The sequence below is a fragment of the Beta vulgaris genome, chromosome 3 (genome assembly GCF_026745355.1).
Source record: "Beta vulgaris subsp. vulgaris cultivar EL10 chromosome 3, EL10.2, whole genome shotgun sequence".
Lineage (NCBI taxonomy): Eukaryota > Viridiplantae > Streptophyta > Magnoliopsida > Caryophyllales > Amaranthaceae > Beta > Beta vulgaris.
Window position 1 is genome coordinate 48,715,109 of NC_079204.1, and position 72,089 is coordinate 48,787,197.

The 72,089-nt window shown below is 36.3% G+C and overlaps 2 protein-coding genes across 2 annotated transcripts; both read right to left on the bottom strand.

Moving 5' to 3' along the window:
• Positions 1-28,262: 28,262 nt before the first annotated feature.
• LOC104889246 (ras-related protein RABA4d) lies at positions 28,263-32,775 on the bottom strand. The gene is made up of 2 exons (XM_010674423.4): positions 32,106-32,775; positions 28,263-29,057 (listed from the first exon to the last, which is right to left on the bottom strand). Exons 1-2 carry the CDS (start codon positions 32,330-32,332, stop codon positions 28,616-28,618), a joined length of 669 nt encoding a protein of 222 aa, XP_010672725.1. The 5' UTR covers positions 32,333-32,775; the 3' UTR covers positions 28,263-28,615.
• Positions 32,776-53,425: 20,650 nt separating this feature from the next.
• On the bottom strand, positions 53,426-57,842 carry LOC104889247 (transcription factor bHLH130). Its single transcript, XM_010674425.4, has 6 exons — positions 56,758-57,842; positions 54,812-55,074; positions 54,551-54,721; positions 54,413-54,478; positions 54,264-54,332; positions 53,426-54,021 (listed from the first exon to the last, which is right to left on the bottom strand). The coding sequence occupies exons 1-6, from the start codon at positions 57,209-57,211 to the stop codon at positions 53,980-53,982; spliced, it is 1,065 nt and encodes a 354-aa protein (XP_010672727.3). The 5' UTR covers positions 57,212-57,842; the 3' UTR covers positions 53,426-53,979.
• Positions 57,843-72,089: the final 14,247 nt, after the last annotated feature.

The following is a 72,089-nucleotide window of genomic DNA, read 5'->3' on the forward strand; positions in this document are numbered from 1 at the left end:
GCTCTCTATATTCCTACTGAAAAGTGCATATTAAAATTTGATTCCCATGTATTTTTATAGGGATAATTTATCATATAAGAGTTTTTCTTAACGGGAAAATAACCTTTTTCATATGATTCGTTTGCCTAATTCATGCCCCTCCCCCTCTCTTTTGGTGCAATCTCTTCATCTAAAAACTTCTATATTTATCGGAGCTTATATGAACAAAATTTATTTGAACTTATTAGAGTTGATTAAATCTGGTTGGAGCTTATTGAACCTCATTGAAACTTATTGGACCTAATTGAAATTTAATGGACCTAATTAAAACTTATTGGAACGTATTGGACTTGATTGAAAATTATTGGAACTTATTGAACTTGATTCAAACTTGTCAAATGGTTCTACAACAATTTACCTTTTAAAAATCATATAGTTATATATTGTTTATAAATTATCATGTACTTAACTAAATGTATATATATTTTTTATCCATATAAGCCACGAAGGCAGTACAAATTACAAAGAAGGGAGAGGGGATTCGAACCTGTGACCTATTGTTCACAGCACCTCAATCTTAACCATTAGATCAAGACATCCTTGGTACTTAACTAAAATATATAGTTGTTGTGGAATAATGATTTAATAATAGTAACTTATAAATGTTTGACTAATAATGTACATATTACATATATAATGAGGAAATTTTCAGATTGTTGAAATAAATAATCTAAATATGAATAAAAAAAGTCAATACAACATAAGATTGATATTTGAAATATATGAGTCACCACTCACCATCATTATGGAATTTGCATTAATTACTCGCTTTGTTAAGTTCGGGCCGGGTCGCGGTTAAAAAAAAATTCCATTGGTCGGGTCGGGCCTAAATCCGGGCCAAAAATTTGTGCCTAAAGCCCACAATTTTGGACTCAAATTAGCGGGCTTTTGTGGATCAAAACGGGCCGGTCCAAAAAATAGACTAAAAAGTTGTTTTTGGCTTGCCCAAAGCCCGCCCAAAATCAAAAAAAAATCGGACCGGACCCGACTATGGACCGCAAAATTCTGCCCAAAACCCCAGCCCAAAACGGGTCGGGCCGGGCCAAAATGATCAACTCTAGCCTACACAAACAAAGGAATTATTGGTAGCGGAGTTGGATGATTACTTTTTGAGGAGGAGGAATTTTTTCCGAAACTCAGCTTGAGTGATGGAAACTGTCTTCATCTTAAAAAGCTAGTTTTATTGCACTTTCTAGCTGCGGATGATTAATTAGTATAAACTTATATAATTGTATGTGCTTTATTTAATGAAATGTTATTCGTTCTAAACTTAATATTTGGTGTTCTATGCATATGTTTTGTATTGGTCCAAATGAAACAAACTTCTTTTCAATATATCATCAAAGAAAGAAAATTAAGTCCTCACCACAACGTGGTGTTGATTAAATTTATGAAATTATATTGCAATTATGATCCACCGACATAAAACTGTGAATCAAAATAATCAACCACAGTCCACATACACATATTTATAGTTGTTCATTTTTGTATGGTTTTGAAAATTAAAAATATTAGTAACAAATCGATATTCGATTTCATATTAATATTTCCTCCGTTCCATAATATAATGCTTGTTTCTTTTTTACACGGTCTCCAGGATGTAACTTTAAAATTTAATATTTTCAATTCCATATTAGTAAAAAATATAAAAAAAGTTGATATTATGAAACTTCACATTGAGACGAATCTAACAAGATCCTACATGAATATGTTTTTTTATATATACATATTAGATGAGAATATTTAGTCAATGATTTTAAAGTTTGACCCACCAAAAATGAAGTAGACACTATATTACGGGACGGAGGGAGTATAATTTGTGCTTTGTTGTAAAAAAATTAATAAATTAATTCTTATATTCATCTACAAAAAACCAATACTTCAATTATATATATATATATATATATATATATATATATATATATAATATATAATATATATATATATATATATATATATATATTTTCACTACAAGAAAATGCCGATTCAATGACGGCTCCCCAGCGACGGCCAGCCAAACAGTCGTTAATTAGCGACTGTTTTAAACTGTCGTTTGCATCGACGACTTTTAACGGAAACAACGACGGTTGAAACGGACGCTGAGACTCAACGACCGTCTGGAACCGTCATTGATTTTACCATTTTATATTTTAGATTTTTTTCTTGGGCGATGGCTTCCAGCCGTCGTTGATTCAAACAAAGCCGTCGTTGAATATTGCAACTTCAAAATACATCCTCCCACTCAAACGTTATTCTCAAAACACAAAACAAAACACAGCCGTCGTCTTCTGTAATTTCGCTCTCCTTCCAACTGCCAACTGAAGGAACGTCCTTCCAACTGCGATGGGCAACCGGCGACACGCCATTACGCTCTCCTTGCTAGCAATTTCTTGACCTCACATTCGCTTAACTCCAACGACGTGAGAGAGAGAGAGTCAACTTCGAATCACTCTGAAAATGGCGACCAAAGTCTTCATTGTGTAAGCTTTTCTTCTATTCTCTTTCTGTTTTCATATTGTTTTCTTTATGTTGTCTTTAATTTTATTGTAATGTTTATTTATTTACTTTAAAATTTTTGTTACACATCAAAATCGAAAAATTCGATTTTTGGGATATAGATGGCCACGCCATTAACCGTCGGCGCCGCGTAATTCCTCCTTCCGCCGCCGCCGCGTGCTCAACTTCTTTTATTCCAATCCGTACCCTCTCTCTTTGTGTTCAAATTTCACGTTTGTTGTTGTTGTTGTTGTTGTTGTTGTTGTTGTTGTTGTTTGTTGTTGTTGTTGTTGTTGTTTGTTGTTGTTGTTGTTGTTGTTGTTTACTTGGTAATTATACTTGGCTCCTTGTCTGCAATTCTTGAGGCCAGTCACCCGGATTTGTTATATTGGGAGACAATTGGTGGGACGAATAGAGGTAAAGTGCAGGGGTTGGGTCAGGGAGATCATTTGTACTACAACTCTGCATCAGGACGAGGAGATGGCTCTTCACAACCATATGAGCCGTCCATTTTTTCTAAGCTTAACGCGCAGGTGGAGGCAAAGGTCATTGCACGGATGGAAGAAGTGGAGGCAAGGGTCGCAACACGGCTGGAAGAGTCAAATCGGGCCCTCTTGCAAGAAATGATGCGGAACATGTCTAATTTTGGGCACTTGTTCTCAGGTCGCAACACAGGTGCCTCTCCACAACGCAGACCAGAAGATGACCTAGGGTCCGGTGATGCCACTGGTGCTACAGAGACACCCGCGACCGTGTAGTTTGTTTGGTTTTGGCAACCAGATTACTAACTTATAATTTCTACATACTTAGTCTAATTATATATATGCATTTAGTGTCTATATTTATTGATATATATCTAGCTTTGATTTTGGATGTGTAGGAATATTTTTTTGGAACTCGACTTTGACTTGATTTCTCGACACCGGGATCTATTCAGCGTACATATAATTAATCTAGGTAGTTTGTCTAATTATAGACATTTACAACTTATTCTCTGACATTGGGATGTATTTTGTGTACATGAATCTAATCTATTTCATGTTTTAATTGCATATTTTTTTAGTTTAACATATAACATGTGAAGGAGGCGATGCGGGAACATGTTTAATGTAGTATATTTCGGTGCTGATGTGCAGTAGGTACAGGTTTAATTATAATATGTAATATTATAATATTATTTAATTTAATAAAAAATAATAACGACGGGTAAACATCAAACAACGACGGCTAAATGCTCGTTGTACAAAGAGAGTACTGCTGCCAGGGAATTTAAGAACAACGACGGCTTTAACTTTTAGCGCAGGTCAAAGCCTTCCCTCAAATAACGTCTGCTATTAACAGTCGTTGATTTAACGATGGTTAAGGACCGTCGTTAAGTTAGCGACGGCTGTAAATCGTCGGTGTTTCACAATCAACGACGGTTGTTGGAAGCAGTCGGTGATTGGGTGAAGAACGGTCGGTGACTATTCACCGATGGCGCAACTGTCGTTGATTCCTTAATCACCGACCATATCTGCAACGTCCGACTATCAACGACGGCTGGCCGTCGTTGATTATTTTACCGACGGTGAGTTTCTCATTAGCGACGACTTTAAACCGTCGTTGATGACGTATTTTCTTGTAGTGTATATAATATATATATATATATATATATATTATATATATATATATATATATATATATATATATTAATTAACACTATTAATATTAATATTTTATATTTAAGATATCAGTTATATATAGAACGATATTTACAAATATAAATATAGCAATATATTTTAACATAAAATCAGAAATTTCTCTAATATCATCTCATATAAAAGCGGTATGGTACTAACAACTAATGCATTTTTGATATACAAATTAGAGATAATAATTCTTATAATATAGTAATTTTCGCATATTTTCCTTGGAACATAGATTGAAGTACAACATGGAGTGTATAACCTAAATACTAAGTTAGGCACTAGCAATATTATACCTTACAAATAATACTTATTTGTTGAAATTATTATGTTATAGAGGAAGTAAAAAAATCATATTGCTTCCTTTATCATATACTCCCTCCGTTTCCTAAAGATCTTCCTTGTTACTGTTCCTACAGATATCAAGGAGGATCCATTTGTGTAGGATGTGGGGTGGGTAAAGTAGGAGAGAGAAAGGGGTTAAGATAAATAAACAAATAAAAAGGGGTTAAAGTAGGAGAGAGAAAGGAGTAAAATTGAATTAATAATGTAATGGTGGATCATATGATATGGACATAAGAGGGTAAAAAGGGAAAAAAAATTCAAATAAGAAATAAAATAAAATAGGGAAGATCTTTTGAAAACGCACTTAAACGGAAAGAGGAAAGATTTTTAGAAAACGGAGGGAGTACTCCCTAAGTTGTTCTAAATAAAGTGCAACATACTGCCTCTGTTTCATAATACATGCACCATGCCAATATGCATGCCACCATTTATCATGTAGGCACTATTCATGATCAACCAACAAACTTTGACAATCTTTCTCTCACCATTATTATGTAAGAAAAAACACAATCAAGTGGAAACTTATTAAATTCGTCTCAATACGAGGATTCCAAATATAATTTTTTTTTAATAATTATTACTGATGCATAATCAGAGATATTATTGTCCAAAGAAGCGTGTTGGGGTACGTGAAAAAGAAAATGGTGCATGTATTGTGAAATGAAGCTAGTTAAAAATGGCCTAATTTTTTAGGCGGTCATATGAAGAGAAGAGAAATATTGATAAATTTTAAAAAAATTGATCCATGTGATAGGAAGGAGATAATAAAAACCTATTGTTGGAAAAGAAATGTTGTAATTAATGTAAAACTTTCAAATACAAGAGAATTGAAGTGTTGCAATTCATGCGGAACAAATGAAGTACGTACTTATTTTCATTTATATATTGGAACTATTTGACTTTCATGTTTGCCAATAATGCTTCGCCTTATCCTTAACTATTGACATTCTAAATTGCTTAAAGAGGAAAATTATGAAAATTTCATTTCTTGAAAATATATGTTAAAATGAATCTAACAAGATTGCACGCACATGGACATATTTTCTTAACATACAAGTCACTAAAGATGGCTAAAATAAAATTTGTAAATAGCGTAAACGTCAAACTGTTGTAAGTAAAAAAGATTCAACACTTAAATTTTCATTTATATACCTTGTTTATCATACTTCTAAAATTGCATACCAATAAATTTATTTGCATGTATTATAAAACACACATGACCCATATTAAACTATAGACATATAGAGGGATGGTTGCAACTTGCAACATCCCTTTCTTCATTTTAGTTTATTACACCAAGGTCTTGCACCAATTGACGACTTATACTTATATTACGTACCGAATCATTATGGATTCTTTCCATTTTTATATATACATAAATTGATTTTAAAGATTTCTCACAAGCTATAAGTTTGAAGGTGGGATGTGGGAAAATCATTCAAGTCCGGAGCCACGAGTTGCATGCTTGCCAAAAACATTTAAACATATAAAAGGAAAATCATTAAAAAAGTAAAATTAATTTGGAGTTTTCCTCTCTTCAGTCACTTCCCCAATAATTTTGGACAACCTACATTTCCTACTGTATGCCTGACTGGCTGACTATATATGTAAGAAATGATGCACCCTAAACGCTGCTACAAAGAGCCAAAAGTATATACACATATTGGGATTTCAGAATGGAAAATCCCATCAACCCTGGTTACTATTTTCTCTTGTTCTTCATCTGGTTCATCTCCATTGTTTTTATCTTTCTCAAAAGCCAAACAAATAATAATGTTAACATGCCTCAGTTGCTTCAGCATGGCCATACAACCACTAGAACAACTTTTAGTTCTTTTGCAGTTCACTCAATTATGCCATCTCTTGATATCTGTTGCGATATTCAGGCTCGAATGAGATCTACAAATTTAGTTAGTTAGTAGCTAGTTAGTTACTCGAATTTGTTTGCATGCTTCAACAAGCTTAATTCGCAATAATTAAGGTCAGATTGATCTTAATATACCTACAATACTTAGTTCCCTATCTATAACTACTAGGTTACCTCCCATGATTTATGGGATGATATATATATATATATAACATATATGATATGTATAAAGAAAGTAATTATAAGAGGGCTTTCTTTCGGTTTCATGGATTGGCCCTTGGATTTGCTATGGTAATTGCTTCACTCAAATACAATGCTATATTTATGTTTCTGGAAGGTGGTCAAGTTTTTTGTTCACCCATTTTTTCTTGTTTGAATTTTGTTTCAAGTGTGCCTCGTTTGGTGATTTATTGTTTTGTTTTGACATGGTGTAATAGCTAGCCAAAATAATATTGTAATGTGGGATGATGTAACGATGCACTAGCATTAGCATTAGATCTTTAAAGTTTGCACATTGTACGTGTATCTTAAATTAATTACCAGCCTGTGCGTGCTGGGATGTAAAATTGTACTTCATATACTTCTATTTATACGTTGTGAGTTGTGACTTGTCCGATTGTTCTGTTGGTGTTGGTAGGGGTGCTTATCGGCGCCGAGCCCGAATAGCATTTGGCTCGAGCTCTTTTAACTTTTCATGGGCTCGGCTCGGCTCGTGAGCTCACCGAGCTTGGGGAGTCGAGCTCCGCTCGAGCTCGTGATTAGAATTTGCGGCTCGAGCTCGGCTCGTGAGCTCGATTAGGTTTAGGCTGTTTTCATTTTCTTTTTAATTGTTTTTACCTTTTCTTTTTTTATCTTTCTTCTATTATATACCTTAGTTAATATCTTAAAAGAAATACTCCCTCCGTTTCCTAAAGATCTTCCCTCTTTCCGTTTAAGGGTGTTTCCAAAAGATCTTCCCTCTTTTGCTTTATTCCTTATTTGGCAAAACAAATTTCCCTATTTACCCTCTCATGTCACTATCATATGGTCCACCATTACATTATTAATTCAATTTTACTCCCTCTCTTTCTCCTACTTTAACCCCTTTTTATTTGTTTATTTATCTTAACCCCTTTCTCTCTCCTACTTTACTCACACCATGCCCCACACAACTTGATTTTCCTTGGTATCTGTAGGTACAGTAAGTGGGAAGATCTTTAGGAAACGGAGGGAGTACTTAATATAATTTTTAATATATAAATAATTTTTATTATAAAATAATAATCAGCTTTACGAGCCGAGCATTAGCTTGCTCGGCTCGGCTAGTTTAAGTCTCGAGTCGAACCCGAGCTCAAATCGAGCTTCAACAAGCCGAGCTTTGATCGAGCGGAGCCTGAACTACTCCCGAACTTGTAAGGCTGATTTTGTTGGAAGCAAAGCAAGATATCTCGTTGTGTACACTGAACATTAATTACTCCTTGATACTATGGAGTATGGTATTACTTATTATACTATTATGCATCAAACGGGGACAGCATATGCAATAATGAATACCAAACCAAAGTCCACAACATTTGCTTTCATATCGAAATGAAAAACTCAATGCTCCCTTCTTTTCATAAAGGTTTTCTATTTACAGAAATGACAAACACCAAGGTAAGAGCACCAATATCATGAGTGTATAATTCTCATGGCACTCTCTCTCCTCTATGATAAGTTCCTCCTGAATGGGAGAAAGCTTTGAAGATCTTCAAGTAATTATGAGAATGGAGGAGAGAAGCAAGAGAATCCTCCAAATATGGAGGAATCATTGTTTCCGCCAACGTGCTCAAAGGTGGGGACAAAGTGATTTATATTTTTTTAGTTCCAACTCATCATATTTGGTGGGCCCAAAGCGAAAATATTTTATTTTTTTAGTGCTTTTTTTCCTTTTTGCACACTGTTCAAGATATATCTTTGATGTTCAATATCTTCAATTTTGTATTAATAAAAAAATATAAAAAATTGATTTAGGAAAAGTACACATTGAGGAGACCAACCTAACAGGATCCAACATGATCAGTATGTTTTTTTGTATATATTAATGAGAACATTTAGTCAAAAATTTTAAAATGTGAACCTTAAGAGAGAGAAACAATTACTATATTATAGGACAGAAGGAATACCTAATTACTAATTTTTGAGCATCCTCATGGGTTGGGGAAAAAGTTAAGGAAATCTTTAACGGAAAAAATACATAAGAAGGAGAGAGAAAAAGAAAGTGAGGTATAAAAAGGAGAGAAAAACAATGAGGATGGGATTTTCCTCATGAGTATTGATGCTCAAGGAGTGGGAGAAAATAATTTTTTTTTTACATGAGAGCAAATTTAGTTATGAGAGAGCGTTATATTCAATGGTCCCAAGCGGCACAATATAGGTTAGAGATGGAAAAACATTTACTAGATAAGGAATAAAGCAAATTTATACAGAATTATATCGAACTAAATTAAACCGAAAGTAAGAGGATCTTTATAGAACACAAATAATATTTTTAGCTATGTAAATAAAGAGAGGAAATTCCTTGGCTTCACAACAATTGAAATTGCTAAGATATCTCTAAAGACTCATTATCTTTGACATCAAGAAAATTTTAATTAATTAAAAACCGTAATTACAACCTAATGGTAACACAACCAAACATAACATAAAGCAATCAAACACTAAAGTGAGCTTCATTTGCTCTTACAGACTCGATGAAGGAAAAACAACTGATTACATGTCCAATCCCAAATGAAACTTGACTTAAACAATGATTGGTGGGGTTAGGTTATATGTCTTGATATAATGGGATGGAATCTGTTGAGATACTAATACCAGACGATCTTCAACATAGATTGCCACATTTCATCTAATACACTCCAATGTTCACAAGATGATAAATTTCAAGGTCCTTGAACAAATCATTCTCCTAGGATTCTACTGGTTGAACTAACAAAGAAGTCACATCCTTTGGTGACTTCTAATAACCCTTCTGCGAGGGTATCCAAAGTTTAGTCTCGCGAGACTGAAACTCAAAATACGTGGAAGCCAAAACTTGCTCTAAATTAAATTGGAGGGCCTCCCATAAGATACATTTTTATAGTGTGATGACTCCTCATCTCATCACCTACACATTGGGCGAATTATCTTGATTGAATTCACCCAAGCTACAGATTCGTAGATCCAACCTTGCACTCCTTAATGAGAACATCGAATAACAACAAATCTAAATTGAGGACCTCTTATCATCTAACCCAACCTTCGAATCCTTGAAGCTGCATAAACCAAACCATGGTAAACTCCAGGACCAATGGCCTTTCTGACTGGATTTTCTAGATCTTCCATTGTAATAAAAAACCACAAACAGTTCATTACCCACCTACTATGAATGAATAACACCCAAGCACAACCATACACTAAATGTCAAGGATAATTGGATATGGATAAATTTATACTCAGGCTAAAACATAGAACATAAACTAAACAAGCTAAAGAACCAATTACCAGATTCATAGCGACACAACGCCTTCAACAACATTTCACTTAACAATCGAAAGGCAAACAAAACATGTCAATAGAGTTTACTCCGCCACTTGAGACGACACTTGCTTGCACTTCCGACGAGGCGGTGGCACCAGGTCGACTTATCTTGGCTGATGGACACGAACAGGTAGGGACTTCTTGTGGTCGACGAACACAAACAGGGGAAGGGGACCTAAGACTACTGTTGTTGGTCGACACACACAAACAGGGGAAGGGAAAAGGGGACCACGAAACCGCGAACAGGGGAAGAGGGGAAATAGGGAAAGGGGGGAAACCGGGGAAGGGAAAACCAGGGGAAACGAAATGCTTAGGAAAACCGAAATATCTAAAAAACCACGAACTACCTTGGGTGATAGGGAAGAGGATACGCAGGGAAGAGGAATAACGGGGAACAACGCTTTAAGGATACATGGAAGGGAAACTACGGGGGAATAATTGGGAAGAGGAAATGACAGAGGAGGGGAAGCGCTCGACAGCGCCGAGGGGTCTCAGGCGATCATCGAGCCACTTAGGTTTTGTGATTTTCACTGAAGGTGGCTGACCATGGTTTTTCTCTCCTTATGATTCCTTATACAATTTCTTTCAACATGCTCTTTGTGTTATTTGTTTAGTTTAAGACTCATTATCAAGATACTCCTTCGAGTTTGTGCCATAAACTTATGAATTGTACATAAACGAATGAGTTAGTGACATAAACAAATAAGCTTATGCCATAAACTAATAAGTTTACTGTCCATAAGTTTATGCCCATGATTTTATAAATTTATGATATGCTTCTGTGTTATTTGGATTATTTATTGAACATAAAAAATATACTAATTTTATTTCAGTGCGCGTTGTCTTCAGGGCTGCATATTAACTTTCATAAAAGCAACATCACTGGAATAATTAATCTAGAAGACTCCTGGATCTAAAATGCAACCTCCATCCTTCTATGTAAAGCGGGAAAATTTCCTTTATCATACCTTGGGATTCCCATTGGCGGTGCTACAAATCTACACTCATCATGGAAAGTCATCTTGGATCGTATGGAGCTGAAATTGGCGTCTTGGAAGGGGAAACAACTCTAAATTGATGGGAGATTGACCTTAATAAAAGCTTCCTTGTTGAACCTTCCTATGTACTACATGTCTTTATTTGCTGTGCCAAAAGGAATCATTGCAAAGATGCAGACAATCCAACGGAATTTTTTATGGAGCGGTGGTAATGAGTGGTGTGCGCCTTCTCTGGTACATTGGGATGTGATTGAACTTCCCACCACCTTGGGAGGTCTTGGAGTTGGATGCCTCCTAAACAGAAATATTTCCCTCCTTTTTAAATGGTTATGGAGATTCTTGAATGAGCCACAATCTCTCTGGGGGGTCGATCATCACGGATAAATATAATTACCCTCCCTTCTTCTCACTTCTTGACCTAAAAATCCCGAAATCGGGGCCTTGGCGTGGAATATGCACAGCAGTATTGAAGCACCCATAAGCTTGGCCTATTGCAAAGGAAAACGTGAGAAAGCAGTTAGGCGATAGCTCGAACACCCTCTTCTGGCATGATCACTGGTTGGGCTCCTCCCCCTGAAAATCTTATTTCCAAGGTTGTTTAAAATTGCGGTCAATAAACTAGCATCGACTGAATCCTTGGAATATTGGGACGGGTTTTGCTAGCAATGGAGTTTTGAATGGGCTCGAGAGCTAAGGCCTTAAGAAAATGTGGAAGAGGAGGAACTTCAAAAGCTTTTGCGCAGGGTATGTCCTGCGATTGATAAAGATGATGATTTCACCTGGACTCTTCATAAGTCGGGGCAATTCACAGTCCAGTCTTTCACTCAAGAACTAGCAAAGAATACTAACTTCAATTCTCATGTAGCGGTGAAAGGGATATGGAGGGGTTTGGTGCCACATAGGATCGAAATATTCCTATGGACTGCTCTATTAGGGAAAATCAATACAAAATCCAAATTAGCATCCCTTGGTAAATCTCGATTGATGATGCAAGCTGCGCCCTTTGCGGTGATGCACTAGAGGACCACTCTCATCTACTTCTTCAATGTGAAGTTTCATGGCAACTTTGGCAATGGTGGCTAAATATTTGGGGTGTTTGTTGGACTTTTCCATTATCTCTCGCCGATGCATTGATCTCATGACACTCTCCCCACCGTGAACCTTTCCTCAAAAAAATTTGGCTAGAATTCTTTTTCATTATAGTATGGACTTTGTGGAAAGAGCGGAATGCACGTGTTTTCTCCCAAAAAACGTGTAGCCAATAGCAACTTCAACATCTTGTCTTATTGCGCTTAAGTTGGTGGATTAAAGGTGGTCGGACCCTTTCCCTTACTCCCCGAATGAGGTGATCTGTCACCCTCCTTGCTTAAGGTGCGTGGAGCAATGGGGCCTACAAAGTCATTACTCCCTAACCCCAGCAGTGTTGTATGGCAGCCCCCACCTAGCTGCTCCCTCAAATGGAACGTTGACGCTTCTACCTCTTTCATCTTGTCTCATTCTGCAGTGGGTGGTGTCCTTCGAAATCATTTAGGGGTTTTCATGTGTTTATTCTCATGCTCGATTCCTCACATGGAGATTAATAGTGCCGAAGTATGGGTATACATCGCGCAATCAGTATTATTCTATGTAAAGAAGAGTTTCGTCGTCACACCGTTATTATTGAATCAGGTTCTCTCAACGCGGTTTCATGGTGTAATGAGAACAAAGGTGGGCCATGGAACCTGAGCTTCAATCTCAATTTCATTCGGAATTCTCTAAAAAAATGGATGAACATATCCATAATTCACAAAGGCCGCCGTGAATCCAACTTTGTGGCTGATTCATTGGCCAAGCTAGGAATTCCCAGATCGGATGACTTTGTCGCCTGGCTATAGGAGGAAGGCAGGTGTCCTTCTCACTTGGGTGCGGTGGCCTTGTTCTTTCTACTTTCATTACGCTGTAATCTTTGGGTGTCAACTCTTTCGTTTTGCCTGGCAATTGCCCATTTGCTTGTAATATAAGACTGATATGTATGCCTTGATGTATGCTCTGATGAAGGATTGAGTCCCTCCTTTTTCCATGATGTGCTTGCCACTATGAAAGTTTTCTTCGTAATGAAGGAATACCATGGGCTTAGTTGAGGTTTTCTCTCCTTCTTCTTTTTAATAAATAAAATTCGAGCAAAATTATCAAAAAAAAACTAAGTTTATGCTCATAAAATGCTTAATAATACTTCTATTCATAAACTCATAAGAAATATACATAAATTAATAAATATACTTCATTTGTGTCATAATACTCGCTATACTTTACATTGTGGGAAGTTTCATATTGCTTGCTACACTTCCTTTTTAGACAATAAACTCTCTCTATCTCTCTCCTCTCACATGAGTCCCTTTCCTTTTTACTCTCTACCTCTTTCTCTCCAAAAATTGCCCAGGAGTTCGTGAATTGAGAAGTATAGCGAGTAATATGAAATAGAGGAAGTATGACTTTATCTGATACAAAAGTACCTAGATGACTGAGACGTATCTCAGCCAATGTGCTATATTAAAAAAAGTCGTCTCAAATCTTCGATAACTTTTTTTTTTGATCCATATGAGCCATGAAGGCGGTACAAAGTACAAAGAAGGGGAGGGGGGATTCGAACCTGTGACCTATCGTTCACAGTACCTCCATTTTAATCACTAGGCCAAGACATCCTTGGTAAATCTTCGATAACTTTAACATCACGCTCAATTTTTGAAGAAATATTATTTAATCACTAATTGTCTAATTGACGTTTGTTAGGTATGTGCTTCTAATACTTCTATTCTTAAACTCATAAGAAAGATACAAAAATGAATAAATATATGACTTATCTTATAGATATACTAGAATTTTTTGCACGCGATGCGTGCTTGAATTTTTTTCGAAACAGAAAACTCGATTTTTTTCGACATAAGAGTCAAAATTTGAACATTAGACATACGAAGTATAATTGTTTTTAGTTGCAAAATTTGATTGGTTTAGTTTCTATCACTTAAGTCTCTCACCATTTTTTTTTGTTTTTTTTTTTTTACTTTTCAAAGTTAAATTCTATGAGCAAAAATAGAAATTTTATTGAATTTATTTATGATTTCTAATATTATAATTTTTAGTTGATTTTTGAATTAAGTACAATACTTTATAAATTGTAAAGAAAGTGGACACTTTGATTTCAAGTCAATTTTTTCAGATAGTAGTAGTTGTGAGTGATTGTTATAATTATATTTTTGGTATTTTGTTTGAAGCCCCATTTGATTTGTAAGTGAATTTGTAATTTAGAATGGGAAGGGGTAACATAGTCTCTTCATTTGGAACACCATACTCCTCCCTTCTCTTATTAATAGAGAGATGTGTTACTTTAACTCTTGAATGATATTTTACATAAACCTTTTTACCTTGATAATTAATCGCTATTATATAATAACAAAAAAAAAGGTCCAAATAGATGTAAATTTTTTTATTATATATAGGAAACACTATAAAAAAGTAAATATTTTTTTTTGTCTAAGTTCTAAATTATGATTTCACTATCATGGCCCACATTAATTGTGAATGGTTCTTGAAAATAGGGATTTGTAAGTAAATTTTTGTAAATATTTTTGTATGTATTGACGTTCTAGGTTATTAGTTTTAGTTTGTATATTAATTTTAAGTTTTAATAAAGTTTCCTGATTATTTGAGTGATTTGCGTGATTTTTTATAATGTGATTTTCTCAATTATATGAGTGATTTGTAAAGTTTCTTCTTTAAGTGATTTGTGAGTGAGTGTTGTAAATTAATTTTCGATAGTTTTCTTTGAGTGTCGATTTTAATTTTTACAATCCTTTTGTAATTTAGAAAGGGAAGGGGGTAAAATAGGCATTTCAAAAGAGGACACCATTGCTCCTCCTTCCCTTATATAATAGAGATAACTTAACTGATACAAAAAAAGTACTCTGGATTGAAACGTGTCTCATCCAATATGCTTTGTTAAAAGAAGTCCTCTCAAATCTTCGATAAGTTTAAACACCACACTGAATTTAGACTTAATCACTAATTACTATGTGTTGGACTTTTTGTTACGTATGTGCTTCTACCAAGTCTTTCACTTTGGTCAGCATTTAATTCTTCCCGTTTAAAACATTTTTCACATTTTGCAACTTGGATTTAACCTACAATGGCTAGCCATTATCGCAATCATAGTTCATTACACATTCAGATGGTCTTTAACCCAGACTTGTTACTTGTTGGAACATGCTTTATAGCCACACAATGACTAGCGCAAGAACCATGGACAGATGATATAAATCTTTTCTGTGGAGAGCATTAGAGGCTAGGAATTACCGATCGAGGACGTTCACAGAGGAGAAATTGGTGCAAATCAATCTTTTCTAGATAAATGGTGATGTAGATTGCATCTCAAATTAACCTTGCTTTCAGCCTTACAACATGATACGAATCGGATCTTAAGAATCTGCCATAATCTATTTGAATACTAAATGATCGAGCTGATACCCCCTGTTCCCTCGTTAGTTTAATTATTTCACGTTAGTTTTTCTTTTATGTTTGTCAATACATAATATTTATTATTAATGACAAATTCATCATTGGGCAGCACACACATGCCCACAACGGAGGAGAATGTGAGTAGACACAAACCCATATGTGGTTTCATCTTAAAACCAATTTGTAATTGGAGGAGTAATCAATTAAGCTTATTGTAATATCCCAAACCTTAATCTTATTTAATTAACTATAGTTATGTTTCTTAGCTTAATCACGTCCTAAATTTTTCCGAAATGATTATGGCTAAGAGTACTTTCTAAAACAAATATATTTACTTTAATTATTACGAAAGTGATATTTATTAGTTCATCCGTTCCATAATAAGTGAAACACTTCTCTAAAAAAGCTCTCACATAAAGGAGAGAAGTGTTTCACTTATTATGGAACGGAGGAAGTATAATAAACGATTTTATAATATAGTTTAGGAAAAATTGTTTTAATTAAGTCAACTGCACGGTCTTTGCATTTTAAGTCTACCTTTTGATTATCCCTGATTGAGTTAAGCTTGTATGTTTGTTTTCTTCTATTGAGTTTTAACTTGTTTGTGACTTGTTTAGTAGGTTACTTATGATACGTGTTACAATGTCCCACACCCTCACCTATTTTAGAAGAAGGGACATTGTAACACGCATCATAAGTAACCTACTAAACAAGTCACAAACAGGTTAAAACTCAATTGAAAAAAACAGACATACAAACCTAACTTAATTAGGGATAATCAAAAGGTTGACTTAAAATGAGAAGACTGCGCAAAAGTTGTCTTATTTAAAACAATTTTACCTATGATATTTACCATGTATAAAAGTCAATTGTACAAGGTTATCATATAAAATTTACTATTCCTCTCAAAAAATAAATATAAAACTTCCTAAAAAAATAAGACAATCATAATTCAATGCACAAATACAACACTTATATTAAAAGAATCAAATGGTAGTTAATTCTTCATATTTGGAGCAAAAACTAACCAATTCCCTCATACAATACCAAATTCGTTTTTCTAAAGAATATGGAGAAAATAATCCAACTTCCTTTTTCACATCATCCAATTCTGTTATATTCTATTGTTATACCGTGGAAATAAATTTGTTTAATCGGTGAGTAAATTATTCATTGGCCACTAGAAATAAATATTAATGTTCAATAAGATACAACTAAAAAAATAACTTTGTAATTATCTATATCTAATTATAATCCATACCTTGGCTAAATTTATCAATCTCCTGCTACGAAGATGTCTTAGATTTTGAAGTACCACTGTGGCATTGTCGTCTCTGTCAAGGGCACACGTATCATAATTCGTACCTCCGTTTTTTTCTATTGCAAATTTGCAACTATGAGATTTTTACACTATTTCTCCTCCACTCTCTAATTATTTCTTGTGATTTTTATATAAAGAAAAACATAGTTATGTGAAATCTTATTAGATTCGTCTCGGTTTCTATTTTCAAAATATCAAATTTATATAATTTTTTCTTAAAAGTAATTAAATATTGTTACATTGATAACGTAAAAATTAACTCTATTGTTACATTAGGAAAAAAACTGGAGGTAGTAGCTTGTTATTGATCTCTATTTTGAATAATTGTAACAGTGCGCTAGCAAATCTCATGAAATTAATAAAATACTACTATGCGGAACAACCTCATGAATCATGATGGTTGGCATTCTTGTGCATGAGATGGCCACGAGCTGCACGGGTAACCAACAAAGTACCACAAACTGCTACCATCTCCTGCGCGTCCCAATCCCCATGCACGAGTGTCATATAGGGAATCTATACAAATATATTAAAAGGCGTGCGAAAACAAGAAACCGTACAAGATTTGATCCTGAGACCTCATGTACATATACTAAAGTTTTAACCACTAAGCTACAATGTATTTAGTGTTATTATCATATAGTATTATATTAATAAATGAATTTTTTTCTTACCCAGGGCATAGCCCGGGCCTAATAACTAGTTCATTTGCTAAATGCCGTTCTGAAATTTCCTACTAACGTTTTGTATAAATATATATATACATGTATTTATACTTTAACACTCATTACCCATTCACTTTCACTCTCCATCACTCTCTTCACTCTCCATCACTCTCTCACTACATCTCTTTCATCAACAAGGATCTCCCATCAAGAACTCCGACAATTTTTCCGGTGAAAATAACTCCGACAATTTTTCCGACTTATTTTCCGGCCACATTATTGCATTATTAATATTAATGAAATTTTATAATTCTCTTAATACACAAAGTCAGACTATATTGACTTTAAAAAAAAAGTGCTCAGGCACCTAAATTAGGCGCCCAACCACAGGTACAGACGCCTAAATAAGGTGCATGTACCTTTGGTTGGGCGCCTAATTTAAGCGCCCGGCCACAGGTTCGGGCACCTAATTTAGGTGTCTGTGCACTTTTTTTTAAGTCAATATAGTCCGATTTTGTGTATTAAAATAATTATAATATTTCATTAATATTAATAATGCAATAATGTGGCCGGAAAATTGACCGGAGTTATTGTCGCAGGAGTTATTGTTGTTGGAAAATTAGTCGGAAAAATTACCGGAGTTCTTGATGGGAAAGTTAGCCGGAATAATTGTCGGAGTTATTGTGGATCAAAGAGATGTAGGGAGGAAAATACAACTCATGTATACAAATACAAAAATACAGGGCGTTAATTGAAAATTCTAGGGCAGCATTTAGCTAAGACCCTATAGGAAATAGGGATCATTTTCTTTGCGGACTGTTATTAGATGCCACAAACCTTGTATTTTTTTTTCAAATGTATTTAACAGATTGTATTTGTTCTATATTAAAAATGTCTATTGAGATTTGAGAGTGTAGATTATAATTTACCTTAGCACTATTTAACGTCCGTATTTAATTGAACTAGATTGTAAACTGAAAGCGGAGAGGTCCAAGTTTTCTCCCAAAACGAAACCGTATTTAATTGAAATCGCCCGTATTTTTTATTGAAATCCCTCATACCCCTCCCCCTTTCACCCTACTCCTACTCTATCAATTCTCATATAACTTCACCCATATTAAACCTCTCTCTACCATTGAGCAACACCACCACCACCAGAGCACCACCACCAGTGGACCACCTCCACTCATGGACCACCACCACCGGAGCACCACCTCACTCTTACGAACAACCGAAATAGGAGCACCAAACCACTTCCATAGGCTAACCGTAGCCCACCGGAGCACAACCTCCACCGACGAACCACCACGACCGGTCGGGGATACACCGCCATCATCATGCACTGTCGACACCACAATGGCCGACGAAAAATCCGCAACGCTGCGAGAATCACCGGAACATAATGTGCTTAGTTTTAGTATATATTTTTTCGCCAATAGTGAACAAAAACATGTCGAATTTTTGTTTCCTCCAGGAAGGAAACGAAATTTCTGCTTGTTACCACTGTAATTAACAGAAATGACATTTCCTCTGCGGAGGAAACGAAAATTTGACACGTTTTATTGATGGAGAAGTTTTTTTCCGAATATGTTTGCATATTATTGAAATTATTTTGATAATTAGTAGTTATTTTCTGATTAGCGAATAATAGTCGTCACAAAAATATGTTAATTTTGCTTATGAATATTTTTTATTAAGTTGTGTAATTGAATATTTACTTAATATTATTAATAGTTTATCTTTTTCGAATATATTTGCATATTATTGAAATTATTTTGGTAATTAGTAGTTATTTTCTTATTAGCGAATAATAGTTGTGTGAAAATTTATAAAATTTTGTTAATAAATATTGGTTATTAAGTTGTGAAATTGAATATTTAGTTTAAATTAAAAGTTGTGATTAATAAATAATAGTGATTAGTAGTTACGATAAGTAAGTTTTTAATTTAATTATTAGACAATATTAGTGATTATTGCATGTCAATAGTGATCATATGATCTAAATGGTAAATTTTTTAGGTTTATTTCACTGATTTCGGGGGTGATTATATAGACTATAATTACATGTTTTCTAATGAAACGCTTTGGGCTGAGAAAAAGGAAGTACAAGATTGGGTTGAAGCAAGGGCACATGAAATTGGGTTTGCGATGGTAATTTCGTCAAATCATAGACATGAGCCTAGTAGTCGACCATATGTTTATATGAAATGTAACTGGGGTCAGCCATATTAAGGTGATGGATCTTAGCGTAACAGAACGTGTAGCCACAAAAATAAAAGCTTGTGGATGTAGAGTACGAGTTAGGATAATTTTTTTTATTACCCTACTCGAATAGGATGGATGATTGCTGCAAAGCTAGGGATAAGGGGAATCACACAACCATGAGTTCATTCATCAGCTGCCTTAGTCCGTCAGCTAAGGTTTCATTCGCGATATGATCAAGTCGCACTTAGGGCTGCTAGTATCATGAAAGCTATTAATGACAAACTTCCCAATGATCATCCATATATGAGACACTTGCCAAGCTGAAGGAAAAAGATAGAAAGGAAGCAATGGATGGTAGAAACGTGATGCATCACTTCCATCACCTTGCTCGAGAAAACGGCCTGGCTACCTTCATTGGATAACACAAGACAAGAAGACAAATGTAATGACACTAGCGATCATGATGCACCCTTCAGTCGACAGATCTCCTCCACACTTATCTGCATGTTGTTGGTATGGATGCAACATACAAAACCAACAAATATAACATGCATTTCCTAGAGCTCATATGGGATGACACCTTGTAACAAGAACTTTATGATTGGTTATACTCTGATGGCCAACGAAAGACCTGATAGTTACAATTGGGTGTTGGAGAAGTTTAGGTTGTTTATCAGGTTGAATGTTGTCGCTCTCACACTCGTAACTGATCGTGATTTAGGTCTTATGAAAGCAAAGTGAATAACATCATGGTAAACCCCGATGCGGGTCCAAGATTCTTGAGTCGAAATTGGTATCGAATTATTAACTCGACCTCTGAGAGGGATAATGAAGCCGGGGTTTATAATATGAGAGATGTTTACAAAAGGTGGCCTAAAATCATCAAAGATGTGTGTAAGCGTGTTTTTGTTTGGCCTACACAGTATGAGCGCGTATTTGATTTGACTACCCTATTGTAAAGGTTTTGATTGAAAATTGTTTCGAAGTCGCCAACAAGTCTTTAAAGGAAGACTCATTAGCCTAAATGGATATTTTGGAAACCGTAGGGACAAATTAGTGATTTATACAATGTAGATTTTTCCATCCTGACTCCATAGATGGTCAATGAACCATAGATTGAGTACGGGGTGAGGGTATGAACACGGTCAGAAATCATGTGCGCTTGGGTCTGAAATCAAGATTATATTGTAGCTTGGGTCTGCAAGATTGACAACCTTCGGGATTAGCAATATAGAATCCTGAAATTATGAATGTATGTATATCTGAAAATATGTGTGTTGTAGATTTGAAAGGTATGAGTTTTTGTGGAGAGGTTCGTAAGATATGAAAAGTGTAAAGTTGAAGTATTATGAAAAAGATTGTCCTTGAAAACCATACAGAAATCAAGAGGTATTGATAGAAAAAAAGGAATGTGCGCTTAACGCGACATCTACGCCAGGCGCAGGATGACGTGTGACGCGCAAATACACGTGTCAGGCACACATTAGTGAGCCTGACGCGGCATGAGCAATCATCAGTGCCCACGTGGCACACGCTTTGTAAAAGGTAAAATTGACAGCATGTGCATCAGACACAGAAGTGCGCTCGGTGCACGACTCTGTCTGACACACAGGTATACGCGGCAGTTTAGTGCGTTCGACGCACTACTGTGCGCTCAGCGTACGCTTATGTGGCAGGCTGGTGCACTTGGTACAAGCTTTGCGCTAGGCTAACCACCTTTCTTTTGAAACATTTTGACAAGTTCTGCAGAAAACACGTTTTGAAGATTTTCTTTTATCTTTTAAGTCTGGAATTCTGATTTTACGGGATAAAATCCAATTTTAACTATTAAAAATATCTTTAAAAATATTTATTTTATTTAAATAAAAAAATAATTATTATTAAACAATTACTTGGGCGTTTCAAAAAATTGGGCTCAAAATACAACTAATTATCATGAATAATTAATTGGGATTCAAAATAGTACTTTAACACTTTTCGAAATAATTTTGGGATCGCTTTTCAGACTGATGTGCCCTTTGGTCAGACCAACTAAGACGGTGATATGTTTCATAATCGGATCCTTAAATGGGAGATACAATTATGTGTCTACAGCGTGGAAACAACTTGGCTTGTGAAGAGAAGTTTGTTCGAGAATGGACGAACAATGTTCTTCATCTTGGGAACACATAATTTGTTTGGCCAACTGCCTACTCGCCACCCCTAGTTGATAGATACGTCAAAGTCGCTGAGCCCCATGAGTACCTAGATATTAAATCAAGGTCTCCAACTTAATAATTTTCTGGGCAAGACAAAGGTACCACTTTTATTAGGAAACAATGAACATCCAAGTGTGATGAGAAAAAAAAGCGTGAATCTTCACATCAGCGGGCTGACATGGCAGCTTGCATCTGTCAAAAATCTCCTGAATACCAACACTAGTGTTCTTCCATATAGGTGCGTTCTGCTGAAATAGCTCCTCACGAGTACACTGGAGGAGCTCCTCTAACCGAACATAAAAATAGGAATATGGAAAAGCACCACTCACTGTGCTACTCTCAACAAAAACTCGAATAATCCACCAAACATCATACAACATGATCGCCATTTCTCCGAAAAGCAAATGAGACGTGCTCATGTCGGGCTTCCAACTTTCTACAAACACTAAAATCAATAGGAAGTCAAGGTGCGAAAACATAATATGCGGCAGATGGCCAAGACCACCCGCATGTACACGCTGTTGCGATTGCTACTGATCGAACTGCCAACTCGTCAAAGCATCAACAACCCAAATATTATGACATATAATAACCTCATGAGCCTATGGATTATCGCAGATAAAGGTACCGATGTAACACCGCCAACTAGGATCCACGCTACCGTAAAAAATGCCCCCTGGCATAGAGTCGGTATCATTGCCATCCTGTGGTGTGTTCTGACATTCCAATCCGAATTCATCGATGTGTTGAATAAGAATACGTATGTGTCCGTGCTTCCGAAATTGCTAAGAAATGGTGGCTTGCAAGCTAGTCAAATATAATGTTCTTGATCTAGCATACATATATTTCTATTAATAACCTATCGTCACAACCGCAAATATAATGAGGTTACTTCTAGGGATTAACATTCTACATTTTTCACCTTTAAGAACTAAAGTCTATTATTCCATTGAACTAACCTCATTATTAATCTAAGTTGACAATTCAAACCAACAAAACCAAAAACCTTCTTTTCCATTTTCTTCTTGGAATTAAAAAATAAGTAACAATACAAATTCACAATTAAATAGCTGGAAACATTGGTTATAAATTAAAATGTTGAGTTCCTTCATTTTCAAAGCAACAATTTCTTCAATATTTTTGAAAAGTTACAATAAAAATTCTTCATTTTCTTCAGTATTCACTAAAAAATAAAATAAAATACACTTGAATAACTTGATTGACTTTTGTTACGGTAGTTGGCGAGTAATACAATTAACACTTAGACCTTGTTACTGGTGGGGTAGGGTCATGGTCATGTAGGTCAAAAGCAAGTTGAGTCGTGAAAGGATAAGCTGATAATAGGTCATAGTGGGTCGAGTCAATACGGGTCGATAACCAAGCAAGAAAACTAGAGAATTAAGGGAGACAAGAGTGAGTATAATTGATTACCAATATGCAGATGTACTTTTTTTTTTACAATATCTATTTTGATTTTCAAAATTATTGAGATATTCTATTGGCTATATAATCACCCTGTCAATTAAAGCATTTTTCAATAAATGGCCTATAAAATTGACTTTAACCCTTTAGCTAATGGGCTACCCTGCTCAATAACCAAATATACTCGTACTCATTTATGAGGTTTTGATATATGTCGAAATAAAAAGAAAATAATTGACTGTGATTTCTATGACTGGGTTAATTATATGCACAAAGTGATATGAGGTTTTATTATGAAATGAACGTCGATGACTTCACCTTACCCAGGGTCATCTTGAAAATTTTGGGGCCCCGGTTCTAACATGAAAATTGGGCCCTAATTTATAGAAAATAAAAAAGGAAGGTTGGAGTTCTAAAGATGGAAAGTTGAATATCTAAAGATAAATCATTGACGAATTTATTAAGGGTGAGAAATAAGGGTGATTTCTTCAAATATGAAATAAAATTTTCAAATTGCTCCGTTCTTACGCTAATAATTACAGCTACAAGCTGCCCCCCTCCCCTTTCTCCTTTTTGTTTTGTTTAGACCCTAGCCTTCCCTACCTCTTTTTCATCCGTTAGGGGCGCCATGGATGTTTTCATCCATGGTAAGCCCCTCTCCCCCTTTTATTTTCAGTTTTTAATTTTGTTAAATAAATTAGTATCTCTTTACGGGATTTTTTTAGTCTCTATTTTGGAGATCTCCTTCTCCCCTATGGGAGTTGTGAGTAGGGTTTTTTGTTTTTAGGTATGAGAAATTGTTTTCATTGGTTGAAGTTCGAGACTCAGCATGACACTAGTAGAAAAACGTTGATTTGCGTCGGACCTGGGACCCCTATTGGCGTCGGACTTGGGTCCGACGTCACAGGTCTCATCGCAGATGACCTATTATCGATCTGCGTCGTATGCGGAAATGACGTAGATATTTTAGCTATTTGCGTCGCACGCTGTATACGGTACGACGCACGTTGTATACGATGCAACGCAAATTGCTCTTCACAGTCCACAAACTACACACTACAAGGGGAATTAGTGTCGCACATTGCACAGGGTGCGACGCAAATCAGGTAATTTTATTATAAAAAAAATAGAACCTGCGTTGCACAGTATTGAATGTGCGACGCAAGTTGGTAATTTTATTACCAAAAAAAATCTCATATCCAAATTAAAAATGAAATACACAATAATTTTACATACAAACAAGAAATACAAGAACAAAACCATGAATGCAGTAATCTGAATCGAAACAACGAAAGAATTAAGTACAAGAATGAAATGAGCGAGGAACGCAAATTTGAATAGAGATTACAAGAAAATACAAGAAATGAGTCTGTTTTCTACTATTGCTCGTTGCTCTGTTTCGTGAACCACCAAACCGCATCTGTTCGTGGCTGCTGCCGCTACTGTTGTCGTGGGCGCTGCTGCTGCCGCTCTGTTTCAATCTTCCTCCTCATGCTGCTTGTGTTTTTTAAACGAAAAAAATGAAAAATGAAAAAAAAAACGAAAGGTCATCAGTAGAAAGTTTTTAGTTTTTAGATCTAAAAATGAAAAAACCAATTTTTAAATCTGAAAATTAAAATCGAAAATCAAATCTAAAAAATGAACCCTAAACAAATCAGCACACGAATGGCGATTTCTACTACAAAACCCTAAAAAAATCGTACATGTGTAATCGCCGAAAAAAAAGCCAAATCGAGTAGTTGGAATCAATTTCTTCAATGGCGATTTCGAGTGTTTACCGGAAAAATCGAGTAGTTGTGCTCCATTATTTACCTTGGTAGTGTTCTGCCATTACACTTTCTTCAATAGCGAGGCGCTGAGTTGAAAAGAGAGAGAGAGCGAGAGAGGGGGAGAGGGAGAGACGCTGAGTTGAGAGAGAGAGAAAGAGAGAGAGGAGAGGGAGAAGCGCTGAGTTCATGAGAGAAGAGAAGGAGAGGCGCTGAGTTGAGAGGGAGGGACAGTGGGAATGTGAGGGGGACGCGCTAGGGTTTAAAAATTTTAGGGTTAGGTGGGCGCGGATGGATACATACGGGGCCCAAGTAATTTGCGTCGAATGGGCCTAGAGGTCCGACGTGATTCAGTCTTTTGCAACACATCTTAAAGACATGCGACACAGATTGGCCTCCGTTTCTCCACACTACAACGCAACAATATGCGTCGCACCACAGCAACATGCGACGCACAAAGGCAATATGCGTCGCACACACAGAGGGTGCGACACATATGCTCGTATACCTGATATGTTTGTTGATGTTTGCGTCGTACACTTTGTGGCGTGCGACGCAAATAGGATTTTTGCGTCATTTTCGTTTCAGTGCGACGCACATCAGGGGACGCAAATCGTCGTTTTTCTATTAGTGTGATGGTATTGGAATCATGGATGCGGTAAACATGACTCGATCAAGAATGTTCTTCCCAAACTATGTCAGAATGATAGACTTACCATCAATAGCTGTTTGATTCAACAAATACAAGAGGGTTGCGCTGTATTGCTCGATCTGGTTCAGTGTAGTTTTTTCGAAGACGAATTTGATTTAACCTTGTTTGATTGTATCTTATTTTTCTTTAATATCTATTGTAGATGCCGTCTGACCTTCTATTAATGAAATTTCTCATTCTTTAATATCTATTGTTTATCTTTGCAACCCTCTTGTAGATGTCGTCTGGCCTTCGATCTGGTAAACATGATTGTATCTTGTTTTTCTTTAATATCTATTGTTTCATTGAAATTTTGTACTTTTTATTTTGCAAAAATATTTGTAAAAGCAAGTGTATAATACAATACTCCCCCAATTTCCATATATAAATTGTCTTTGCTAACTTTTTGGGACCATGAATTCGCACCAATATAACATTATGATGTATATTAAAGTTCGATAATTTTCACTAATACTGATATAATTATCGAGTATTAATGGTCAAAGAAGTGTAATGAAAATCGTGAAAGACAAACAAGACAATTTAATTTTTAATAATGCAAAGATAGTTATCATTTGGTAATAAAATTTTAATATATGACTTGATGAGCTGGCAGTAGCCACATTATCAAATTTTACACAACTTTCACCTCTTATAGAATTTTTGGATTGAATTTTTACTTTCAAGTCAGGATTATTTCTTCAAATATAGTCGAAAATGGATATAACTCGGACGAAATTGACATCCCTAACCATACCATTTGACTCATATTTTTCCTAAAATAGAAAAAAAGTAACTAAACTCCTAGCACATCATACAACTACAACCTAAAGCTATCAGTTGTCATTGTCACTTACGAGTTACGACATTAACACATCGGAACTAAGCTCATGTATTAAAGCCCACATTCATCTTGCCAAAAGACAAAATCGACAAAGCCCAAAGATATTTTCCTCATACAACTCGCAAGGTATGATTAGAGATGGTAATGGCTAGGATCTGGACAACATTCTCTAGGATCTAAATTTAGATCCGTTTTTCAGGCAAGGATCCATATTCTACCCGCATCCATTGGGTAATAAGAATGAGGATCCAGATCTATATTCGTATGGATCCTCCGGATTCGTGAACTAAACGGACCCAAAACGGGTCCTTATTTTTTTCAAACTACCCTAATTTTCACAATAATTAAAGATTTTAAACAATAAAGTCATCTAATATCAACCAAAAAACTCATTTAATTTCTGAAAAATAACCATTGCAACCATTTACAACTATTTAATTATCATACTATAGATTTATCAACTATTTCTAAAAGATTATCAATTATCAACCGATTTTTCGAACTCAATAATCCAGAAAATTCGCACATTAATCAGAACAATAATTTGAAATTCAAGCAAAAATCCGTTATTTCATGTAATAACTAATATTATACAAGCGAGTAAACGGCTCTGGATCTGGGTAATAATTTAATACGCAGTCCAGATTCGTTTTTTAGAGGATGATCCAGATCTTACCCAGATACATAGGGTCCAAAATTTGAATATCCAGATCCGTAAAAAAATGGATTCGGATCCATGGATCCGAGTAGAGTCCATTACCCACTGCCATCTCTATGTATGATAACGAGAATATATCAATCCATCCCATGCAATTTCAGGCCATGCAACACACACCAAAGGCTCGCAATACGTCTAGTCTCGAGCTTACCACTTACCAGGCTACCACCCTCAATATCACATCCCAAAAGCTATTATCCTCACCATTCACCAATGACCAATATAGAATTAAGATCTAATCCACGAGTTCACAAACGAGCCCAGATAATACCCAAAACAACCATGAAACGAGGTAAGAATTCTTATCCCAAATAATACCCAAAACAACCGTGAAACAAGGTAAGAATTCTTATCCTAAAGGAAACCCATGATGGAAACTGTAAAAATTAATGATGCCATACCATAACAAATTTAACTATTTGAGAGCAGAGTCGCCATGCCAATAAGAAATTTAACTGAGAGTAATCAACATTACACATGCTGATGCAACCAATAACATTAGTGCGATTTTATAGATCAAAGAGAAATTACACAGGATTTTTCTATGTGGTACACATGTGTTTTAGCATTTTCTACATTATATCTTTAATGTTTTTTTTTTTCCAAATTGTACCCTTGAACTTTATACTGTATCCTTTCGTTAAGCCAGCGATAAGTTTTCAGTTAATCTTCTATTGTCAGTTCTTTAAACTTACATGAGTAGGGAGAAAAATTCTTCAACCCTTACATGATAAATTTTTTTATTGGAAAATTTCTCTCCTAATTTAAGACTAAAGAACTAAAATAAGAAAATTGATGGAAAACTTAATGTTGACTTAGTGAGGGGTAGAAGTAAAACAAACAAGTTTAAGGCTACTTGAAAGAAAAAAAAAAACACTAGAGGTATAACATAGAAAACAATAAAACACAGGGATAACTTATAGAATAACCCAATTAGATACAGATCCACTCAAACTGAACAAATGAGCTACATATAAGATAAGATAATAGTACATAATATGAACTGAAAATGATTCAGAAGTGTAATAATCACTACATTCGAAAGAAAACTAACCCCAAAGTCATCATCCTGGTAAGACGAGCAAAATTTTAAACCTATATTTATCATTTTCCTAACTCCCACAAAGAATGACCCCAAGTCTACAGAATGAAACGGGTGATCATCTTCTAAAAGAAGGTTTCTCCAAGTTTGAAGCTTTTTCAGGATCTATACAGCATTACAACCTAATTTCATTCAATCTCTCTTCACTCATTGCTTAATCATCCCCTTGCCAAGCCCTTACATTTTTACGCGAAAAAAATATTGTCAAAGTGACAAATATGTATATCAAGTACAACAACCTCCTTTCTCTTGACTACTTGTGTCTTGGCCAGGAACAATAATCTGAGTTCCTTTAAGAAGTGCTGCATTACTACTTACATCATAATCACCATTGACACTGAGGGTTTTCTTGCTGACTGTTCTGTATATCTCTGTCAGAACTGTTAAGAAAGCAGTCTCAACATTGGTAGACTCTAGAGCAGATGTCTCCATAAAGAACAGGTTCTCTCTCTCAGCAAACTCCTTTGCATCTTCAATAGGCACGGCACGAAGAGAAGCTAAGTCACACTTATTGCCAATGAGCATGATCACGATGTTTTTATCAGCATGCCCCCTCAATTCATCTAGCCATCTTGCAATGTGGTCAAATGATTGACGCTTGGTCATGTCATATACTAACATTGCTCCTACTGCTCCTCTGTAATATGCACTCGTAACTGCTCGATACCTGCATCAAAAGATGATTACAGATTGGAATTTTTATGATGAAATTGCCTAAAAAAAACACTCTGCAACGACATCCTAAGCAACAGATGAAGCTTAAAAATCTAAGTCCAGAAGCAATTTAATGTATTGTAATTGCTAAAATATGGCTACCAAAAGCTCCAGAGAGATCAATAAGATGTAGCAGATATTTTGACAAAAAATTACGAAGTAATTAAGCAGAATATTTGATGGAAATTACAATCGTCACAAATAATCATGATGAACCATAATATAACCCATTACTAAAGCATAAATCAAATTTTGTAATGAAAGTATGACAGGAAGAATTATACGGAAGGACTAGCTTTCCATCAATCATACTCTGATGTTCAGTGTTGCTTAAAACTTGAGCCACAAGTTCTCATTCTACTCCAAAGATCTAAATTGATACTAGCAATGACATTGAAAACACTTTGTTCCTTGAATCGAATATAATAGTTTCTAGAAAATTGATTGCCCAGCTCTCATAGAACAGATTGGTGCTCATTGTACTTCCATCCTCTAATCATCTGCCTCGAAGTTCAATTTTCATCTACAACAACTTATGTTCTAAAAACTCTTTTACTGAAGAAACAATAGATATTTCACAAGTTAGCTGAATTTACAGCTTCATATTCATTTAAACTTGCACCAACCCCTGAATGTTATCCTTGAGTCAATGTTTCCAACAGTAGTCCTCTTTGATGGTTGTCTTGTGTGGTGTCTGTATGTGTTTCCTAGCCATATTCATATAAACTCAGAAATTCCATAGATCCTAAGTTGAAACCTAACAACTGATAATCCAGACCGGATGTCTCCATCAAAGAATATAGAATAGATAGCACCAGCTTTAGCTGCAAAGCAGTATATTCAGGTACTAAGAGCATATATAAAAATTAGCTCCCCCCATATTTAGTTAAACTAGCCCAGAACATCACATTCCAGTGTTTGCACATTCCAAAACATTGTTCTTAGAACAGATATTGGTGCCAAATTAGGGAACACCAATCGACATATATGATACAAGGTCTGACTATTCATTTCAGAAAGGCAAGCACCAAAAAGATTGGCATAGACTAAGCTCCAAGAAATGATGAATGTACTGTAGTTGGGGAGGACGAGAGGAAATGGAAATTGCCAGAGAACTGTATTTCTCCAGTTATAAAAAAGTTCCAGAAGAGTTCGATGCCAGCAACTGATCTCTCCACTATTAGAGACTCATGAAGCTGGCACACAAAAGATACAACTGGTTGGTGTTTGGCTGCTTGTAACAGCTACACAGCACGGAACAAGAAGTTTCAAAATCTTGCTGTATCAGGAAATGAAATCTTATGCTATAAACAAGCGGAACAAGCTATATATGCTTAAACAAAAACATGGCTAAAATGAAGACCTCTTCTCCTCCCCCCCCCCCCCCCCCCCAAACAACTGCAAACCAATAAGGAGAATAAGGAGAGTCAGAATCCTTTTCAGTAAAGATAGAAGAACATCAGCAATATCTGAAAACGAAGAGTCAAAGAAGAGAGGGAAACAAATAGATGATGTAACATCATATCATCAACATTTGGGTCCCATATCAAATAGCCAAGCAAAAGCCTCGGACCATACTAGACTAAACAGAAAACAACTGTTTGTGGTACACTATTTGAAACACAAGGAAAGAGGTTACTATAGAAGTAACTACATCAAAGGCCAAAAAGAACCTCACATGAATTATTGTAACACATGCTCTAAACTACCAAACAATTTGTTTCAAACTATCAGCAACATATTTGATCAAGATATATTTGTTAAAATCCACTTTTCCTCCAAAAGAAAGTCATATCCAATGATCTGTCATCCAAATATTTTACTCCACATAAGCACATTTTGTTCTACAACTTTCCCACATAAATATAGAGAGCTCACGAACCATACCTCATTCTAGGTTACAAACCCTAATATATACATGCCGAATGAGTTCTAATATTAGGACAAGACTAAAATCTGACATATAAGAGGACATGATGGCTTTCCACTTCCCTCCCACAATAACTTCCTTCATCCAAATCTTTCTTTCGGCATTAAGGATGTTTTGTACCAATGTTTCTCTCAAGAGCATATAACACAAAATTCAACAAAGCTTATACCAGTGTTCAATTGGTCTATTACTTATAAGAGCAGTGTAATAGGAACACCTATGAACAAAAATTAACTCGAATATGTCCAATCTAAAAAATATGCATTTACCCGGGTGAGTCTAACACTTCATTCCAACTCAACAATATTAAAAATGATAATCTGAAAAATCTAGAAACATTGTAATCTTGAAAAATATTGATAAATATACATGTGGAAGGAGGTAGAAGACACTAGAATTATGATATTAAAGAAATCTACCAACCTATGCAATAGCCAAAAGAGATCTCTAGAATTTAGTAGAGAATTGTAAGGAAAGTTGGTTGACTAGATGTGCCGACATATCATTAACTATATATACCATGTAATATAGTTTTGAGAGTAAGATGAAGAAGAAGAAAAACAGAGAGGTCAAAGGTGAGACATGAGCTCATCAAACATAAATGAGTGAGAGAGATATGTGAGACATGAGCTCACACACACAAAAAAATAGATATGAGAGTTATGTTTGTAAGGTGTGGAACAAGTGTCCCACCAAAATATATTGTTGTTCTGGGTCCAGTACAACTTTTGTGTGCGCCCCCAAAATTCTATCAAACAAACCTACATTTAATGCCTGAACGCACAATCCTATATCAACTCAAAATAAACATGATTTTAACAAGCACATTTGTTCAATTGTCAAGATCATCACCCGGAAGTTTAACAATGCCATATACTGCAATTCTACACCAAAGTTTTAAAACTATCAAACATCATAAAATTTTCACAGCATAGCTATATCAATCTCCAAACATACAAATACAGAAATCATACAGGAGTTTAATCTTATGAGCCATAAAAATCAAAAAATTAACTTGAAAACAATCAACATATTAGCAAATAAAAATGAAAAAAAAAATCAAAAGGCAACCTTTCTTGACCAGCAGTATCCCAAATTTGAGCTTTGACAATCTTCTTATCAATCACCAGGGTTTTGGTCTGAAATTCAACCCCTATTGTAGCTTTTGAATCAACACTAAATTCGTTCCTCGCGAATCGGGCTAGAAGCTGGGATTTACCTACAGCTGAATCTCCAATTAATACCACCTTAAACACATAATCAATTTTCTGATTATAATCTCCATGTAGATTCGACATTCTTTCTATGATCAATTATTTGTTAATTTAAACCTAACCCGCTAAAATTCCTTTCCAGAATCTTTTATCAATAACTTAAAATTTCGTTTTCAATTTCCCTGATATATAAATATAATATATAATCACAGGTTTAATAATTGTACACGATCTATGATGTACATAATACAATTAATTAATCTGTACACAAGATCGAAACGAATAGATTAAAATATTGCCAGGTAGTGAAATGATTGAAATGGAAACGAATTGAGGAATTCGGATCGTAAATTAGGTCTAAGATTTGAGGGCACAAATAATTTCAGAGATTTTTGAGGGAGGATGATGATGATTCAATTAGAACAGGGAAAAGAGAGGAGAGAGAAAATGAAAACGAGGAGGGAAGGAGAAAGAGAGAGCAACGGCTGAAGCGGGACCCATTAACGGCTTTTTTTCTACGTTTCCTTGTCCTTTTTTTTTTAAAATAAGTGTTCTGTTCTTATGGGAAAGTGAGTTCCATCTACATCCTACTTTTTTTTTTGTACGAAAAAAAAATCATAGGACACCTTTTAAAAATTTCTTTTCAGTGTAATTGTGTAAGAATCTTTCGATAAAAAAAAAACAAATTTTGTGTAAGATTTTAAGGTTTCCAAATAACCATATACGAATTAAAGCTTAATTAATTAGAGCTGTCTCTCTTTTCCTCGTTTTTGTTATGCGGAAGCGTTTAATTAAACCAACAAGAATTCACAACAACCAAGCACACACACAAGAAAAAAACAAGAAAGCGAATAAATAACACAAAGATTTAACGAGGTTCACTATCAAAGTGATAGCTACGTCCTCAAGGCATGGGAAAAGATTGTTTCACTATGAACGAGACGATTACAAATACAATAGGCAAGATTCAATTGAATAGATTTCCAATTGAATCTCAAAGACTCTCTCTAATCTCCTCTATTGTGTTTTTTCTCTAATCTCTCTCTCTAATTTGTGGTTAAGATGAAGCATACAATTAGGGCACCTATTTATACCCTCATTAAACAAGAAACAGAAAACCGGAAAAAATCCCGCATCCCCGATAGGTGCGGGCGCACCAGTCTGATGTGCGGGCGCACAAAAGTTTCTGCCTCAACTTGAAATCTGTCGTAGCGAATGTGCGGGAGCACCACTACTTGGTGCGGGTGCACCTGACATGGTGCGGGCGCACCGACATTTGGTGCGGGCGCACCATTCGTGCCGAGCGCAAGTCACACATTTCACAAATATCCACCTTGACTTGCATCTACCACACAACTCCACCTCAAAACAATCAACCCAGCATGTACCTCTGCAACAGTACGCGAGATACTCCTTTCCCCTCCTGCTCATGCATCTTTCACCCGATGCCAGGCTTGCCCTCATATGAGTCTCACCCAATCTCGCCAAGATCGCTGACCACTCATCATGAACGACCCGGTCTCACAGCCTATTAGACCCATATTGCGCATTCACCTGAAACCCAATTTATTACCCGTCGGAAATCAAATCGCCTTCACTGAACCGCAAACACACTAGCTCCACCTTAATCAAGACGAGCCAGTACCCTGCCAGTTGCTCCAACTAGAGCCATTTGCACTTACGTCTAAGTACCCAAAACAAAACACCCTTGGCGCACGGGAACTTCCGTCGACGTTCTTCTATGCTCGCGCCGGAGCACTCCACCTCGTTCTCACTGGAACGCAGGCAACTCCTCCTGGAGTTCCAATCTAGCTACCTCTTGGTGACTTCTCCCAGAATCACCTCTCAAACCAACACTCCCTGGCAAAGACATGTCCCTCGAGATCCCATAGCTGTAAGCTGGCACACAAGTATCGATAGAACCGAACCTTATCATACCAATCTGTTGCTGAGAGACCCTTGGTTGTTCTTCTTGATGACCCTTAGTTTCAACCAGTTGTGTAGAAGTTCCCACAAACTCTACCTCATTGTTGACACTCTCAGCCTCAACCCAAGTAGTACTCTCAAACTCGGTTGTTGAACTCATTCCCGTTGACTCTGACCTCGATCTCAACCTGTGAAGAAGCCCCCATAAGCTCCACCTCACACTCAAGACCATCATTTTGTCACCCAAAGTAACACTACTCTTGCATAAGCTGTAGGTCGAAAACATCTCCTTGTCAGAACACATATGTGAAGAACATCCACTATCAAAAACCCACTTATCTTCTAAGTGTTTCTCCTCATGGACAATTAGAGCTAAATCCTCCTCAGAATCATAGTCAACCTTATTTTGTTTTGCAAAAGAGGCTGAACCGTCCTTCTTAGGGCATTCACTCTTCCAATGACCCGGTTCTTTACAATAATGGCAAAGATCACTACTTTTAGGGCCTTCGACCTAGGTTTTCTCCTATCCCTACTCGAATCTCCCTTATTTTTCTCAGCATTTGCTACCAAACCTGCAGAATAATCACGATCCTCAACCATATCACCAGTTGCTATATGACGCAATTCCCTAGTGTAAAGTGCCGACTTTACCTTCTCTAGGGACACAGTGTCTTTTCCAACTACAAAAGACTCTACAAAATGTTCATAGCTACTTGACAATGAAACCAACAATATCAACGCAGCATCCTCATCCTCAATCTTAACATCTAAATTACGCAAGTCCAGTAAAATAGAATTCAAACGATCGAGATGATCTTTTAGGGACATACCTTCTCTCATGCGTAGGCCAAACAACCTTGAGCGACTTTGTCATGTACAAACTCTCCAGTTTCAACCACAAACCTGCAACCGTGATTTCATCTGCAACCTCTGTGATGACATCGTCCGCCAAGCATAGCAAGATAGTGGAGTGTGCTCTTTCCTCCATAGATTCCAACTCAGCCTCAGTTAGACCAGTCAGATTTCCCTCTTTTGATGTCGTTGTGAAACCCTTAATCAATGGTTTCCAGATACCTTGTTGTTTCAATAAAGCTCTCATTTTTATTTGCCATAGCCCAAAACTATTCCTTCCCGTAAACTTGTCGATCTTTAAGGTTGTTGTTGCCATGTCCGAAAAGCGATTAACCCCGGTGTTAACCTGTAGCTCTTGATACCACTTGTTATGCGGAAGCGTTTAATTAAACCAACAAGAATTCACAACAACCAAGCACACACACAAGAAAAAAACAAGAAAGCGAATAAATGACACACAGATTTAACGAGGTTCACTATCAAAGTGATAGCTGCGTCCTCAAGGCAGGGGAAAAGATTGTTTCACTATGAACGAGACGATTACAAATACAATAGGCAAGATTCAATTGAATAGATTTCCAATTGAATCTCAAAGACTCTTTCTAATCTCCTATATTGTGTTTTTCTCTAATCCCTCTCTCTAATTTGTGGTTAAGATGAAGCATACAATTAGGGCACCTATTTATACCCTCATTAAATAAGAAACAGAAAACCAGAAAAAATCCCGCATCCCCGATAGGTGCGGGCGCACCACCTCCTGGTGCGGGCGCACCACCTCCTGGTGCGGGCGCACCAGTCTGATGTGCGGGCGCACAAAAGTTTCTGCCTCAACTTGAAATCTGTCGTAGCGAATGTGCGGGAGCACCACTACTTGGTGCGGGCGCACCTGACATGGTGCGGGCGCACCGACATTTGGTGCGGGCGCACAATTCGTGCCGAGCGCAAGTCTCACGTTTCACAGTTTTTCTGATTTTCTTCCTAAAACTTATGTTTTTCTTCAACTAGTTCGAGGCTGTCAACATCATTTTCAATGGCGATAAACCACAATTTCTACTTTGATGGACCTGTTTTTCTTGTTTTCGTTAATAATATTTTTTTTCTCTCTTTGTTGGATAGTTTTATACTCAATTATGGGTTCTTTGTCACCTCTAGTGAGAGTTTTGAGTCTGTTTTATTATTCTCCCCTTGTTGGAGTTTAAAGTTGGGTTTTGCAAAGATGCAGTTTCTTAATGGTTTGTTGTAACAATCTGCGATAAGTATCGGAAATGTACATGCTATCTACACGGTCAAATAAACATATATCTTCCCAAAACTATGTCAGAATAGATGCGCTTGCATAAGGCTGCATGATTCAACGTACAAACAAGGATTATGCTATATTATCAGATCCGATTCAGTATTATCATAGTTATATCATACAAGAACTATATTTGATCAAGTTATGTCGTATTTCATTTTTATTTAATATTGATTGTATACTTATGGATTCCGATTAATGAAATCTATCTTTCTCCTTTAAAAAAAGTAGAGCTTAATTTAGTAATCTGATCAAATCCTAATAGAGCTCTTTAATATACCACATGTATATTTTTGGGATAAACGTCGTCCCATTTACTCACAAATTTATAGTCTTATGTCATGTCACCTTGGAAGAGCCAGTCTTTCATTTTTCTAATATAGAGTATTGTCTATGTCGTCATACGATTTGTCCTTTAATGACCCATTCTTGTTGCGATGTTAGTCGCTTCACTTCCTAAGTCACCTCATATTGATGCTCCTCATATCAATTTGGCCAGATGTAAAATATTCAAACATTTCACTCATCCACAAACCCACTGGTGAATTTCATTTTTAATGTATCGATAAGCCAATCGGATGGGCCATGCGTGACCTTCGACCAGCCTCCACGACTAGCTCGTAGGCAGCCTTTTCACACCCACAAAGTACTCATTGTTTGCCCATACCATACCATTACTTCCCCATGGACTCCACAAATTATAATAGCACACTGATGATGTAGCACCTGATCAATATGGAGTCGAGTTTATCATTAGCAATGCACATCCAGGGCCAACCAGTGTCCTCAGTATCCAACACAAGTTCTTCCAACACATTTTATCCTCAATCATGCGCACCCCGAGAAACATCTCAAGAGATGACCCATCCCTGGACTAATCCTAGTCAAACACGCTTAACTATAGAGTAACTAAGGAAATATGCTCCCAAAAATAAACAAACTACGCATCTAGTATGAGTAGCTTGCTAAATCACTTTAAAGCAATTATGAGGAATATTACATATTTGTAAGACCTGACCCATACCGAGTCGAGTTTATTCTTAGCAATGCGCATCCAGGGCCAACAACTGTCCTTAATAACCAATACAAGTTGTTCTGACACATTTTGTCCCCACTTATGCACATCCTAATAAACCTCCCAGGAAGTCACCCATGTCTTGACTACTCTTAGAAAAGCATGCTTAATCGTGGAGTAACTACTCAAATGAGCTTCCTAAAAAAAAGCTGCATCTTGTTGGAATAAGTAGCCTACTAAATCCCTTTGAATAAATCAAGAGGGGTATTTCATACATCCCCACTTAAGGCAACAATGCCCTCGTAGCGCCTGAGGACTCCACATATTTGGCCACAACTACCTGAGGCATGAGGGTTGCTCCAACTTAGAAGCTACTCACATTTTATACCAAAGCCGCTGATATAGCCCCCCAAATCCTCCCCTACTAGGTAGTACTTTGGATAAATTATCCACACAATCAACACAATTATCTTTGGAGTAACTTAAAAAATGAGCTGTCTAAAATATGGATGCATCTTGTTGGAATGAGTGCCTGCTAAAGCCCTTTAAAACAATCCTGATGAGAATTACGTACACCCTCACTTGAGGACAACAATCCCCTCGTTGTGCTTGAGAACTCCATCATGTTCAGCCATAACGACACTAGTGGAGAAAACGTTATATGTCACAACATAACATATCCGATTTCTAAAAAACCAAATTCGTATATCGCCAAAATTTTGAGCCTCAAAGCTGGGATGAGTAACTGATCCGACCCAATAGTGAACCGGATCAGTTAACAGAAATCAAATTCGATTTTCTGTTAACTGATCCGGTTCACTAAACCAGATCAATTTAGGTTTTATGCGCTATATAAGATGTAGCCATTTCCACATTTCCACCTATCCCTTGTTTAAAGCCCAAAAGACCCGCCCATTTCAATACCTCCTCCCCCCCTCTTACAACATCTCCCCCCGCTCTCTTACCACATCTCCCCTATCTCTTTCACCCCCCCCCCACTAAACCCCTAAAAAGTCGCCACCATCAACGCTCCTCCATCCCTCATCTTCTTTACTATCTCATCTTTCCTCTCTCATTCCCATAAACCCTAAAAAAACGCCACTGTCTCCTCCATCCATCATCCTCTTTCCTCTCTTATCTTCTCTCCTGAAAAAAGGCCACCATCAAGCGATTGTAGTTTTTTTAATTTTCGATTATATTTTGAAAACGCCACCATCATCTTCTCCAGATTTTCGATTGAATTTTTCTATAAATATGGAAGATTTGGCCGTCGGTAAGATCGTCGGAAACGACGTCAAAGTAGTCCCACTGGAGAAAGTAGAGGAGATGTATGAAAGATTGCGTTCCCGCCTTGAAGCAGCAGGAAATGATGGTGTCAAGGTTGATGTTATTCATGTAAGTTCGTGGACACTCTAGATTTATGTTCGTGTGTGTACTTCACTATTTAAATCAAACTAAGCCAAAGCAATTACCGGTGATTATGGAATGAACATGTAACACCCAACCCATTCGGAGTCGAGTCTATCGCCACCAATGCGCATCCAGGGCCAACAAATGTCCTCAATAACCAACACAAGTTCTTCCGACTCATTTTTTCCTCACTCATACACACCCCGAAAAACTTTTTAGGAGGTCACCCATCCCTGAGCTACTCCCAGCCAAGCACGCTTAACTATTGTTTAACAAAGGAAATGAGCTTTCTAAAAGAAAGATGTATCTTGTTGGAATGAGTAGCCTGCTAAATCTCGTTAAAATAATCATGAGGGGATATTACATACACACCTACTTAAGAACATCAACGCCCTCGTTGGGCCTCAGGACTTCAGATATTCGGCATACGACTCGTGGCTCGCCCGGCCTGAAGATTGATCGGTGGAGACTTCAGATATTCGGTCTGACGACCTCTAGGTCGCTCCTTATGACAATGCAGCCCCATAATCCTCCCCCACTAGGCGCCTGAGGACTACTAATTACGGCCTTAGGGTCGCCCCAACACGCGGTCGCAGGATTGCTCTGATACCATTTGTAACACCCGACCCATTCAAAGTCGAGTCTATTGCCACCAATCTTCATTCAGGGCCAACAACTGTCCTCAATAACCAACACAAGTTCTTCCGCGCATTTTGTCCTCACTCATGCGCCCCCCGAAAAACTTCCTAGGAGGTCCCCCATTCCTAGACTACTCCCAGCCAAGTACGCTTAACTATGGAGTAACTAAGGAAATGAGCTCTCTAAAAGAAAGATGCATCTTGTTGGAATGAGCAGTCTGCTAATTCCCTTTCAAGCAATCATGAAGAGCATTACAGAACAAATGTACAACAAGATGAAAACGCTTGAGTAATTTTCTCTCACCAAATCATCAACCACCAAGAACAGCGAACGATAGGGTTTGAGTTTTTGGATCTAGATTGTAATTTTTGAGTTTTCTTAGATCTATGGTTTAAGTTTGATTTTTGCTTTAATTTTCATTTTCATTTATTTTTTTCGTTTTATTATATTTGTTTTATTGTAAATTTATATTTTTCTGTACAAGTTTGTTATATTTTTGTTTTTGGGCTTTCTTAGATCTAGATTCTAAGTTTTTATATTTTATGTACAAGTTTGTTATATTTTATTTTTGAATTTTCTGTCTAAGTTTCATTTTTTTTATTTTGTGTATAAGTTTTGTTTTTTATGTATAGTATATATTTTTTGTATTTTGTTTATATGTGAAATTGTTGAAAATATTATATATGTAAAAACTGTTGTAAAAATTTTGGTTTTTAATTTCTGTATATGCATGTATATGAAAATATTGTGCAACTCAAATTTCGAGCTTCTGATTTTGTGATGATTGACATGTGAACATGGTGTATGCAAAGGAGGGTGACTATGTGAACCTGTGATGATGACGTGTCAATTCAAATTTTGTTTATGTTCTCCTATAGCTAGCTAATCCGGTTTTATTAGAATAGCGGATCAGTCACTTATTAACTAATTCAATTTTCTTAAAAAACCGAATTAGTATATTAAGCAACTGATTTGATTTTCGTAAAAATCGGATTAGTTAATAAGTAACTGATCTGATTTTCAATTGAATCAGTTGTTTTTTGCCTGCTGTTGTGGGCCCACCCGATTGGACCAAAACCTGATTTTTAATCCGATTTTGACTGGATCAGATGAGCTTTTTTCCACTAATGTGACCTATGGGTCGCCCACCCTCAAAATTAATCACATATTCGATCGCAACTGATGATATAGCCCCATAATTCTCCCTTACTAGGCTACTAACCTTATATTATATATCCACACGATCGGCACGCAGTCGCACAGTCGCTCTGATACCATTTGTAACACCTAACCCATATGGAGTCAAATCTATCGTAATTAATGCCCATAAAGGACTAATAACTGTCCTTAATAACCAACATAAGTTCTCCGGTGCATTTGTCCTTACTCATGTGCACTTGGAAAAACTTTGAAGGAGATCACCTATCCCTAGAGTACTCCCAGCCAAGCACGCTTAACTCTGGAGTAATTAGAAAATGAGATCCTTAAAAGAAAAATGCATCTCTTTGGAATGAGTAGTCTGCTAAATTGCTTTGAAGTAATCGTGAGGGGCATTACATATGATTTACTTATGCTCTTGCTAACATAATGGCCAAACCTCCTCTTGTACCTACATTAGGTCTGTAAATAAAAAGTGATTATGTGTTCATTATTGACAAATAGCACCATGCAACATCCCACTTTACTCGTTGTAACATTATTTATGTTGTTCAACAAGTGTTCTTATTAATGCACTTTGATCCTCCATAAATTTATGAATTTAAAAGTATATTTTAATAATTTAGAAAGTATTTATATAATTGTTTTACATATTATTTTAAAAAATTATTTAAAAAATTTGGCAATTTTGAAGTCAGAATAATTTAAAAATATAAAGTATCGATTGAAATAAAGTTTTATTTGATAAAATCATTTATGAAGAGGACAAATTAGTTAAATTTTATATATGAAAAATCACGGTCTGATGTGAATAGTTAAGTAAATAATATAAATTAAGTAAATAGGCGTATTATATGATAATTCATATTTTGTAAAGTCAACTCATATTTGATAATCTAAATTAAGTAAATCAACAATTTATATTTGTGTGGAATATTGGATTATATCTCAATCATGTGAAAGCTTTATACATATATAATTGGTAACGATTGGTTCTTGAAACTAATTTTATAATTATATCTTATTTCATTATTTTAATTACTGCTTCATGATTGTGGATCTTGAATGAGTAGGAAAATTATATCTTATAGCATTGGTTTATGATTAATTTATTCAACAGTGATATTAGTTGGTTAATTAAAGAAATTATTGGTTACTGAATCAACAGTGTATTCTATGATCAATATTATTATGATATTTTGTTAATTGTGTTGTAGTTTAATTTGCAGCCAAACATTGATTAATTAAGCTACTAATTACGTCAAGTGGAAAAGTATAAGTGATAAAACTCTAGAATGCTGCACATTAAGCGTATTGAAAAAGATAGGTTGGGGTACATGGTGGTTGCTAGACCATGGTTTTTCTTAGAACTGTTTGATGTTTATGTTGTTTAGATGATATCGATAGGTTTGATAGCACAACGTCATGTCTGTTGCCATGTTTTTTATAAGACTGTTTTTAGATGGATCGATCAGCATGTTTCATTGCTAATCCTAATTAATTATTTAATTAGTTAATTGAGTCAAGCGTATATATTCTGAGTCGATATAGTTATCTAAGCATTTATTATTTGTGTTGCATGTTATCTATTTTGTAATATCATGCTAGGTTGTTTATTTTGTTATTCTTTTAGATTGTATGTACTCGGCTTTGCTGATTATCCTTTATTGATCCTTTAATTATCCATATTTATCTTTACTAACTTTGGCGAGTAATCGCATGTATCAATTGGTCATACAAGTGTTTTTAGGTTGGAGATCATGATGCATCTGTGAGTGCTGATTGTTTAAGTTTCAACTACTTCATGCATGATTCGAATATTTATTGGTTTCAAAATGTGTGCCTTTTATAAGTATGAATGTTGGTTTGAATCTGATGTTGACTTTTAAATGTTGAATTTGGTTTGGTTTTGGTGGGCCATGATTAGTTCTAAGATGTAAGACTTTTACTTAACTTTTATTTTTTTAATGAAGTACTTTATGAATTTTCCACTATAAATTCTAAATAAACTGAACATCTTTGCACGTGGTTGTATTGCTTTAATAACTTTTGTTTTTAAAAGGATATAATCACTGGGATGTCATACTTATATGCACAACCCTTGAGAGCCTCACCTTGCTTATGTTAAGCACATTTGCACTATATTCATGGCACTCTAGAACTTGGATTGCACCTTCCGTCCTCACCTCCAACTCCAATATTGCACAGATCATACAGATTTAGGTGAATGTCCCACACTCATCACTCTACAACTGGGTATTGCATAATTATGGTGAGTAATGTGCTTTCCTGGTCTCTCAAATGACAAGCCATCTTGTGTCACTCTCGTGTCGAGGCCGAGTAGAGAGGCATGACTACGCAAATTATATCTTAAGTTGCATTATACCTTTTGCAAAGCCAAGTATTATCGTGATAACACCAGTATGATGTATCTCTCCACCATTCTAGTTCGGTAATAACACACTAAGCATGTATTGAGATAGACATGCATCGTATATATATCTTGTGAGTGCAACATATACCTCCTTTAGGATGTTATCATGTTCTAGCACTTTGCAATTCAAAATCAAGGGTGAAGTCAGGCTTGGTTTTGGAGGGTGCAATTTAATAAATAAAGAATTTTAAACATGGTTCTGAAGGAGAGCTAGTTTTCCAATAAAACAAGATACAACCATTGATTACCATTGATTTTCCTAAAAGCTCTGTTAGGGCCTGCAGGAGCCATGACCCTCTTAGGCCCCAACATAGCCTCGCCACTATTCAGAATCTTCTTTAACATCTAGTAAGCACTTCCAAGAAAGATCATGTATGTTCAATAGCTCAAGGTTGTTAAATTACTTCACCTAGAGCTTATCTTTCTTGAAAGATGCAACAAAAAGAGCTTACAAATTGTATAGTTTTAGTCCATCTAAAATTATGGATGTCTATCATATCCTTCAAGGGAAACTGATAGAGAATAAAATACTCTTTCGATATATATTGTTATAAGATATAATTTGTATAGTATTGCTTTAATATTATTAGGTTTCATGATCTAATTAGGACAATATGAAGATTATTACATAAATAATATGTTGCTGAGTTGTCATAAGACAGTTAGTTACTTCTCTCTCATATAAATAGCTTTTTCTCTCTCTCTTGTAATAACTGATTGGTTCGTTCTCTTCTTTCATCTAATAACAAACTCTATATTTTCTCTCGATTCTCTCACTAAACCTCAAGCTAGAGTTGCTTGATACACATGGTTTCAAAGCAGATTTTGACTCCTCGAATTTGTGATTTCTTCAAATTCTCTCATTTCTTCCATTGTTTTTTTTTTTTTTGTTTTTCCTTATTCGTTCCTGAGATTTAATATGCGAATTGGAGCTTCATCAACAATAGCGAATGAAGAGGAAGTATCGAATAATTCTCAAAATTATGGAAATCAAAGCAATGTAATTAATGCGTATAATGATCCTTATTACATTTCTAGTTCTGATCAAACAATCTATAAAGTAGTTGATGTGAATCTTTTTGGTAACAATTTCTCGAGCTGAAAACGCAATGTTAAGCGTGCTTTTATAGTTAAAAACAAATTAGGTTTTGTTGATGGTGAAATTGGAAAACCTCATGATCTTGACAAAGATTTTAATAGGTGGATGAGATGTGACTATTTAGTTACATGTCGGTTAATAAACTCTATGGATCCTGATATTGCTGAAAACTTCACATATGTTGATAATCCAGCAAAATTATGGTTAGAATTAGGAGAACAATATGATCAATCCAATGGTCCACGGATTTATCAGCTTAAAAAGGAATTAGATAAGCTCAGACAAGAGAATATGTCTATTGTTCTATATTTTGGCAAGCTGGAGAGATTTTGGGATGAATTGAAGCATTTACGAAGCTTTTTAGTATGTTCTTGTTGAACTTTGTCCAAATGTACATGCAATTTCTTAAAGAAATTGGTAGATTTTGAAGCTAAAGAAAAGTTGATGCAATTTCTTCTTGGATTGAATAGTGGCTTTGACAATGTTATTAGTAACATTTTAGCAATGGATCCTCTGCCATTGCCGGATGTTTTTATTTCGCCTACGCGGGATGAGCGCGTGTTAGATTTGACTACCCCACTGTAAAGGTTTTGTATTTAAAACGTTTTGAAATCTCCAACAATTCTTTAAAGGAAGAATCATAAACCTAATTGGATACTGGGAAATCGTAGTGACAAATTAGGGACTTATCCAATGTAGATTTCCCCGTCATGACTCCATAGATGGTCAAAGTGAACCAAAAATTGAGTTTCGAGGTGAGGGTACAACACAGTCAAGAACTATGTTGCCCATGTTGACCTCTACTAATTATCGATTTATTAAAGATCTTATGCCAAAGAATAATCATATAATATTTTTATACATCCTAAAAATAATTTAGTCTAGGTTGATTAAGGAAACACATAAAAGACTATTTTTTAGTGATCACTTGCTATTAGGCAATCAATATTATAGGGAACCTAACAAGTTTCCAAATTAATCTGATTAATATTAAAACAGTTTTTTAGGTCTTGATTAGCGAAAATAATATGTGGGTGATAAAAGCAATAAAGCAGGATACTCATATAATATGTATATAATGATCAAGCAGACATATAATAATATATAAATATAAATAAAAAAGAAAGGAAAAGGTTTAGAATATACAATAGAACGATTTTATATTAAATATCTACATCATGAAAGAAAGAGTTAGTAACTTCAATATAAAAATAATTAATTTATTCAAGGACTCTCAAGTTATACCATGGCTTGGGTCTGCAAGATTGAAAACCTTCGGGACAAGCAATCGTGAAGCCTGGAAATTTGAATGTATGAAAATTTAGATTGAGTGTAATTGTATTTGAAGGTATGAGTTTTGTAGGGAAGTTTTATAATGCATAGAAAGATTCGTAAGATATTCATCGAGTTTGAATTGTGTTAATGTGAGAAATTTGTCCTTAATCTGTACGAAAATCAGGCCTATTTATAGGAAAAACAGCGCTACCCCTCACGCACCAACTGTGTCTAATGCAGGATGATGTATCAGCATGACGCGACATTTCCAGTAAAAAGCGTACACGTGGCACGCATTTTTAGAAAGATAAGAAATAAATTTCACGCCTCAAGCAGAGACCTACTTCTGACGCAGGACTGTGAATGAGTCAGAAATCCATGTGCCAGTGCAAATTAGTGCACCTAGCACAGGTGGACAGAGCTATGCCTAACGCACAGACGTGCGCTACGTGCAGGTTGGTGCTGCGCACCAGTCTGGCTCCTGACGTGCCTTTGCCAGCTTTTTTTAAAACGCATTTAAAAGATTTATTTTATCCCCTAGTGGAAAAATAAGGAAGGGTTGCGCTAAAAAAGGCCCTTAGGGCTGCGCTTTTTGACAGCAGCCCTTCACTTTTTAAGTAGGCTTCTAAGTTAGAAGGGTTGCGCTTTTACCTAATAAGGGCAGCCCTTCCTACCAAAAAAAAAAAAAAAAATTTTTGACATTTTTTTACTCATATATTAATCTCACATTTTCTGAATTTTAACATTTGCATTAAACTTTAAAGTACACCATCCAAATCCAGAAGAGAAGAAATCATAGATCTACAATGCAACTAAACCAAAATATACAGAAGAGAAGAAATTATAGATCTACAATGCAACTAAACCCAAAACAAAACAAAAAGAACGAAACGAAAATGAAAAAAAAGGAACAAAAACTAATATACAGAAGAGAAGAAATCATATATCTGAAAATACAAGAACATTAATCAAAACAAAGATTTATTGATCTGAAAATACAAGAACATTAATCAAAAACTGCCTCCAAACATTGACCTAATAATGTTTAAATACATAAAACAAAACCCTAATACATAATTAAGGAAATAATAAAATTCAGAAATACTTAAAATGCCTATTTGGAGCCTTAAACGAACTCGGATGGCTTAAAAAGCCTATACATCACGGCAAATGCGTGAGTTTGACTCGTTGGCCCGTTTCGCTTCCGAAAAGGTATCACAATAGGCAATCGGACTCCGTCGGCATGTTTAGTGCAAATCATTTCAGGATTTTTGTCGCAAATGTTTATGGGAGTTTTTGAGAGAGAAGAGAGGATGAGAGAGTAGAGAGGATGAGAGAGAATGAGCAAAGGAATAATGAGGGACGTGAGAGAGGAGAGAGAATGAGGGATAATATATTTGACAAATCCCGCTTAATATTTGAAGCCCGCGAACTTGAATTTTTTAAATTTTTTTAAGAAGGGCTGCGCTTTTCTTCAAAAGCGCAGCCCTACTTAGTCAGAAGGGCTGCGCCTTTTATAAAAGTGCAGCCCTTCACTTAGTAGGGCTACGCTTTTAGAAAAAGCGCAGCCCTTCTGAAGTAAGAAGGGCTGCGCTTTTAGAAAAAGCGCAACCCTTCCTCCGCAGCCCTTCCTTTTTTTTCCCCTAGTGCCTATTCCTGCGTTTTTTTTTTTTTAAAAAAACTGCAGTAATAAGTTAATATTGTAATATTTTCTGTTTTTTCACATGGTTTAATATTTTTCTATATTATTTTAATATATTGCTACGGTTATTTCGAGAAACCGCAGCAATATGTTTGGTTAAATAGTCAAAATTAATTCAAAAAATTTCTGTTGAAACCATATTGCTGCGGTTTTCGGCCGAAACCGCAGCAATATGGTTATTTTATTTTATATTTTTTCTTTTCTTTTTTCGTGATATATTGCTGCATATGGGTAATATCACAGCAATATCACCGCATCAATAATCAATTATTCTACTAGTGGAGGTAGCCAGGGCCTTAATATTTCATGTATCTTTACCAACAAAATTATGGGGCGATTGTATCCTTACTGTCACATATCTTATTAATCATCTAGCTTCATTTATCTTAACTGGAAATATCCTGTTGAACTTCTCTATAATAAACCTCCTGATTACTCTATGCTCAAAGTGTTTGGCTGTTTGTGATATGCACATACTAGAACTAAAGACAAATTCCTACCTAGAGCATCTATATGTGTATTTCTTGGATACTCTTTTGGTCAGAAAGGTTACAACGTGTATGATTTGCAATCACACAAATATTTTGTATCCAGGGATGTTGTGTTTAGAGAACACATTTTTCCTTTCAAACACTTGATAACAAACTCAAATTTTTCTTCCAATCCTAGTCTTCCACTCATTTTCATCCATGATGATTTTCTGTTACCTAGCTAAATCTCTTGCACCTGACATTTCTCATATTGATAATTCACCTATTTTCACACCTAATGTCACATCTCATACTCTAGTTCAACCTTCTATCTCTAATCAATTTATTCCTCACTCACCTCAGTTTGATACTTCCAAGTCTGCCACTCTTTCTTCTTCTTCTATTTATTCTTTTGTCTCACATAGATCAATACTTGCTCCTCCTCCTAGACATTCCACGCGTCTTAGCAAACCTTCTGCTAAACTTCATGATTTTGTGTGTCCCACTATACCATCTTCTTCCACTTCTTTATCTTTTGCTGCTAATACACATTCTCATGTGATTGAACCTTCCACTTATTATCAAGCTTCTGTTTCTCCTGAATGGCAACTAGCAATGCAAAAAGAGTTAGATACCCTTGAAGCTAATTACTTCGGATTTACAATTGTTGCCTCAAGGTAAGAAGGCTATTGGCTCAAAATGTGTCTTTTAAGTCAAATACAATCCTGATGGGACTGTTGAGAGGTATAGGGCTGGGTTGGTAGTCGCTAAGTATCAATAGGTTGCTGGAGAAGACTTTACACATACCTTCTGATCTCCTGTTGCTAAACTAGCCACAGTCAGAATTCTTATTACTCTTGATACTGCCAAGCATTGGCCTTTATGTCAACTTGACATAAACAATGTTTTTTTACATGTTTTTTTTTTTGGATGAAGAGGTCTTTATGAAGCCACCATTAGGTTATAAGAAAGCTAAATATGGTGAGGTGTGTTGATTAAAGAGATCTATTTATGGCTCGAAGCAAGCTTCAAGACAATGGAATAAAGAATTGAGTAAACTCTTACTTAGTCTTGGTTTTACTCAATCAAAACAAGGCTATTCTCTCTTTACATGAATCCTTTATAATGGGTTCATTATTATACTAGTGTATGTGGATGACATGGTCTTAACAGGAACAAGTCAACCTCAGATTGATCAGATTAAATCTGCCTTAGACACGTCCTTTAATTTACTATAAAAGACTTGGGTTATATATGAAATACTTCTTGGGAATAGAAGTTCTTAGAAATGAATCTGGTACAGTTTTGAGTTAGAGGAAATGCATTTCAGACATCATTAAAGATATGAATTTGGAATCCATGAAACATGTTTCTTTCCATTACCTAAAGGGTTAGGTTTATTTATTAATGTTGGTGAGATTCTTGAAGAACCGAAGGTTTACAGGAAGCTTTTAGGGAGGTTGTTGTATTTGAATATCACCATGCCACATCTATCTTATGTTATTCAACACCTTAGTCAATTTTTGAGTTGTCCAAGGAAACCTCACCTCCAAGCAACAATGTATGTATTTACATATTTATATAGTACGTACAATCAACAAAGGGTTATTATATTCATCCTCCAGTGATCTCACATTGGCTGCTTACAGTTATGCTAACTGGAGTTCTTGCCAGTTTAGCAGTAGGTCACCAGTGCTATTGTGTCTTTCTTGGGACTCATTTGGTTTCTGGGAAAACTAAGGAACAAAGAAATGTGGGTAAATCTTTAATTATATCATAGCAGAATACAGGAGCATGTCCAGCACATCTTCTAAGGTAGTTTGGGTTGAAGGCTTTTTACAAGATTTGCAAGTTAATGTTAAGCTACATATTTATATGTTTTGTGATAATATGGCTAGTGAACACATGGCACAGAATCATGTGTTCCATGAGCGTACACAACACTTGAAGAGAAACTGCCACTATGTCGGAGAACAAGTGGAAGCTGGATTCTAAAGACTGCTCATGCTTAGAGCTCATTGCAGTTAGCTGATTTGCTTACAAAGCCTCTCACAATACCTCATCACCTTCATTTAGCTTCCAAGCTTGGCCTTGTTGATGAGCTGCCATCAAGTCCAGCTTGAAGGGGGGATATTAAGATTATTACATAAATAATACGGTTTTTTCACCAGATACCCCTGAGTTTTCAAAAAATTCACCTAGTATCCCCCATGTTTTCAAAATTCACAGGTACCCCTAAGTTTCAAACTCATACACTCAGATACCCTTAATGACTAACGACGTTAACCGCCGTTAATCTTAACCCCAACTAACCCCTAAATAAACCCTAATTAACCTAATTAAACACTAATTAACCTAATTAAACCCTAAAACCTAACTAACCCTAACTTAATTTCTAAATATAACTGTTACCCCCTCCCCCACCCTCCTACCACCTCTGTATCCCCCACCCCAGCAGCCGCTCCCCCACCCCCGTCGCGAGCCAGAACCCCACCCCTCCCCTACTCCCCGTCGCGAGCCCAGCCCCCACCCCTACCCCCATCATGAGCCCAACCCGCCACACCCTACCCCCCATCGCGAGCCCAACCCTCCACACCCTACCCCCCATTGTGAGCCCAACCCCTCACCCCCATCGCGAGCCAGAACTCCACCCCTCCCTTACCCCCCGTCGCAAGCCCAACCCCCCACTCTCCATCGCGAGCCCAGAACCCCACCCCTACCCCCTATCGCGATCCTAGAACCCGCCACCCCTCGTCGCGATCCCAGAACCCCACCCCTCCCCCTACTCCCTGTCGTGAGCAGCTTGTTCGGGTTACTCAACGAGACCTTGTTTGCAAATTCACCAAGAGATCTCGAAAATGGAAGGGGGGTGGTATTGTGGGAAGAGAAGGAGTAGGGGAGGGGGATGTTCCGAAATCGAGGGGGCTATGGTGGGGGAGGGTTGGGGGAAGTGGGTTTGGGCTGCGGCGGCACGGGGGTGGGGGAGGGGTGGTTAGGGTTATGTTTAGCGATTAGGGTTTGGGTAAAGGTTAAGATTAAGGTTAAAATTAGAGGTTAATTAGATTTAAAGCAGAAATTTAGGGTTAATGGCTAACGGCGGTTAACGCTGTTAGTCATTAAGAGCATTTGGTTGTATTTACAGAAAACTGGGGGTACCAGGTGACTTTTGAAAACATGGAGGGTACGAGGTGATTTTTGAAAACTCGGGGGTACTTGGTGAAAAAAACATAAATAATATGTTGCTGAGTTGTTATAAGAGAGTTAGTTACTTCAAATGTTACAACCTCTGATATATATAGTTTTCTCTCTCTCTCTTGTAAGAACTGATTGATTCATTCTTTTCTTTCATCTAATGAGAAACTCTATATTTTTCTCTCGTTTCTCTCTCTACACCTCAAGCTAGATTTGCTTCATTCATAGACAAATATCTTGTATGTTTCACTATAAATATGATCAAGAGTAAGCACTCCACAAGGAGTTTTCATAATATCCAACATAAACCTCCAGCTAAGGAACCTTTCCTAGAAGAGATAGTATATCTAGTGCACAAGTAAAATCCTGTAAATCCTCTCAAATTCCCCTTAGTACACTTTCTTAAGGCATGCTAACAATTTAAAATATACACTACTCAGTACTCACTACACCTTATGGATATTGAATTAAAATTAAAACCATAAGTTACGTGATTAATTTTGTAAACCACAAGTGTAGATGGGAGACAACCATTGAACACTTGAATATTGGCGACTACTATTACATCGTGCTATGCTGAACAATATCAATTTGTACTATAATTAATGTACATGTTTTTGTACTCAAAGCCTTTATAGTACTCCCAAAAGCATCTAGAACCTCTCATATCTTTAAACATTTTAGGGAAAATTCCTCAGGTACCCCTGAGATTTAGCGTAATTCCCAAATTACCCCCCACATTTGGGGAATTCCTCATATACCCCTGAGGTTTGTGTTTGGGCTTGAGATACCCTTACTATTGACGGAACCCTAACGCCGTTAGGTTTTCCCTCTCTCTCTCCTCAATTTTCTCTCTCCTCGCCTTCCCCCCACCCACTGCCAACCCCCTTCCCCCAGCCGACGGTCAACAGTCGGCGACCACGACCCACTTTGGTGCCTGCGACCCTACCCTCTTCCCTTCGCCGGCCAGAACAGCAGCACCCCCGGCGACCCCACCCTCTTCCCTTCGCCGACCAGAACAGCAGCACCCCCCAGCGAGCCCACCTCTTCCCTTCGCCGACCAGAACAACAGCACCCCCCAGCGAGCCCACCCTCTCCCTTTCCCCCACACTCGACACCCCACCCTAACCCTCCCTTTCCCCATTCTCGATTCCCCCACCCCACCCACCCCGACGCCACCCCCTCCTCCCTTTCCCCCTATCGAAAATGGCCCCCCTTTCGTGTCTTCTATCGTGACTCGACCCCCTCCCCTTTCCCACCCCAGATACGCCCCCCCAAACCCTATAACTTGCCCTCGAAACCATCCTAGGCACCAGCCTAGGTTGCTGTTATGCTATTCTGGCCGACACCAACGTCAGGATAAGGGTATCGAGTAGGGGAGTTAATGAGCCAGGGTGGTTCGCAAACTATTCGAGTTCGGCTCGGTCAAAGCTCGGCTCGAGAGGACTCGGCTCGAGTTCGGGATCGGCTCGAGACCTTAACGAGCCGAGCCTGAGCCTCCCTAAGTTCGGCTCGAGAGTTCGTGAACAAGCTCGAAAGTATTTTAGATATTTTTTATATAAGATATTATGTCCCACATCGTCATAGAAGGTGAACAACAACCTTATTTTCATTATAAAATCTTACTACCTGTCACTAAACTTCATTTTAAATTATGTCTTATTTGTATTATTGGACTATTTATAAAGTCTTTAATTATCTAGTTTAATTATTTTAAAATATTTATATAAACATTGAACACATTAAATCTAAGAAAAAAAAAATATTACAAAAAGGTGGCAGTAAAGAAAAAACAAACAAACTTGCATGCCTCTTTAAAAAAAAAAAAAAAAAATAGCATGCTACATTACAGTACCCTACAGCGTACAAAATTTCAATTGTCCCACATCCGTGAAGTGGAAAGTGTGATGGCAAGCTTTGTTATATGAAATTCCTGAAGTCCCACATTGGTGAGGAAGGAAAGGAAATAGTGAACCTGTTGTATTAAAAGGGCATGTGGATAAAGAGTGACAAACTTCAATAAAAGTTGGGCTTATTTATTAAATGGGCATGACCTGACTTTCATATTAGTTAAATCTTGGCAAAAGTATGTTGGGCTATAATTTTATTAAAAGCCTAACGAATAAAATTTTTGTTGAACTTCTTTTTAATATCTGAAAATTTTTGTTTTCGAGCCGAGCTCGAGTCGAGCTTGGGTTTGAGTCTTTCGAACTCGAGCCGAGCCTAGATTTTTAGGCTCGACGAGCTTCGAGCTCGAGCCGAGCTCAATCTCAAACATTTTCGAGCCGAGCCGAGCCGAGCCTGGACATGTTCGGTCTCGGTTCGGCTCGTTAACACCCTTAGTATCGAGAATGGGGAAGGGAGGGGGTAGGGTCGTCGGCGCCGGAGTGAGGGAGGGGGGTTTGCAGTAGGTGGCGGAATGGGAGGAGAGAGAAAATTGGGGATTGAGAGAGGGAAAACCTAACGGCGTTAGGATTTCGTCCATAGTAAGGGTATCTGAGGAATTCCCCAAATGTGGGGGTAATTTGGGAATTACACCAAACCTCAGGGGTACCTAAGAAATTTTCCCAACATTTTATATCCACATTATACATTTTGCTCATTTGGGTAAAATATGTGACAAACACGTACAAATAAACGTGCTTGATAGCTTGAGAGCACATAATTCTATGTGATCTCAATAACAGCTAAGAATTTACACTCCAGACTCAACATAAGAAAAGTAGATCAACTTATTAATATTGTTCAAGAACCTATATACAGGAGAATCTGATAGTATGATGCCATGTCCGTCCACCAACCCGACAAGCAGCAAAAATACTGCAATTATTAATGCTGTTTTTGCTTTCTTAAATGTCTACCATCATCTAGTAAGTTGCAAAATAGTACCTCAAAAACATCAACATGGAAAATAAAAAGATTAGTCCTATTATTGAGATAGCAAATCCCAACTGGGGAAATTGCTGATTTCTATACAGATTGGTTGCGTACTTTTGATCCCTTTCTATTTTCTCCTTCATGGCATTTGCAAGTTGGCAGCTATAGTTCAACGAAAATCTACTTTGCTAACAAGGTATCAAAGATCCTCCACATCCTTCGGACGAGAGCAGAAAGAGCCTGAAGGCTGAAGTATAGTCGACATGCCTTACATAATAGATATACTATATATGCTATTCCTACTATGCTGCTGCTGCTGCTACTGCGGCCGCCTTGTAATTTTTCATCTAAGTGCGTAATATCGCTTGATAACTGGATTGCTGATTTAGTTTAAACACTTGCATCTTGCTCGATTATCGCTCAGTATCTGATAAAAGGACAAGGACATAAAAATGGTTGATGAGACACCCAGGAACTATTTTGGTAGCTCATTTACCACTTATGAGAACTCTGCTCAAACTCAAGTTAGGAAACTATCGACATTTCACCCCTTGTTAGTTCTCTAATGTCGGGGAAAAGGCAGACTAACTTTTTCCTATTGATTGATATTGAATCAAATGTATATATGATTTTGTAGCAAGAAATTAGAAAAAAAAAAATCCTACTTACCTTGTGCTGGTTTTGAAGATTTTTTATATAATCAACAGCAAAATCCAGCATATCTGCCGTGTTGGTTTGCTGTCATAAAAGATAAAATTCATTAGGCTTTTAAAAATAAACACGTTCTTAAATTAGCAGCACGCTATACATGATCCAACCTTGTCCATATTCGGAACGAGTTCTTGCAATTTTCTCATACGTTCACTGATCCTGTTTCTTCTCATCTGAATCCAAAGACATGAATGTTATGCTGTTATCAACAATAATCAAAATTCCAAAAGTAATACTAGACTTACCCGCTCAGCAATACTTCTAGGGTGTGTTGCACAACCCCTTTTCGCTCTAACCTTACACGGAACCACATCTTGAAAATGCATCAACTTCTCCACAGCTGCCATCTCAGCTGAAGTCTTTGGCAAGCTCAAATGGTGTGATAATAAACCAGGGCGGTTCGCAAGACCACCATTCTAATGACGATTGAACAACAAAAGCAGAGAAGTATTATGAGATACACTCAAAAAAGGAACATCAAGAATTACACTTTTAAAGATATTAACCTCAGAAAGATGAGATGCATCTGAACCAGAATCATTCCAAGAAACAAAGGAGTATCCCGTGGGACTACTGTCAAACTCAGCATCAGTATCATGGTCTCTGAACTTCACTCCATCATCTGGACTTGTTTCCTTGACATTTTCATTCCCAAGCTCCGGAATCCGAGGCAAATGGCTCAGATTCAGCTTACTCGGGCGAGGACTAGATTCCCCATTAGCAGTGTTTCCTACTCTGAAGTTCCCAAGACCCATCATAATGGTGTACCCTATAAGTTGTTTATGAACAGCTTAGCAAACATTTTAATCTAAACACTATTCAATGTCCATAGTAACATATACAGTGCATTAATAAAGCAAAAATTACAGGTGGAAGCATGGAGTTTATGAACATACACATATAGATGAAAATTACACATACTTATATACATATGTTTCCCAATGTAATTGTACAATGATACATTGACCCTCATGACTAGCAAGTCTAATTGATCAGTATCACAAATTTGCTTATATCATGTCCTACCTTCTCCTCTCGATCACTCACAAAGTCACAACTCACAAGGGCGGGTATCCATCAAGGTCACCAACCATTACCCGAGTACCACATTTCTTCCACATGAGTTCAGCTGTTAAACGAAATTTTCTTGCAAACACAAGATCCAAAGATATCCCACCCGGCACCTTTCGCCACTACATATCCATGACAGAAGTACCCCATACAAAAAAAAAAAAAAAATCATGCTAAAAGTACCCCATACAATTGAAAACAAAATGACTATCTTATATGACAAACTAATGGAAGACCAATGCTTGGATAGTTGGATGGAATAAAGTCCATGGCAGACCGCCTGTTAGTTAGTTGTTAACTTGTTAGGATCACTTTGCACCTTAAAGAAAAAAGTTCTTCATGAAACAACGAAGAAGTAAATTCACAAGTCGATAGAACATAAAAAATTTCATCCCCTTCATGTTAATTTTCAAGCTATATATCCTCAGTGAACACATCTCTAACGCACCCTAATCAACCAAGGCAAATAAGTTCATTACCTTTTCAACATGGTTAACATAAGAGGAATGTCACCAAGATTTGTACAAGGGGCCAAAATAATTGATTACTAGGAAAGGTATGAAAAAGCAAAACATGTACGATGTTCAAAAGTACTAACATAAAATCAGCCAAATTTATTGAGCTCGCATTATAGGAAGTGAGACTTGTAGAGGTACCAACAACTACTTCTATAAAAAGTCACATTTGCCTTTTGCCGCCCGTCTATTATTAGTAACATCACATTTTGGATTTTTCTACGAGGTACCCTATATTTTTTTGGAATTTTACGTTATACTCCAACTTTTTAAAAAGTTTCACCTCACGTAAGACTTGTTTTATGATTTATTGCTTTCCATCTTTTTTTTAATTTGAGTAACCTAGAAGCTTGCTCTACTTTTGCCTCAAATATGCTAAATCTATCCACAAGATATTGCCAGGACAATCTGTACCATTTTCAACAGATCCTTTATTCGAACACCAAAAATAGCTTGTTACATCACAACATAACACAACCCCGATTTAGTAAAATTACTTTCATAATTATAACATTTAACCCCAACTTAAAAACTATTAACAATATAAATACTTCCTCCGTTCTACCAGAGATGTCTTGACCTAGTGGTTAAGATTGAGGTGCTGTCAGGTTCGAATCCCCCTCCCCTTCTTTGTACTTTGTACCGCATTCGTGGCTCAAATAGATAAAAAAAAAACTCCTCCGTTCTAAAATAAATAAAACTTTAAAATTCAAAAATAAAACACTGCTCCTCATACAATCCATTAAACCAACTAACTCAATTAAGGCACAATAACCGAGGTTGAGATGTACACAATCTTATCGAAAACATTTAACCAAGAACTCAATATAGAAACATAAATTAGTTTACAATATGAAAAAAGTTACCATTTTGGGTATTATTAAGATGATTGAAGAATCCAGCAGGAGAGCTATTCTGACGATTAAGATTCAAACCACAACTTCCTTGTCTCGTCGACGACAGATTGAAATCCATTGAATTAGTCCTTTCGATTGCTGATGACGAAGAAGACGAAATCTTTGGATATTGAGGAGGCAGCTTACTACTACTCTGTTCAACAACACCACCCACCATTTGAGCTGAATTTGAAACATACCCACTTTGAGAATTTAACCTCTGAGGTTTTCTCTCATATGAATCAAAACAATCATCATTCATTATTTTCTCAGAATTATTATTATCATGATTCTGAGTAAATTCATTGAACAAAGAACTTGGAGCAGAACGAAATCTCAATAACCCTGAAGTATTATTACTATTATTATTATTACTTTGATGATGATTATGATTCAGGAACTGGGTTTCTATATAAGAATCCATACTATATAAAAATAAGAAGACAATCTAAAAGAGGAAAGTATAGTTGCAAAGTTTTAAGTTTCTTTTTTGGGTAAAAATTAAGTAATAGAAGAATTAAGGAAGTAATAGAGGTTTCTATAATGAGGAAAAAAAGAGGGTAAAACTTAAAAAGATAAAACCAAACAAACAGTGATGGATCTAAGAGATTTGACTTGAAAAAAGAGGGAGAGGAGCACAAAGTTGACTTAGGTCAACGAAGTTTATCATAGGAAAAATAAAGGGTTGTTTGGTTTTTGGTTTAAGTTTTTAGAGAGAAGGAATAAACTTAAGGACAAAGTTAGATTTTTTGTGTACAACGAATCTAATCGCTAGATTTGGAATAGATAATGATAGGTAGAAATGAACAAAAATACATAAGAAGAAGAAAAAAGAAGAGAGATTTAAGGGTGTGTTTGGTTTTTCAATATTAGAGTTGCAGCAAAAAAAAGAAGGGGAGGAGAGAGAAGGCTGCGAGGTGGGCTCAAGAGGAGAGAGAAAGAGAAGAGGGTGGTGGGTTGATGAAAGTGATGACAATGAAGGAGACAGATACAGAAATGGTAAAAAAAAAATGGGGTTTATTATATAAAAGTGATTTTATAATGACTTTTACTTTGAAAATGTCTTTCCTAAAGAGGGAAGTATTACTACTTTTAATAACTTGCTCCACCAACATCAAATTCAAAGCATATCTTTTTATTTTTGCTGACACTTCTAAAGTCTTGCACACACACAGGCCACAGCACACCTTCATCCCGCCCGCCGCCCATGGCCATTGTTTTTTTCAGACTAGATTTTGTTATTTTATTTGATAGAAGATTTTTGTTATTTATTGACTTGATTTTACTATTGTTTTTCTTTTTTTCATTTTTACTATGGCTCCATTTAGAGATGACTAACCGTGCGGGCCAATTCAGCCCAACCCACCTCGTGGACCGTGTGGGTCGAGCCCGTAAAATGCCCGATCCAGCCCACCTCGAACCGTGAAATTGGTGGCTGGGTTGTGGGCCAATTTTCTTGAGTCCAACCCACTAAAGCCCGCTACTAAAACCTCCCAGTCCGGACCACGAAACTGATCCAGCCCGGTCCATGAACCGGACCAACCCAGTTCAAGTAAATATTGAACCAATTTGTGTATATTTTAATCAAATTTTATATATTTTAATTCATTTTAAAGATTTTATGTAACAATATTGAATAATTTTCAATGATTAAATAATTTTGAAAAAAAAAAATTCTCATGCTAGCCCGTCAGTCCGGTCCAGCCCACTAGACCCACGAATCGTCAGAACCGCTTCTCGAACCGTGAAAACCGATAACAGACCGGTGTGGGCCAAGATTTTTTAGCGCGCGGACTAGCCCGCCCAACCCATGAATTTCACGGTTTGATCCTAAGCCGTGAAATCTCAGCCCAGCCCACTACGGCCCACGGTCCGACCCGCCTAGCCCACACCAGTGGCCATCACTAGCTCCATCTTTCTATACGAAAGCTTTTTTTATTTCAACTTTATCTTATTTATAGTAGTTTGATGGAAAGCTATTTATATTTTGATTTGTTGATTTTTTCTTGTTGCTAATGTGTATATATTTTTGGAGATCACGAAATAGTAGGATTTTTCCTCCACGACGATAAGGGGATAAAAGATCTACCACTTTAATTCCTGTTTCAAAAATAGAGAATTGTATCTAAATGTATAAAGGCAGACGCAGACATATGAATAACATAGTCTCTCAGCCGATCACTACAAAAAAATGTCCATTTAGAGACGGACAAAATCCGTCCCTAAATAGGTCAAATCCGTCGTTACATGGGCTTAGAGACGGGTATTGTCCGCCTCTAAAACCCTCGTCGCTAATTCGAGTTAGAGAAGGATTTTGAAGATCCGTCTCTAAAGTTTATAGACGGAAGTTGGAAATCCGTCTCTAAAGTTCAGAGACGGATTTTGGAAATCCGTCTCTAAATTTACTGAAAATTAAAAAAATAAATGAAATTAACAACAAGATAGTTCCTAATATTATCGTGATTATATTTAATCACCTATTATTACCTACCTAGTTCAAGTCGATCTCATTACCAGTTTCGAATATCACTCAAGGAAACCCGGTTCAGCTCTACAAGGGAAAGGATAAGGGGAATCCACAGTCGCAAGAACTGCTGTTCGTAGGAATCGAACTTGTGACCTCAAATAAACGAGAAGAAGATAAAAGAGAGCAAGAAAATGCAATAGCCTCAGAAGCTTCCTTACAGGGGATAGCAGAGCAAATGGGAAAGCCTGCTAATACTACCCCAACTGTTACTCCAGTACAAACTCCAGCTCCAGTGGTATCATCAGCAGTAACTCCAGCTGCAACTGTGCCATCAGCTGAAGTTAGAGTAGGAGAAGTAGTCTGGAGCATAGTGCCTTCCAAGGGATCTAAAGAGAAACAGGTTAACCATGGAGGTCCAGGTGTTGTGGTTCACACAGTTGATGAAGGGGGGACAAGCTCCTTCCATATCCCTACATGATTATTAGTAGTTGGAATGTGAGGGGATTGAATAATCCCTCTTCTATTGTAGAAGTGAAGAAGTATCTAGGTAATAATAAAATTCACTTTATTGGTCCACTTGAAACTAAAGTGAAAGGAAGTAATAAAGATAGAATTAGGAAGAAGATGGCAGGGAATTGGAGGTGGGAAGACAATTACATTGATTCTCCTCGGGGAAGAATTTGGATAGGATGGAATCCTACTTTGGTTACCTTCCAAATTGCTCACACACAAGAACAATGGATTCATGGCTTGCTTACTGATAAACAAACAGGAGACAGTATGCAAGTTACTGTTGTCTATGGACTTCATACAGTTGAAACAAGAAGGAGTTTATGGGCTGATTTGCTTAGAATAGATAACTCTATGCAGGGGGAATGGTGTGTCCTTGGTGATTTTAATGCTCTTCTTGACTATAATGATCGTTTTCAAGGAAGGCCTGTCACTACCTATGAAATACAAGATTTTGAAGATTGTATTGAAAATAGTGATCTCTCTGAGCTTCGAAGTTATGGTCATTACTACTCTTGGACTAATAAAAGTCAAGGGGATAATAGAATTCTTAGTAGAATTGATAGATGTCTTATCAATTCTCATTGGCTGACTAAGTACTCAGGTGCAATGGTTGACTATCAGAACTCAGGCCTATCTGATCATAGCCCTCTGATAATAGACTGCTCTACAAGTCATCATTCAGGAGGGAGACCATTTAAATTCTTTAATTTCATGGCTAGCCATGAACATTTTGATCAGATTATTAATAATTGCTGGGGCATCTTTGAGAATAGGCAGTGGATGAAGCAGATTTGGCAGAAGCTTAAAGCTATGAAGGGTCAATTAAAGCAGTTGCATAAGAAAGACTTTGCTAAGCTTGATCAAAGAATCACTCAACTCAGGGAGCAACTAGACAACATACAAACAGCTCTTCAAAATAGTGTTACTAATAGAGACCTACAAGCACAAGAGCAGGAATGTATCCAGATGTTAAAGAAATTTTTGGCTGTTGAAGAAAGTGCTTATAAGCAGAAATCTAGAATCCATTGGCTGCAGCTAGGAGATGGGAATAGTCATTATTTCTTCCAGGCCATGAAAGAGAGATATGCTAGAAATAGCATAGATATTTTATATGATGCTCAAGGTAATAAGCTCACTTTGAACTCAGCTATTCAAGCAGAAGTGCTAAGCTTCTATAAAAGTCTATTGGGGTCAGCAGCAAGTACTCTTCCTGGGGTTGATATTCCAACAGTTAGAGCTGGTAAACAGGTTAGTATGGAAGACTCTCATGCTCTTCTAGCTCCTGTTACAACTCTTGAAATTGACCATGCTCTCAATTGTATTGATGATATCAAGGCTCCTGGTATTGATGGTTTAATAGTTATTTTTTCAAGAAATTTGGCACACATTAAACCTCAAGTATACATGGCTATTGGGATTTCTTTGAAAATGGAATTATGCCTAAGGAGATCAATGATACTGTGGTTACTCTTATTCCTAAAGTTCCTAATCCCACCTATGTGAAAGACCTAAGGCCTATTGCTTGTTGTACTGTACTCTATAAGATAATTTCTAAAATTATCACAATTAGACTACAGAAGGTTATGGGTGATGTTGTTGATCTTGCTCAAGCTGGGTTTATTCCTAATAGGTCTATATCTGATAATATACTCTTGGCAATGAACTCATCAAAGGGTATACTATGAAGCATGTTAGCCTAAGGTGTATGGTCAAATTGACCTAAAGAAGGCCTATGACTCTGTTGAATGGCCATTTTTGCAAGTAATGCTCTCTGAAATTGGGTTCCCACAACAATTTATTAATTGGATTATGTTGTGTGTCACATCTGTTGATTACACCATTCTTATAAATGTAATTCCTAGCCCTCCTTTCCATGCCAAGAAGGGTCTAAGATAAGGAGACCCTATGTCTCCTTTCTTGTTTGCGCTCTGTATGGAGTATTTATCCAGGTGCCTTGATTCTTTGAAGCACAATCCAGATTTTAACTTTCACCCTAGATGTGAAAGGCTTGGTATCACTCATCTAATGTTTGCTGACGATTTGTTCCTATTTGCAAGAGCTGATCAAAGCTCAATCACACTCCTTATGCAAGCATTCAACAAGTTCTCTGCTGCCTCAGGACTTGCGCTAATCTTGATAAAAGCAATGTATATTTTGCTGGTATCTAGGATGGTGAAATTACTAGACTTCAGGAGCTGCTCCAAATGCCAATTGGAAGCTTCCCCTTTAGATATCTAGGTGTTCCACTTCATTCCAGGAAACTGTTCTATACTGAATGTAAACCTCTCATTGCTAAAAGTTGTTGCAAGGGTCAAAACTTGGAATGCTAGGAAGCTCTCTTATGCAAGAAGAGCACAGCTGATTAGATCAGTTCTTCAAGGTATCCAAGCTTACTGGTGCCAGATCTTCCTCCTTCCAAAGAAAGTGCTAAGAGAAATCCAAACTACACTCAGAAGCTTCCTATGGACAGGTATGGATACCAATTCCAGAAAGTCTCCTATTTCATGGGATTATATGTGTAATAAGAAGGTTTGTGGTGGGTTGAACTTCAAAGAAATCATCACCTGGAACAAGGCTGCCATTGCAAAGCACTTCTGGGCCCTTGCTCTAAAGCAAGATAGACTATGGATTAAATGGCTCCATGTCTATTACATTAAGCAAGCTGATGTTTGGACAGTTGCTATTCCTAACAGACTATCTTGGGCTATAAAGAAAATTCTTGAAGCAAGGCATCTACTTATAGATTTCCCTACTTGCAATCAATTTGTGCATCATAACAAATTCTCTATAAGGAAATGCTATTGGTTTTTAAGGGGAGAAAGGCCTAAAGTGGAGTGGAGAAGAATTACATGTAATAGCAAGGCTTCTCCTAAAGCTATTTTCATTACTTGGATGATGCTTCATGGTAGGTTGAACACCAAAACCAGGCTATACCAATGGGGCATAGTCGGAGATCAGAGCTGTCCTATTTGCAATACTGCTGATGAAACTCTAGCACATTTGTTCTTCAATTGTGATTACAGCAAGGCCATTTGGAGTAGATGTTTACAGCTTATCAATGTCACTGTTGCCTCTAACCTTGCTACAATCATCTCAACTGTAGTGATAGGCGTGTCGCGCACCTAACAAAAATAAATAACCTAACTAATCCTCTTAACTATGTAGTAGGGTAAGTCAGGGTCGATCCCACAGAGAGAAAGTTGTTCTATGATTAGTCCTTAAATAATGGTAAGACTAAAGGAGATTAATAACAAGAATAATGGAGGAATTAATCTACACTAATCAATATATAAATAAAAGACTCTACAGTTAAGTATCCCCACTAGCACGAAATAATACAAAATAATTTCTACCCCAAACTAATAAATTAAATGTTCACAAGGAAAAGTACACCATAAAGTACCATAAACCTCTCCCGAGTATCTATCTCTTCTAATATGCATTCAAGCCTACTCCCGTGGAATCATGCAAATCAAAGACATTAAACACGGCACTTTAACTTCCTAACAATCCATTCTACCTACTCCCTGGAGAACTTCATGCCCTTAATTGAAATACTCAAATCCGTCAAAATCCAACTCCCTTGTGATCAAACAATGGAATCATAACAATACTAGTTATCCCTAATCTAGTATTGGAATATGCACAATCAATTAAGCAAGAACAATTAACAATTAATATGAGAATTTAAAGAAACAATCATGAATTAAATCATACTAGGGTTTAACTTAACCATAGATAAAAGAAACTACTCTATCATGAAATAAATAATGAAATCTAAAACTATAAAAAAAACATAATTAAAGAAATCAATGAAGAAACTAATAAAGCATGAATTAATGAAGAATAAAAACTAGGGTTTACAAAAAAGAGAGAGAAAGAAGAGAGAGAAAAACTAAACCTAAAACCTAAAAATAACGTGAGAGGGAGAGGAGAGAGAAAGAAGAAAACCTATCTAAATAAATATTCAATAACCTAATATGACTTGGAAAGTAATTTCAAGATAAGGAAAATCTTAAATAAATCATTAATAGGCATTAGTGATCCGCGCGTACGCGTGGCAGATTCCAGCAGAAACAGTGCAATCTTCGAAAGGCATAACTCCTGACTAGAAGTCTCCTCGAGGCGTGCCACCTATCGTTGGAAATCTCTTCAAGTCTAGTTTCCAAATCTGCTGGAATTACTCGATTTCAAGAATCACATCAAAATTATGATCAGAAGATAGACGTGACTCTTTTTCACATTTCTTCTAATGATTTTCCGCTTCGTTTTTGCTCAAACGTACTATACATATCCATACGATCCTTATTCATTGTAGCTTCTTTATACATGCTCCTAACCTTAAGCTTAGCTAATCATACTCCAAATAAGTCTTCAATGCCTGAACATCAAAAACAAGAAAACATACCGAATAGAATAGAAATACATAACTTAAGAATATAATGCAAATGAACCTAAATATGAAACTAAATGCTCTAAAATGCAACCTAAATGCATCTAAAAACTATATATAAAAATGACTTATCATGTAGCAAAATGCAGTAGGAAGAAATATAGGCCCCACCAACTTCTTAATATGCTGTTTATAGAATGTGTCTATCATATTTGGATACAGAGAAACATGAAGGTTTTTGATGATCAATCTCTTACTCCTCAGCAGGTAGTTAGGCAGATTGTTTTTGCTGTTGCTTGTAGGTGTGACTGTGATGTAACTCAGCTTATGTTATAAGCTACTTGTTTGTAGTTCCTGGGATGTCCAGGTGAGTGTAAGGGGTGGTCCTCAAGGCTTCTTCCAAACCCTTCCTAGAAGGTGGGAAAGTTGGCTTTTGACTCCTCCTTTTAGGTTGTAAAACTTTTTTTTGGTAGTCAATAAAAACTTTGAATTGCCAAAAAAAAACTTCACCAAAACCTGTATACTCTCGTAATAAGGTAATATGAAGAATATTAGAGACGGATTTTCAAATCCGTCCCTAATTTAGAGACGGATTTTTAAATCCGTCCCTAATTTAGAGACAGATTTTTAAATCCGCCCCTAATATAGAGACGGATTTTCAAAATCCGTCCCTAAATTAGAGACGAATTTTCAAAATCCGTCTCTAAATTAAAGAAGTGCAATAAAATATTCATATTTAAATTTGGAGATGGATTTTTAAATCAGTCCCTAAATTAGAGACGAATTTTAAGAATCCTTCCCTAAATTAGAGACGGATTTTCAAAATCCGACTCTAAATTAAAGAAGTGCAATAAAATATTCATACATAAATTTAGAGACGGATTTTAAAAATCCGTCCCTAAATTAGAGACGGAATTTTAAAATCCGTCCCTGAATTAGAGACGAATTTTTAAAATCCGTCTCTAAATTAAAGAAGTGCAATAAAATACATATTTAAATTTAGAGACGGATTTTCAAAATCCGTCCCTAAATTTAGAGATGGATTTAAAAATCCGTCTTTAAATAAATTTAGAGACTGATTATCAATATTCCGTCTCTAAATTAGAAACGGATATATATCCGTCACCAAAAATCCGTCGCTATATGAGCTTTGTTTTGTAGTGCGACTGAAATACTTAAAGGAGCTCTTATATTAGATATGGACTTCACTCTTAATACTTGAAACAAATGAAGTTTTTGACGGGTTTTTGATAGTTCCCTATGATACTTAAGTAACTCTAAATTTAATGAAAGAATGTAGAGATAATGAGGGGGTAAATATGTGTAGAGTTTATTGTTCAATTTGATGTGACCATTTAATAATGGGATACTTTTGACGAAAAAATAATGATTTTTTTTTTTGACGAAAGAAGGTATTGTGTCAGACCGTCCGATCATAATATTTGGTCGGACGACTTTCAGTTGGTTTCAATTTTTTTTCAGTTGGTTTCAATTTTTGTTCAGTTGGTTTCAATTTTTTTTCAGTTGGTTTCAATTTTTGTTCAGTTGGTCTGACACAATGGAACCAACTGAAAGAATAAAACAACCAACTAAAAGAATAAAGTAACCAACTGAAAGGATAAACCATCCAAATGAAAGAATAGATCAACCAACTGAAAGAATAAAACAACCAACTGAAAGGAGAAACCAACCAAATGAAAGAATAGACCAACCAACTGAAAGAATAAAACAACCAACTGAAAGAATAATTTGCTTACAAAATCCAGGATCAACCCCAAGTGCGATCATGCAAATGTTATCAAATGTCAACGGAAGTAGAACATCTTGCAAATCAATTGCCGCAGATTTCTTTCGCGATTCCTCTAGCACTGGCAATAGTCTGTTGTGGACTAATTCAAACAATGATTGTACCGTGAGTTGGCGGAATTGTTGCGAGTGGAACTCCAATATTACCATCTTTCTCTGGTGGTACCACATCTCGTTATCTGCGTTGAAGATTCCATCTCCGAGTAGGTCTTTCATGATGCTTCAATAATAATCACCCTTTGGATCTGTCAATTTTAAGGGTTTGCAAGGAAGAAGCACAACTCTCTAATGCTCATCCAAATTCTGATACACTACTGTCTGATGGACCTTTTAGTATTCTAAGGTGAGTAAGACAATTTGTAGGGAGTGATTTAAAATATCTCACATCATTAATTTCCATGTCTCATAATCTAACAATGTCTCCTTCTTCTTTACCTGTGCTTTTTACTAATTTTTGAAAACTTTGTCTTGAGTAAGTATTCAATGTTACGAGGGTCGCGCGTCTCTTTCGTGAAACTTGTGGGCTCAGCCCGTCCGACCAAACACATTGGGTCAGACGATCTAACCCAATAGTTTCAAAAAAAATAAATAATGATGTTAAAAGCAACTTCTAACATCTATCCCTTAAAATTAGACTGTCATAGACTAAGCTTTCGCCTAATCTACATTAATTATTAAAAAAGTAACTCCTTTGAAACCCCTCTATGGAAATATATGTTCATAAAAATAACACATTGACACTAGTGGAAAAATGAGGAAGGGTTGCGCTAAAAAAGGCATGTAGGGCTGCACTTTTTGACAGCAGCCCTTTCAGTAGCAGCCCTTCACTTTTTAAGTAGGCTGCGCTAGAAAAGCGCAGCCCTTAAGCTAGAAGGGCTGCGCTAGTTAGGAAAAAGCGCAGCCCTTCTAGCCCAAAAGGGCTGCGCTAGTTAGGAAAAAGCGCAGCCCTTCTGGGCTAGAAGGGTTGCGCTTTTTCCTAACTAGCGCAGCCCTTCCTACCAAAAAAAAAATTAAAAAAAAATTTTTTTTTTTCATTTTTTTACTCATAATCTCACATTTTCTGAAATTAAACAGAAGAGAAGAGAAACGAAACGAAAATAGTAAACCCAAAACAATAAAAAGAATGAAACGAAAATGAGAAAAAGGAACAAAAACTAATATACAAAGAGAAGTATACAATAAGTATACAAGAAGTATACAAGAACATTAATCAAAAACAAAGATGAAAATACAAGAAATTATATACAAAGAAAAGTATACAAGAACATTAATCAAAATAAACAAAGAGAAGTATACAAGAATAACATTAATCAAAATAAACAAAGAGAAGTATACAAGAACATTAATCAAAACAAAGAGAAGTATACAAGAATAACATTAATCAAAATAAACAAAGAAAGTATACAAGAACATTAATCAAAACAAAGAGAAGTATACAAACATAATCAAAACAAAGAGAATAACAAACATTAATCAAAATATATAAACAAAGAGAAGTATACAAGAACTTTATAGATCTGAAAATACAAGAACTACAACCTAATAATGTTTAAATACATACAACAAAACCCAAATACATAATTTAAGGGAAAAAAAAATTTCGGAAAAACTTAAAATGGCTATTTGGAGGCTTAAACAACGACTCGGATGGCTTAAAAGGTATCACAATAGGCAATCGGACTCCGTCGCCATGTTTAGTGCAAATCATTTCAAGGTTTTTGTTCGCAAATGTTTATGGAGTTTTTAGAGAGGATGAAGAAGAAGATAGGATGAGAGAGAAGAGGAAAGGAATAATGAGGGACGTGAGAGAATGAGGGATAATATATTTGACGAATCCCCGCTCAATATTTCAAAGCCCGCGATTCCGAAATTTCAAATTTTTTCAGGAAGGGCTGCGCTTTTTTAAAAAAGCGCAGCCCTACTAAGCAGAACGACTGCGCTTTTTAAAAAAGCGCAGCCCTTCACTTAGTAGGGCTGCGCTTTTTTAAAAGCGCAGCCCTTCTTACCTACAGAAGGGTTTCGCTTATTTAAAAAAGCGCAGCCCTACTAGTGAAGGGCTGCGCTTTTTTTAAAATGCGCAGCCCTTCACTAGTAGGGCTGCGCTTTTACGAAAAGCGCAGCCCTTCCTGCGCAGCCCTTTATGTTTTTTCCCCTAGTGTGAGTACCTTTATTTAACATGATAGATAGTTGAGGGTATTCCTTGAGATAAGAAAATCCTAATAGTTATTACTCGATACCAGTTTTAAAACAAGATTATGGAGTTACATCATAGTCATAATCCAACACATATTAAATAAATTAAAAAATGCATGTGCATGAGTTAGGTAGGAGTAGAACTGTGAAAGATCCATTTGGTTATTTGACTTTGATTGGGTCGTACGGCTTCGCAAAGAAACTTTTAAGAATATGTCATGCCTCTATCTTAAAATTTTAATTTTCTCTAATTTTTGTTGGAAAATTCCATTTGCTATCCACTATATTTCAAGCTTTTCTATTTGGTATTCAAACTGCGTTCAGATTTTATATGGTAACATTGTAGTTTGGACTTATTCTTTATTATAATATTTCGTTAAATAAAACATTAGTTTTGGGATAAATAGGGTTAGTAGTTTGCCTCGTGTATGTGCCTTGTTCATCGATAATAGGTCACCTAAGGTTTGGGAGTCATTATGGCTCTTATGGATCAAAATTAAAGTTGGAATTGGAGAAAAACAACTAAAATCTCATTTTACGTGCCTACTTATTTTTGTTCATGTGTGAAGCTATGATGTATAGCGCACACCACATGTGAGTGTCCCACATTGATTAAATAAGAGAGATGGGTTCACTTTATAATGCAAAGGGGTTACTCCCCTTATTGCCATATGGTTTTAAGGTGGAACTCCTTTGTGTTGTGAAGTGGACTCTCTCCTTGTGATGGGTGCGGCCTAGGCCCATATTCAACATGGTATCAGAGCCAGGCCCACGACCGGGACCGTTAATTACTCTAGGCCAATTGAAAGAGGGACCTCACATGTGAGGGGGAAGTTGAAGCTATGATGTATAGCGCACACCACATGTGAGTGTCCCACATTGATTAAATAAGAGAGATGGATTCACTTTATAATGCAAAGGGGTTACTCCCCTTATTGCCATATGGTTTTAAGGTGGAACCTCCTTTGTGTTGTGAAGTGGACTCTCTCCTTGTGATGGGTGCGGCCCAGTCCCATATTTAACAGTTCATCAAATTGAACCTTAAATTTGGTCGTTAAAGACAAAAATGACTTCCAAAATCTTAATTACGCAAAATTAGACAAACATCTAACCCTATTTAATCCCCAAACTAATGTTTTATTTAACATAATGTTACGATAGAGAATAAGTCAAACTAAAATAGTACTATATAGAATCCAAAAAAAAGTACCAAATGAAAAAAACTCAAAGTATAATAATACTAAGTGGAATTTTTTTTTTTTTTTTTTACATAGCTTTCATTGGAATAATATGGTAAAAGATTCAAAACCACAAGGTATGGATTACAAAGTCATTAGTTTTTTTTTATATTTGTTTAATTTACTAAAGTACGGATTTAGAATCCGCAACGAAAAAAAGAGAAGAATAGGGATCTCAATCCAAAGGAAGAGTGTGATGGACATGAAACGTTCTTTAAGCTCGGTGAGGCGAGCAAGTGCATTCTATGTTTAGCAGAAAAAGTGTTAAGCAAATTAAAATAAAGAAAAAGTAGAAAAAAATTCATGAAATGGAATTTGTGAAAGGGAAAAAGTATAAAGGACTTAGAGTAACACAAGGGATATAATAAACAAGATAGATAAAACCATCTTTGTTTTTGAGGTTGTGATTGTGATAGTGATTGTTTGAGATTAAGTAAACGCAAACATGCAGGGAAAAGTAGTGTATAAATGGAAAAAAATATTTATCAAACAATTTTTTAACTATAATAATACAAACTTTTGTCCGTTCTTTTGCAATAATACAAACTTTTGATTATTTTTAAATAATACAAACTTTTGGCCAATATTTTTTCAATAGGTCAAGTTGACTTGTAACCTGTATAACAGGTAAAAAAAAATTACAAAATGATCTTTCTTCTTTTTCCCTCCTCCCCCAACCCCCACTCACTTGAACCACCTCAGTCCCTCCCACCCCACAGCCACCACCGTAACCACCCCAGTCTGTCTCCCCCACACAGCCTCAAAAACCACCTCAAATTAACGAATCGAATAATTCAAAAAAAAAGTATCACCTCAAAAGACCAGCGCTCCCTATTCCAACCATCAACATCAACCTCCAAATTTCATTCCTCCAATTTATCTCTCACCAAAACTTCATCCTTCTTCGGCGACGAATTCAACAGCAAATTCGCAAAATCTTCAATCGCCTGAGCAGCAGAGCTGAGAAATTGTTGCAATGGCGACAAAGACGACGACGAAGACGATGAAGGCGAATACGGGAAAGAATCGGACGAATTGCTACTTCGACAATAGCAAAGAGTGGAATCGAGAGGTTTAGAAATGGAGAATGAGAAAGAAGAAGAGAAAGAATTTGATTTCTTGATCAATGGAGATTTAAGGGAGAAGCTTTTGCAGCTATGATAGTTGATATTTGCGAAGGAGAAAATCATCAGCGAAGTAAATGGACAGGGTGGGGGTGGGGGTTGGGGTGGGGGGGAGGTAGGGAAGGGGCCATGGTGGGGAAGGGGGAAAGAGATCACTGGAAGGTAAGAGGAAAAAAGAAAAAGTTTTTTTTGTTTTTTAATTTTTTCAAAACAACCAATGAAATAGCAACACGTGGCTTGATTAATGCCATGTCAGCTAGTGACCTCCTACAACAAGTTAAGAATCGTTCATGACCTACAAGAGAAATTTTGGGTAACAGTTTGTATTATTTAAAAATAATCAAACGTTTGCATTATTACGAGAAAATGACAAAAGTTTGTATTATTCTAGTTAAAAAATCCTTTACCAAATCGTAAATATATTCAAATTAAAAGGAATTACATGAAACAAATGAAAACAAAAGGCATGAAAAAATTGGAGAAACGGAAGAAGATTTCTAATTATTTATGAAAAATTGTAAGTTTGAATTCAATGGAAAAGCCGTGAATTCAGTAGGAAATAAGCTCAATGAGCTTACAAATAGAGACAAATGGTTTGATAAAAATAGAAAATAAATAAGTAAAATTATGGCTAGTTGATATCAGAATTTACATGTTGTTTCTAGTTTGGTGTAATTTCATATTAATTGACATTAGATTTTCTTCAACCGTAATGGGTAGGAAAGAAACACTAAATTCAGAAGGAAAAGAAAGAGAGAAAGGAGAATTATAACCAACTAACATATGTATATATGGTGGAATCTATTAAATGGTGATGCTTTAGAATAAATGGTGATATAAGGTGGTTGTTAAAAAAAAAAAGTTGATACAAGATGTTTATTTTGAAAAGTTTGTTTAATAAGGTGGATATTATCAAAAGATCGTTTAAAAAAAAAACACCCTTTTTTAGATGATATTTCACACCTTATTGGTTTCACGAAAAATATGATAATTTTGTAGTATGGTATCTAAAATAGAGCTCAAAATCATCAAATAGAGTTTGAAATTTCCATGAGCAAGAGTAAAGATCTAGAACCATCTTAACCATATAAAGTATTATACTAATAGAAGTTATTACCTCGAAGAAATCAAGGCAACAAGACGTGTAGTGACACAGACGTGTTAACTTGTAATAGTCAGATCCTTCAGCTCAATTTCGTATAGCAATAATTATATTTTTGATCTGGAGCTTTGTTTGACACATGTAATATATCATTGGAAAGCTTTTCAAGTATACTTGCCAAACCCATTGAAATTACCTCATTATCGTTTTTAATTTGTAGAAAACTTATGAGCAAAATAGTAAAGATGTGTCGTATTTCGCACAACTATGAAAAGCTCTTTGTATCTTCTTCAATTGCAATCCGTTTTGGACATATGATATATCATTTTGAAGGTCATCCAGGTGCCATAATCTTCATATTATTCGTTAAGAGTTCAAAGTACCCGAAATTATATCAAAACACTGAAAAACACATGAAAAAATGAAAATGGATCCAAATATGTACAAACACAATGTAAATGTTCTA

Bases quoted from the DNA above. Each gene is read 5' to 3' on its own strand.
- LOC104889246 (XM_010674423.4), bottom strand. From the start codon at position 32,332: ATGTCGAATCTACATGGAGATTATAATCAGAAAATTGATTATGTGTTT. The intron at 29,058-32,105 runs GTTGCCTTTTGA...CTTTTGATGCAG, and splicing joins GATACTGCTGGTCAAGAAAG to GTATCGAGCAGTTACGAGTG.
- LOC104889247 (XM_010674425.4), bottom strand. From the start codon at position 57,211: ATGGATTCTTATATAGAAACCCAGTTCCTGAATCATAATCATCATCAA. The intron at 55,075-56,757 runs GTAACTTTTTTC...AACAACTTATAG, and splicing joins TCTTAATAATACCCAAAATG to GGTACACCATTATGATGGGT. The intron at 54,333-54,412 runs GTTGGATCATGT...CTTTTATGACAG, and splicing joins TCGTTCCGAATATGGACAAG to CAAACCAACACGGCAGATAT.